At 37.8% G+C, this 72,089-nt stretch overlaps 1 protein-coding gene across 1 annotated transcript; it reads left to right on the top strand.

Moving 5' to 3' along the window:
• The first annotated feature begins 36,531 nt into the window (after positions 1-36,531).
• LOC124798234 (lamin Dm0-like) lies at positions 36,532-67,508 on the top strand. Its single transcript, XM_047261549.1, has 10 exons — positions 36,532-37,083; positions 48,407-48,539; positions 48,618-48,755; positions 49,930-50,112; positions 50,479-50,619; positions 50,699-50,904; positions 51,041-51,272; positions 64,548-64,769; positions 64,851-64,973; positions 66,287-67,508. The coding sequence occupies exons 1-10, from the start codon at positions 36,671-36,673 to the stop codon at positions 66,323-66,325; spliced, it is 1,830 nt and encodes a 609-aa protein (XP_047117505.1). The 5' UTR covers positions 36,532-36,670; the 3' UTR covers positions 66,326-67,508.
• The last annotated feature ends 4,581 nt before the right edge of the window (positions 67,509-72,089 follow it).

The following is a 72,089-nucleotide window of genomic DNA, read 5'->3' as shown; positions in this document are numbered from 1 at the left end:
TTGTATCTGTTCTTGGGTGCCATGACTGACCTCATTTGAACTCTTCTGTTAATTTGGAGTTGGAAAGGCAGCTTATGTCAGGTGCAGGGTCACGTGTTGGTGTGGTTCCTGTTGATTATCTCAATAGGTGGGATTATACTAGGCACGGCCTTCACCTCAGCAGGAAAGGGAAGGGTAAACTGGCTGAGAAAATAGCAGGAAAGTTAAAGAGGGAAGGCACCGCCGTGAGTGACAAAATACCAGTGGTTATAGGGTTCAGAAAAGACCCTTTTTAAGGGTAGGAAGGACAGAAGGAAACCGAGTTTTAAGAGAGGTTAGGATTGAGACAAACCTTCAGTTTGAGAAAGAAACCAAAAAACATAATTGTATCTTATTACATCAGCATAAACAGCAGTTGGTTAAGAATTTTCAACAATCAGCAGAAATTTCAACTCTAGCCAATTTTAACTCAGTGAATGTGAAATGTCAGCTATCTTTTTTGCATCAAAATATTCGAGGGCTGAGAAATAAAATTGAATAATGAATTAATTATCTGCATGTCCTCAAACCCAGCTGAAATGAGCTGCCTCTCTGAACATCATGTGACCACTGGTATAGAACTTTTCAGTTCTACAGGATTTAGATTAGCATCTCACTTTTGTTGAGTTGAAATGGAGAAAGTAGGAGTTGCCACATTCATTAGGAACTGTCATAAATTTAAGTACATAGACATTCATAAATGTTGTCTAGAACAGCATATGGAAGCAAGTGCAACAGAAGTAGAATTTCATAAAAAAAACCTTCATAATATTAAGTGTATATCGAGCACCTGCAGGTAACTTTGATCTGTTCATAAACCACCTTGTACTGACCCATTTAATAATCAAAATCAAAGAAATAGTGGTTGCTGGTGACTTCAATGTAGAGTTCCTTAAAGACTCTCCCAATAAGAATTTACTTGAGTTAGTAACACTATCATTCAACTTAATTCCCACTGTAAAGTTCCCCGGTAGGGTAGCCAATTGCTCACAAACAGCCACTGATAATATCTTTACAGAAAAGTCCAATGAACAAAATTATATTGCAAAACCAATAGTCAAAGGCCTCTCAGACCATGACATGCAGTTCCTTCTGTTAAATGTTAATACTAACAGGATATAAAATCTGTTAAATCTGAACTCAAGAGGGTAATCAATAAGCCAAAAATTTATTATTTTAGGACACTCCTCAGAGACATTTGCTGGAGTGATGTTTACAGTGCTCATGGCATGAATGAAAAATATAACATTTTTGCTAATAAAGTGCTCACCTTATTTGAACACTGTTTTTCCCCAAAACTAACTAAGGTTAGAGCAAAGTCTACAAACAAGCCATGGATTACCCAAGGAATACAGGTGTCTTGTAAAACAAAAAGAAAAATGTATCTGTCAATCTGAAACAGTTCTGATCTTGATGCTATAGCACATTACAAGAAATTCTGCAAAATATTAAAGACTGTAATACAAACATCAAAGCAAATATATTACAAGGAAGAGATAGTCATATCAGATAACAAAATAAAGATAATATGGGATATAGTGAAGGAGGAGACCAGTAAAACCAGACATGAAGAGGTGCAAATAGCATTAAGAGTAAATGATACATTGGTAACAGATGTGTATAGTGTTGCAGAGCTTTTTAACAAACATTTTATAACTGTTACTGAAAAGATGGGTTGTCATGTTCTGTAGGTGCTGCCATGGGATACCTCAGGCCAGACATTTCAAGTAACTCCCATAATATGACTCTGGTTCTCACTACCCCAGCAGAAGTAATGTCCATCATAAAATCTTTAAAATCAAAAACATCTAGTGAGTATGGTGAAATATCAACAAAGTTAATTAAAGAACGTGATTCTGAGTTAAGCAACATATTAAGCCATCTGTGTAACCAGTTGTTTATCAGTGGAATGTTTCCTGAATGGTTGAAATGTGCCGAAGTTAAGCCAAAAGAAATAGCATCAAATTTCTGTCCAATTCCACTTTTGCCAGCATTCTCAAAAATTTTAGAAAAGGTAATGTACAATGAGCTTTATAACCATCTTATCACAAATAACAAACTGTCAAAGTTGTATTTCGGATTTCTAAAGGCTATATGCACTCACAGTGAAAGTGAACTTAATTCATTAGATAAAAAATTGCAGGCAACTTGTATATTTTATGATTTGTCAAAGTTATTTGACTGTGTAAATCACAATATCCTTTTAAGTAAATTAGAATATTATGGTATAACAGGAAATGCTGCAAAATGGTTCAAATCTTACATCTCTGGGAGGAAACAAAGGGCGTTATTAGGAAAGAGATGTGGTAAGCTATCAGGCATTGTCCAACTATGAACTAATTACATGTGGGGTCCCACAAGGTTCCACATTAGGGCCCTTGCTTATTCTTGTGAATATCTATGACCTTTCATCAATAACATTACCGGGTACCAAGTTTGTTTTGTTTGCCAATGATACAAACATTGCAATAAATAGTAAATCAAGTCCAGTTTTAGAAAGATCGGCTAATAAAATATTTGTGGATATTAATCACAGGTTCCTAGCCAATTCTTTGTCACTAAACTTCGAAAAAACACACTAAGTGCAGTTCAGAACTTGTAAGGGAAGTCCCACCAGTATATGCCTAAAATATGATGACAAGCAGATAAAAGAAGTGGACAGTGTTAAATTCTTGGGATTATAGCTTGATAATAAATTCAACTATACAGCAGAACACTGAAGCCTCTTAACAAATTTTTATCTGCAATGTGAATTCGGTCAGACATTGGGAAATATAATGAAAAAGCTGGCATACCATGCTTCCTACAACTCTATAATGTCATATGGGATTATTTTTTGGGGCAATTCAACAAGCCAAGGTAAAGTTTTCTGTGCACAAAAATGTGCAATAAGAGTTATATGTGGTGTTAACTCAAGAACATCCTTCAGAGCCCTTTAAGGGAACTAGAGATACTAACCACTGCTTCCCAATATATTTATCCCTTAATGATATTTGTCATTAAAAATATATTACTTTTTCAAACCAACTGCTTAGTTCATGGAATCAATACTTGAAATAAGAATAATCTTCACAAGAATTTAAAGTCACTTACGCTTCTACAAAAAGGTGTGCATTATTCAGGAACACACATTTTCAATAACTTGCCAGCAGCCATAAAAAGCTTAACAACCACTGAAATTTAGTTCAAGAGAAGCCTCCTTCTACTCCATTGACAGATTTCTCAATGGAACCAACAGATTAGTGTGTGTGTGTGTGTGTGTGTGTGTGTGTGTGTGTGTCTGTGTCTATATATATAAAGTACAATCTAACTTCTGCACCATTTCAGTGGAGTAATGTATTCATTGTAAATAAGGATTGTATTAGTTCTATTATATGTTTATTACATTATAAATAAAAAATGTACCTTTCATAAAGTTTTCATAAAAAAAAGAAAGGAAGAAAGATGATCATTCCACTTGGGACCTGTGTAAGGTATAGTAGCTTATTTTTTTAGTTGTAAATATTTGTCATGTCTTATTGTTTTTCTGACATGTTCTACATCCTGGAGGACCTCCTCACTAGGGATCAATTGGAATGAGAGTAAATCTAATCTAGTCTAACTGGACTACCACCTTGCCACCAGGTACTGATGCCCTTGGCTGCCATTGTTTGTGGACATGCACAAGGTGTCTGCCAGTTTGTGACTTCAATGCCAAAATGCTTGTGGTCTGAAGACAAAACAATTCCTTTATTGTAATGTTAACGGGTACAGTTAGTTACAAAACACATTTATAAAGTTAGGTTGGTAAAAAAAAAGCCTATGAATGAAAACTCCTAATGAATAAGCCCAATAACTCCCACAAGTCATGAAGGTATTACGAGTATGTGCAACAGGGGCCCACCATCTGTGTGTAATGGAATCAGTTTTTTTAAGACGACATGAGAAACATCTTTAATTTTTCTTGAGGTATTTAAGCAGTGATAATCTAACACTGATCAAGGAAATATGCAAACACAAGTAAATGAACTTGGTGGTACAGTGAGTGTATCTAATAGAACTCAGTGATCAAAGCAAAATACAAAATACAAATAAACAAATTTGAGGTACCATTGGTGAAGCTAATCTAACACTGTGCTGAAAGCAAAATACAATATGCAAATAAATGAACTTGAGGTACTGTAAATGACACTAATCTAACACAATGACTAAAGCAAATACAAGATACAAATAAACAAACTTGAGGTACTGTAGGTGAAGCTGATCTAACACAGTTGGGGATTTCTGTATCTAATGGCTGCAAGTGTGGGGCCACAGTGGTTTCATATAGTTCACAGAAAGGAATCAGACATTGCCACAATCACTATAATATAATGGACTGTGTAAAGCAAAACATCAGGCAGTGAGTCAGGTTCTGAATAATGTTGCCCTCAAGTATGATGTCAATCTTGCCTATTAGCTGTTGTAATGGGTGTAGTAGGAGCCTGCAATGCTGTGTGCCTTATATATGCACAAAACAGACTCACAGTTGATGTCCTCATGGATTGCATACCCATCTGATAGTACTATAGCAAGCTGTAAATTTTAATAATAAATAACTTGAACATAAACTCAACACCAAAGGAATATTAAAACACTGAACTCGTTGTGCGGACAGCTCAGCATCAGCACAGGAAGGGCTGTGTGTTGTGGATGCCTCCTGTAGCATGCTTTAGGGAAAAACAACATACACTGTGGCAAAGATGCACATGGCAGAGAAAATCTTGTCCTCAGGTGCTTGTGGACTTTGTCATATGCTACAGTGTGAGATCATTTGCTAGAGCAGATGGGTTGCAGGCATAGTCACATACTAGAGCATTGCCACAATGTCATAAAGCAAGTGAGTAAGTGACTGATGTAAACAGGTTCCTAAGAAGCAAGATTTCTTATGGCAAGGACTAGATGTGAATAAGAAAGGGAGGAAGGAATTGTACAGCATGTGGCAAAAACTGAAATCCAGACCACAAAAATACAAAGAATTGGAGTACAAACCATAATGACAGAGGAAAGATAATCACCTTCAAAATAAATAAAAAATAAATAAAAAAAAAACCAGGAAGATTGCATAGATGCAACAGTAGAACTCACTGCAACAACATTTAATGTTTCCAGAATGAGATTTTCACTCTGCAGCAGAGTGTGCGCTGATATGAAACTTCCTGGCAGATTAAAACTGTGTGCCACAGCAAGACTTGAACTCGAGACCTTTGCCTTTCGCGGGCAAGTGCTCTACCATCTGAGCTACCCAAGCATGACTCATGACCCATCCTCACAGCTTCAATTCTGCCAGTACTTTGTCTCCTACCTTCACCCACGAAAGGCAAAGGTCCTGAGTTCGAGCCTTGCTCTGGCACACAGTTTTAATCTGCCAGGAAGTTTCATAGCTTCGCACACTCCACTGCAGAGTGAAAATCTCATTCTGGAAACATCCCCCAGGCTGTGGCTAAGTAATGTCTCTGCAATATCCTTTCTTCCAGGAGTGCTAGTTCTGTGAGGTTCACAGAAGAGCTTCTGTGAAGTTTGGAAGGTAGGAGACGAGATACTGGCAGAAGTGAAGCTGTGAGGGTGGGTCACGAGTCGTGCTTTGGCAGCTCAGATGGCTGAGCACTTGCCTGTGAAAGGCAAAGGTCCCAAGTTTGAGTCTCGCTCTGGCACACAGTTTTAATCTTCCAGGAAGTTTCAATATTGAATGTGTTAACTGGATCATTAACTCTGAAAATGAGGAAAATCATATTGATCCATGAACAGAACCAGCTTATGCAGAGTTGGCAACAGGAATGGATCCATCACACCATCAAAGAGAGGGAGATCAACTGATCAAGAGTGAACCATCAGCATTAAATGTGAAAAATGAATCATCTCTCTCTCTCTCTCTCTCTCTCTCTCTCTCTCTCTCTCTCTCTCTCTCTCTCTCTCTCTCTCTCTCTCTCACACACACACACACACACACACACACACACACATACCACAGAGCACCACAAGAAGAATGTGAAATTTGTCCTACTGCCATGCATCATCAACAAATAATAATGTCTTACGTCGCAATAGCAGCAATTCATCAAAGTAAGATCTGGCCAGCTTCATCTTTAGGTAAACGTTATGAATCTTCTCTCTCTCTCTCTCTCTCACACACACACACACACACACACACACACACACACACACACATGTAGCACCACACGAAGAATGTGAAATTTGTCAAACACCAAAAAAGATGCAACAACCCAGCAGAATCAATGAGAAAAGGATAACAAACAGAAAATAAACCAGGAAGGACTTCTCAGAGAGCACAAGTAGTTCCCCCAACATTAAGAAACTTTTTTATGGCAAAGACAATGAAAGAGCAGAAAGCAAGATAAAAAATTATGAAGGCATTTAGAGTTCACATTTCAGTCACTAACAATACAACAGAGTTTCAACAGCTCCACAGTCATCAAAAGGAAAATAATATTGAAGTCTTGCACCAAAACAAACAATAGATAGACAACAAAAATTAAAATTAGAAGTGAAAGACAACCAGATGAATTTTGCATTAATGAGCATGGACTAAATGAACCAGAACTTTGTAATCTAATAATCGGAGACTGTGATCAGGTTAATTATTTCTGCATATTGATATATAAAGTGGAGGTGTTGATGTATATACAGCAAGAATTGGCGTTCTATAAAATACTGATATTGCAAATGCATGAAACTCTCAGCATGCATAGCAAAATACATTAAAATTACTGGCATAATGAATCAGGAAGTAAGAATTTTTTGCATATACACATCTCCAGTGGGAAATACTGAAATATTTCTGAAAAAAACTAACAAAATTATTACTGAAGATAAAAAGAAATGTGATTATAATATGCTGAGATTACAGCATAAACATGGGTAAAGAATCAAACTCAAAGTAAGAATTAAAAGAAATGTTACAAACATTATTACATGTAATACCAAAATAATAATTGAGAGTGACTGATCAAGCAAAAGTTCCACAAACAGCAGTCTTTGATCACCTTGAGATAATTTTTCTAATTGTAAGCACAGGATCTTGTAAGGATAGGAGTAAGGTGGCTGAAATGATGCCTAAACATTTTCATCATGTAATATCATACTTGCACATCACCAAGTCTTTGTGCACAAAAACCTTGAGAAATCCATGACAGTACAGAGGAGGCATTCTGATGTTGGAGATATGTTGAACCATTGCTGGCAGTTCATTAGTGTCAGGTAATGCCACAGGGTCGACTAACTCTGGTGGGAGGTTCAATATTTCACAATATAGGATCTTTACCGATAGAGCCTGATGGTCCTCTTTGAAAGCACTGTGAAGATCAAGAAGCACCTATGGAAGGACCTCTGATCATTGTCAGCCATGGCATATCAGCGACACCTTAAGTATGCAGTGCCACTGCCCCATAAAGCAATTGCTCTATGCATGGCAAGCAGTGGTGTGAAAATGTTGTACTCCACAGAGGCTACACAATTCCTTGAAAAGTGCTACCATTAATTACCTGCCCTGGTTAAAGTTGTAGAGGGCAGTCCTTCCTGGGATTCTGTATAGCCTCTGTTTGTGGTCTGTGAAAATAGTGACAGGTCTATCCACTACTTCTGCTTTGAAATTACATACTTCTAACAGTTCTCAGTCAAATGCAGACCATTTATGCTGTGACTCCATAAGTTTCTGAAAAAAGAATCATAATGGTTGCTGGACCCCATCAAGTTATCAAAGGCCCTGAGTTTTTCTGTAGACCACATCAGCATTTGTCTACCAGGTATTTTTCTGCCTACCAGTGCATCCATGAATGGAGCTAAAATTGCCACAGCCTGTGCTAGATGTCATCTATAAAAGTTGATTGTTCCTAAAAATCACTTAAATTCTTTGTAGGTCCGTGGAGAAGGTAGAGCTTGAATCAGTTATGTTTTTTCTGCAGTGCATCAGACCCCAGAGGCATTAACCATGTGTCCTAGAAATGTATTTGTATTTGTATTTCTTTATTGGTCCTGTAAATCATGTTTAGGTACATATTTTGCAGAAACGATGTAGGACAAGTCAGGTTGGTACAGTATATACATTATCATACACACTGTTATTTTGAAAGGATAAATAATTAAAAATTATTCAATACATGTTGAATATTGATGACAAATTTAATATAATAAAATAAAATGATAGACTTATTAAGAATATTTGAGCAATTACACTACACTTTTCTGGCACTCTAAAAACTCGGAAACAGAATAGAAGCAGTGGTCAAGCAAGTACTCTTTAAGTTTCACTTTTAACTTTTGTAAATCTTGCATATGTTTCAAATAGGATGGTATGTGATTGTACAGCATTATGCCAGTATGATACACTCCTCTCTTAGAAATGTTTGTACTTACTGTGTTGACATGCAAGTAATGTTTATGCCTAATGTATGTTGTAATGTCTAGTAATCAGGTGGTGTGCAACATTAGAATAGTAGTTGTTAAATTTATTAGCCACTACTGTGGGGTTGATTATTTTATTGTTGTTTTCATGAAGTTCTTTATTTTTGTGGGCTAATGATGTAGTACCTGTTTCTCTTTTTATGATACTCCAGGTTGCTTTAGTCTTATTCTTGGAATTTTTTATTTGTTTGTCATTTTCTATTTTCTTTGTTTTTGTTATAACTTGTCTAAGTATTTGTTTATATTGTTTAAAGTAATTGATAAATACAGTATTTGTGGTTTGCTTTGAGTATTCATATAAGTTCCTTTTATTCTGGCATGATATTTTTATTCCTGTTGTGATCCATTTATTTGGTTTGTGCACAGAATTCATAAGTGACGTTTGTTTAGGAAAGGCTACTTCAAAAAAATGTTTGTACGTGTCCATAAATTCATCAAACTTGTCATCTGTGCTTTTTGAACTGTAAACATCAGTTCAGATTTCTCTTCTCAAGAGAGGTCAAAAGTAATCTATGTTTTCATTATTGAACTTCCTCACAATAGTTCTAGTTTTCTGGGCTTTCGTGTTTCCTGGAATAGTGATTGTTACTATTTGGGCATTGTGATCACTAAAACCAGTGTTTGCAGTCTGTGTGTTGCAGATATATTTATCTGTGTTTACAAACACCTGATCTATGGTTGTTGCAGAAGTAGTGGTTATACGAGTTGGATTGGTTATAGTTGGTTTTAAGTTAAAGGACTTCAGTAAGTCTTTGATTTCATCTTTAAATTTACTGAGTTTGGAGAAATCAACATTGAAATCTCCACATATGATAATATTTTTTTAAGGGTGTTGAAGTCCTCTAACAGCTCTTCCATATGATTCTACAAAACTTTTTTTATCACCATCTGGTGACCTATATACACAGATGATTACAGAATTGCTAGTTGGCAGTTCTACTATTGAGAGTTCTATGTCTCTTTCTTTAGATAAGCTGTCAAATTTGGTTATGTTAGTGAAGTTTATATCTTCTCGAACATATGTGCAGCTACTACCATGCCTGAGTACTTCTCTAAAAAATGTGGCAGCTAATTTAAACTGAGGTAGGTATGCTAGTTCTATCATGTCTTTACTTAGCCAGTGCTCAGTAAAGCATAAAACAGAAATATCACTCATATCATTTAACAAGATTTGTATTTCATTCAGTTTATTGGAAAGAGACTGAACATTCTGATGGAACAATTTAAAGTATGAAGCAGGGACTATATTGTGTCTTGCTTGACCACTTACCTCTTTTTTACATCTAGTATTGTTAGCTGTAAAAAATCCTCCTTGATTTGAGGTGCGGGTGGTGTCTTCTTGCTAGCTGGTTCCCTGGATTATGGGCCCTGCCTTTCATGTGCTGTGGTGCTTCTAATGATAATCCACTTGTCAAGTAGCATTTGTTTCATTTTAGGCACTTGTATTGCACTGGTTTTCACATTGTATTTATTTTGGTGAAGCACTGATTTCTTCAAGTAGACTGGTCGATTCAGAGATACATGCATCTGGTTTGTACGATTGTTAATTTTAATTACTGAAGACAGTCTGTTGCATACTTGCTCCTTCCCTTGTCTGTTCAAGTGGAATCCATGACGTGTGAATTTATCACGAGACACTCTTTCCATTTCAAAGTTTATAGATATTCTACTTTTGTTGTAAGATTTTGAGCACTTCACTGTTTGCACTAAATGGCGATTAACCATGTCAATTTTTTCATTTATATATTCTTTGTCGAATCTTTGGGGAATTGGATACAAAATGATATTTGTCTTATTGCTGAGTTGGAGAACACTTGGTAACACGTTATCAATGCTTTCCACAATGTTGTTGTATGAGTATTCAGTATCGTTCAACCCAGCCATTAGGATAAGAGTATCATTCGCGTTCAAGTCTTCTGCTAATTTGTGACTACTTCCTGAAAGGCTGTCAAGCACAGAGCAAAAGTGTACCTCATGTTCTGTGAGAGTAGGTAAAGAAAACAAAATGTCATCAAGGTACAAATAACGAAAAGGAAAAGGTCTTAAAATTTTATCAGCAAAATGTTGCCACATCTGCAACAATTTTTTAGGCCATAAGGCATGAAATAGAACTCATACAACCCAAATAGAGCAATAACAGTTGTCTTTGGCATGTCTTCCTGAGCCATGGATATCTGGAGATATACCTTTTTGCATTCGACTGTACTGTAAACAGATCCCAATGCTAAAGCATGAGAAAAGTCCAGAAGTTTGGAATGGTGTGCCTGTGTGGTACCATTCATGCATTTAGTGAATGACAGTCCCCACACATTCTATGAGACCCATTCTTCTTTGAGACCAAATGTATTGGCAAAGCTCAACACTGACTGATGGTCTCATAATCTCAGCATTGAGTAACTCATCTGTAATATGCATTGCTAAACATAGTTTTTCTGGTGCCATATGCCAAGACTTATAATGGACTCATGTTCTCAGCATCATAATGATAAAATGCACTGTCTCATCATTCACATTGTGTCTGGCCAATTGTATGCACTGCTGAGTAGTGTCACTCATCACTCACATAGAGATAGAATGTACATTTATAACAACATGTGCTGGACTAACCCTGGCCACCTATTCTGCATCTGAAATCCATGTAGGCAGTGACATCTCATGGTGTAGGCGCCGTGTACACTGCTGCTGCAGCCACCAAGTGGTTGCTGTTGAGATGTTGCTGTTGTCACTGACACTGTTGTAAGAGGGCAATGCTGTCACAGGCATTGCTCAAGTCCTCTCATTATGAGAGTAGTTTCTTTTTCAGTTCTACATTTGCTGTACACAAATTCAGATGTTCCTAACTAGTATCCTTGAATTTCTTTGCCCTGCTGCTGAGACCTTGTGGCAAAGCTTGCTCAGGTCCCACAACCTCGTTGCTAGAGTCCTGCTACTGACAAAGAGGTAATGGAACCAGAGGTGTCCCAGAGCATCTGTAAACTCTCTCTCCACTTCACACCTGTTGGAGTAAACCTGCTGCCAAATCAGTTGCAAGATTGAAAAAACTTAGGACATTGGCTCCCGCCTGGGTGGCTGACTAATGGGATATGGATATCATGTAGAACAAAGTGGGAATCATATCAAAACATTAGAAGTAGTCACAATCAAGCTGCAGTAGCCCATTACAAACAGTATTGTAAGGTGCTTAAAAATGTTATTAGGAAGGCAAGAATATGTGGTATGCAAATAGAGTAGCTAATTCACAGGATAGAATTAAAACCATACAGTCATTTGTGAAGGAAGTGTCTGGTCAGCAGCACAAGGTCGATGATATAAAGTCAGTTTGTAGAAAAAATATTTCTGTTACTGGTAAGTCAGATATATGTACAGTATTTAACAATCATTTTCTGAGCATTGCTGGTGAATTAAATAAAAATTTACTTTCCACAGGGAATCATATAACTCTCATGGCAAATGCCATGACTTATGTCTGAAATACTCCTCTGTGATACTGACAAGGGGGAGATTTAGTCAATAATTAAATCACTGAAGACTAGGGACTCTCATAGATATGATGGAGTACCTAGCAGAATATTAAGGTACTGTGCTGCACATGTTAGCTCTTTACTTAGCCAAATTAGTAATTTTTCTTTTAAGAATGGTCAGTTTCGTGAAGAATTAAAGTACACAGTTGTAAAGCCACTTTATGAAAGGAGAATGGGATAATGTAGACAATTTTAGACCTATTTCTATGCCATCAGTGTTTGCAAAAGTTATTGAAAAGGCTGTGTATGTAAGGATAATTGATCATTTTATATCACATAATTTGCTATCAAATGTACAGTCTTTTAACAGCTGAAAATGCTATATTCTCTTTTCTCAGTGAGGTACTGGATGGATTAAACAAAAGGGTTCAAATGCTAGGCATATTTTTTTATTCAGCTGAGACATACACTGTTGATCACAAAATATTGCTCCAGAAGTTGAACCATTACAGAATACTGGGAGTAACTCAAATTGGTTCACCTCTTACTTTAACAGCAGACAGCAAGAGGTCATTAGTCACAGTGTTGAGAATGACTGTGATGTGGGGTGTGAGTGGGGTATGGTCAAGTGGGGGGTGCCCCAGGGATCTGTGTTGGGGCCACTCCTGTTCCTTATTTATATAAATGATATGCTCTCTTGTATTTTGGGTAATTCTATATTTTTTCTGTTTCCTGGTGACATTTGGCTGATAGTAAAGTGTGCAGCACTGGCCTGGTTTCAAATAATGCAGTTCATGACATAAGTTCATGGCTTGTAGAAAATAAACTAATGCTAAATCACTGTAAAAGTTAGTTTTTACAGTTTCTAACACATAATTCAACAAAACCTGACATTTTAATTTAACATAACTGGCATATGATTAGTGAAACTGAATAGTTCAGATTTCTAGGTGTTCAGATAGATAGTAAACTGTCATAGAAATCCAAAGTTCAGGATTTTCTTCAAAGACTTCATGCTTCCATTTTTACTATTTGAACAGTACCTGAAGTAAGTGATTGTTTGACACAAAAATTAGTCTACTTTGCTTTTTTTCATTTGCTTATGTTTTATGGTATTATACTCTGGGGTAACTCTTCCCATTCTAAAAGTATATTTTTTTCTCAGAAACGGGCAGCTCTGGGAATAAGTGGTGTACGTTCGTGAACCTCTATTCACTAGTCTTGGTATTTTGACATTGGGATCTCAATATACATATTCTTTACTGTCGTTTCTTGTTAACAATATCAGCTTATTCCCAAGAATAAGCAGCTATCACTCAGTTAATATTCAGCAGAAATCCAACTTCCATTTGCATCACACATCCTTAAATCTTGTGCAGAAAGGTGTGCAGTACACTGCTGAATCCATTTTCAATAAGCTACCACAAGGATTCAAAAATCTTAGCAGTAATCCACAGGGTTTCAAATTGAAACTTAAGAGTTTCCTCATGGGCCACTCCTTCCATTCCGTTGAGGAGTTCCTTGACAAATTAAGGTGACTGTTGTGTTATTTGTTGATTGCATTTACTTAAACTTATGTCTTGACTTTTTTTGGTTCATAACATTTTATTACTTCAATGTTGTAATTTCATGCACTGACGCATTCCATGACATTGGAGAATTGCTCCTCAATTTGGTCCTGTGGTACTAGATGTGTAAATAAAAATAAATAAAATCAGTTCACTCACTTCTGCAATAAAAAAACTACCATGTGCACTTTTCACTAAGCCTAATGTCTAATCTTAGTTCCACAATTGCAAATGTGCTGTACTGTGTGGGGTCTGAAGTACCTCATAAGATGCTTACTGTGGAGCTTGAGACAATACAACATGTGGCATGGTCAAGAACGTTCCTAAAAGCAGTGTTACACTTTTTTGGCTGATAACCTGGCCAATTAGGCAAATTCTTGTTTGAGTGCAGCCTGTTGCACCTATCCTCAGCCATCCCAAAATTCTGAGTAATTATACGGAAATTATCAGTTCTGTGCCTTCTTTCCAAAGAGTGTGTGATATCAACACATTTGTGAGTGCACCGAAGCCATGGAATGTGAAGTGCTGATGTCAGGTGAGAGTGGGGGCAGATATAGGCTGAAGATAAGTGAACTGCCATTGTGTATTGTCGGGAGTTCTCAGGACTACTTGGTTGGTGGTGTCTGTGCAGAGCTGTTGCAGCCTCTTCATGTCCATGAGCAGCAAGTGCTGAGTATTATGAGAGGCAACTGCAGCTCCATGGCATTGCAGTTGAATTCCATGTAACCTGTCAACCTAACATAACCTGTTCTCCATAGTATGACATTCTTTTACAGTTAACACAGACTAAATGAGAAGTGAAAGTTTAAGAATCCAAGTATCCCACAGCACGTTGTATGACATAATATCCAGCGGGATGGATTCTCATATCAGTCTCCAAAGTTGTGAAGTACCAATTCTTCCTACAAATACATCTTGTCGAAGTTGTTTTGGTGTCTTTATCAGACATTGTAGGAGTGCTGTCTTCGCTACTTCAAATTTCCCAGAGGTGCCTGTAGAATGTCACTGAGAATGTGAGCTTCGCTGGAGAGGCTGAACAGCAAGGTTACAAATTTCCTTGTATCATCCACAATACCATAATAATTCAAAGTGAGTTCAACCATCGAAAACCACATCTCTGGGATATCTGGTTGAAAAGTAGGCAGCTTAATCATAGGACTCAGATGGAACATCACTTCACCAAAACCCTGTCCAAGTGGTGCATGTAAAATCTGTCCAGAAACTGTGGTAGACAACTCATTGCACCAGCATGGTGTGGAAGGAAGCCTACAGTACATGACACAAGGCTCAATCAGTTGAGCACAGCTTCGTGATATGAGCTGGTTTGTCTGGAATGACTCCGGTGCAGGAGAGCTGAGTACTACACTTACACAGCTGTCATATGGATCAAAGTACAAGGTACGAGCAAAAAAAAATGGTGAATGAATTTTTTAGCAGTAACTGCTGATGATACAACCATTTGATGTAATTTGTCTGACAACCTGATCCACTGAGACAGACAAGTGGTGGAACCCCGAAATATTATTCTGTATTTTGCAAGAGACTGAAAATAGCCAAAATATGCCATTCTGTCACCCTCTGCAGTATAAACATTTGCAATAATTCTAAGAGCAAAACAGGCTGAGTTAAGTTTCTGCACAAGTTTCATTACATGGTCATTAAAATTAAGATTTTCATCTACATGAATCCCCAGCAATTTTGTTGATGCCACTCTGTCTATGGCCTTGTCACCCTACAACAGATCAAGATTTACATTTTGACATATTTTCCCAAACTGCATATAATTTGTTTTATTTGCATTTAATGTGAACTGGTTTGCAATGAAACAAGTGTGGACATTCTTTATTACTTGATCAGTAGTTTTTGCAGTGTTTGCTTTGGAGCACCTATTATCACACTGGTGTCATCTGTGAATAGTGGCCTTTGCTGCTCCATCTGAGGTGTGAATGTCATTTATGTAGACGAGATATAATAAGGGGGCTAGAATACTACCTTGTGGCCTCCTATTTCCACTTGTTTTGCATCTGATACTAAATTTATTTTGTGGTTGGAGTAATCTGACCTCAGTCCTACAATCTGTGTTCTGTTTTGTAGGTATGATTCAAACCACTTTTCCCTGTCCCGTGAACACCTAATGCTTCCAGTTTTTCTAAAAGAATGTCATGACTGACAGTGTCAAATGCTTGGAGAGATCTAAATTTCTTCCTACTACACAATTGTCTTTTTCTAGATTTTTGATTATTTGTTCAGTATAACACATCACTGCTGTTTCTGTATTTTTACCAGCTTGGAAGCCATACTGATTTCTATTTAGTAACTCATGGTCATTTAGATATTTGTTGATTCCATGCTTCATTAATTTTTCTATTATGCTGGAAAGTTCCAGAAGGAGGGATATTGGCCGATAGTTTTCTACCTTATGATAGTTGCTGTTTTTGAATAATGGCTTCACTTTTGACATTTTTACCCTTTCTGGAAATAGTTCTTCACTAAATGAAAAGTTGGCTGTGTATGCCAAGGGCTTTGCAATTTGAGCAGCTGTCATTGTTTAGATACAAACAGGCACCTCATCTACTCCTATTGACGGTTTAGGTTTCAAGCTTTTTATTACTTTAAACACTTCATATTCACTGTTGGATCTATCCTCATGCTATAAGCAGCTTTTGGAAATTCTGGTTTTTCATGGGTTTTAAATTTTTCGCTTAAGGAAGTTGTTGCTTTTATGAAATAATTGTTGATGTAATTTGGCAAATCTTGTTTATTAATATTAATATTTTCTGTGTTTTTGAGAATGATATCCTCTCTTTCTTATTTCAGTCTTCATGATACCCCATATGGCTTTTGATCTGTTATTAGACTGTCTTATTAAGTTGTCATTACTCATAAATTTTGCATTGGCAATTGCTTTTCTATATACCCTCTTGTAATTCTTAACATATTCTATGAACTGTGGATCTGTAGCTGTCTTTAATTTTGAATTTAGTCTCCTTATAGTTCCACAGGATACCATCTATGATCCTAGAACTTGGATTTGTATTGTGATGTGATGTGATTATTGACAGCTTCTTTGGAAAGCACATTTCGAAATATCAAATGAAAACTGAAGAAAAAGTGTTATATGCATCATTTGTATTTGTTAGGGGCAGCACTTCTGCCCAGGACTCACTAGTTAGGATATTTGTAAATTTTACACAGTTTTCAGTGGCAAATTTTCTTTTATACATGAAGTACACTTTTTTTCTTGCAGTGGCATTGAAGGAATATTGAGGACAAGAGCATTATGGTCTGATAATCCCAAATCAGTAGTTGTTACTTCTACTTCTGTGGATCGTAAATTTGAAAATATATTATCTATAAGACTGTTTATAGTATATGTTACTCTTGTGGGTTCATGTATGTGTGGAAACAGATTGAAACTACCTAATAGATTTAGGAATTGATTTTTTTAGCCTACTGTCATTCATAAGATTTATGTTGAAATCCCCACAGACAACTACAGTGGCTCTTTCAGTAAAATGTTAAACAGTGTTTCTAATTGATTGATGAATATGTCTGTATCCCCAGTAGGTGGTCTGTGTATTGCCATGACAATGACTTTTCCCTGTTTTTCATACAAATGTATAGCTGCTGCTTCAAAACAACTGGAAGTAATGAAAGAGGATCAATTTTTAAGTGTGACAGACATTCTTAATTCTTAGATGATTACTAGAAGTCATATGTTGCAGATCTTTAGAAAGCAAAGTAGTGCAACTTCTGTGTTTGTTCACTCAACATTTATTCTTGAGTCATGTTACATAAGTCTCTTCATGAAGAAACATTGTCAGGAATGTGGAAGGAGTCAAGTTATCTTTTAACAGGCACAAGCAATTACTGCTGGCTTCTTCTGTAAAGTACAATAACAACAAATTATGATCAGCATTAATCTACTTAAAGTGATAATTATATAATTACTTCTGAATTGTATTACATATGCATGGTAAGAAGGAAATGGCTATTTAGGGGAAAAAAGGCTCCTCCTGTCACATCACTCAACTATTTTATTTATGTAGTACTTTCAACAAAATTACATAAATAACCTTTCACCAACCAGTATCATTCATTTATTCATTAATTATGTCCTGTAGAACCCCTCAAGAAGATGAACTTTCAGGGACTTGAAATGAATCAACGTATATATTAACATAAGACAAAGATATCATAGAAACTTAATCTGTAGTAGTAGTAGTAGTAGTAGTAGTAGTAGTAATTTATTCATCCAGAGACAATGTACATTGCAGGGATTTCGTCAAAAAATACATAGTATATATATATATATATATATATATATATATATATATATATATATATATATATATATATATATATATATATATATATATATATATATAATAGAGGGAAACATTCCACGTGGGAAAAATATATCTAAAAACAAAGATGATGTGACTTACCAAACGAAAGCGCTGGCAGGTCGATAGACACACACAAACACAAACATACACACAAAATTCAAGCTTTCGCAACAAACTGTTGCCTCATCAGGAAAGAGGGAAGGAGAGGGAAAGACGAAAGGATGTGGGTTTTAAGGGAGAGGGTAAGGAGTCATTCCAATCCCGGGAGTGGAAAGACTTACCTTAGGGGGAAAAAAGGACGGGTATACACTCGCACACACACACATATCCATCCACACATATACAGACACAAGCAGACATATTTAAAGACAAAGAGTTTTCTGAAAGTAACTGGAGATCTTGTGTGAAAAAGGCGAAAAGGTGTTGGTTACAGCTGGGCTATGTTGGACTTGGGTTGGTAGACAACGATGTGCACAAAGGTTAGGTGGTTGTGTTGCCGCCAAAACACGTTAAAGGACAGAGAAATTCGGGAAAATAGTATATATATACACACATATAGGGTGAACAATACTGTACAAAATACAGATGTGCATAGTAGACTACATAACATCAGACCACATTGAAATAGCATGTACAACTTTGATGATTTACATTGATGTATGAGAAAGACTTTTTACATGGAATACACAGTTGATATTTAGATATAACACATACAATTCTTGCACTTTTGTACATATTCCTTATTTAGATCATAGCAACAGTCAGATAAAAATTACTATTGGCACAGAGTACATAAATATAATTGTTTGGTATGGAGCTATTCCAGGTATTCTCTTACACTATAATAGCAGTTGGTCATTAAAAATTTGAATACTGCTTCTTTAAACGAAGACAATTTTTTTATTTCTTTTATCTTTACCGGTAGTTTGTTATTCAATCTGCTTCCTTGTATGTTTGATTGTTTCTGTGCCAAAGCCTTGTTAACTCTTTTTATATGAATGTCATTGCACTTTCTTGTGTTGTAAGTATGTAGATCCGAGTTGGATTGGAAATTGTTAATATTTCTTTTTACATTAATTATGCTTTTCTGTATATAGAGGCATGGTAGGGGTAGAATATTCAGCGGTTTAAATAATTGCTTTGAAGGAGTTAGCCTTGAACTGTTGGTAATTATTCTAACAGCTCGTTTTTGTAGAGTGAAGATGGTTTTGAGATTTTTCTTACTATGACCCCAGAAGGTGAGGCCATAGGTAATAGCAGAATGTATATAAGCAAAGTAAACAGCTCTGCTACATTCCCTACTACATACAAAGCTAATAACATGTAAAGCAAAGCAAGCAGAGCTTAGCTTATGCGAGAGATACAGGATATGGGATTTCCAGTCTAAATTTTCATCTATATGTACACCTAAGAATTTTGTGGTAGCAACTCTCACAATTTCTTTATTTTGTATTCTGAGATCTAGATCAGAGTGTGACTTTGCTTTCCTGTAATGGATATAATTAGTTTTAGAGATATTTATGGTTAATTTGTTCGCTTCAAACCAATTTTGCAAATATTCTATAACTCTGGTGGCAGATGTTGGCAATACCCGGTTTATGTCAGTTACTACATTGTTTGTGTCATCCGCAAACAGGGTCATATGAGTACCATTTACTGGAATCTTGGTATCATTTATGTAAAGAAGAAATAGAAGAGGTCCTAGAACACTCCCCTGCGGTACCCCAATTGGCACAGTCTGAATATCCGATCTGTAAACAATACTTTGGTTTTTACTGTTTGTTGTTGCAATTTCTACTACCTGTTTCCTATTATGGAGATATGACTGAAACCACTTTTTGGCTACTCCTTGTATACTGACGTATTCTAATTTGTCTAGCAGGATATCATGTTGGACAGTATCAAATGCCTTTGAGAGGTCCAAATTTATTCCTCTTGTATTGTTGTTCTTATCTAGCCCTGTTACAATATTTTTAATGAATTGGGTGATGGCTGACTCTGTACTCATTCCTTTGGGAAAACCGTGTTGGTTTACAGACAATAGATTGAATTTCTCGAGGTAATTTGTAATTCTGTTTTTCATGACTGTCTCTATTACTTTTGAAAATACCGATAATAAAGCTATTGGTCTATAGTTTCCCACTTCATGTACATTACCCTTTTTATACAATGGTTTTACTTTTGCAATTTTTAATCGTTGTGGAAAGACACCTTCTGAAAATGATATGTTTATGATGTGTGAGAGTGGGTCTGATATGACACTAGCACATCTCATCATGACTGAGCAAGGTATCTCGTCAATCCCTGAGGACATTTTATTCTTCATTGTTTTTATTATTTGATTAACTTCCAATTTGTTCGTGGGAGGTAGCAATAATGAATTAACGCTTTGTTCTTCTGGGATTGATGTTCTACAAATCTTAGAACAATTTTTACTCAGATTGATTGGACTAATCTAATTATGAAGTAGTCATTAAAGTAATTTGCTAAAGTAAGATTTCTGACTAGCACACCTTGATCATCTTTTATAACAAAGTCATCTGGATTTCTAACATTTTTGCTTGGGCCTATTTCTTTTTTTACTATATTCCATATAGCTTTTGATTTGTTTGCTGACCCAGCAATTACACTCATTGTGCGTTGTCTTGGCTTTTTTGATCACCTTCCTGTAAATTTTCTTGTATGTCTTTACATAATCTGTGAAGTGTTCATCTTTGTTATCTTTTTTGAGTTGACTGATATGTTTTAGTGTTTGACTAGATACTCTAATAGCAGGTGTTATCCACTGGCTTGTGTTCCTAGGCATGACATTGATCTTTGTGAGCTTTTTTGGAAAACACATCTCAAATATGGACGTGAATGTACTAGAAAAAGCATTGAAAGATTCCTCGGTTGTTGTTTGTGCAATTGTGAATTGTGAATTGTATTAGCAATAAACTGTCACCATACTGCTTGATGCTATTTCCACTTATGCTACCTAAATTTAATTGAGTGGATTAGTAAGAAAGCTGCTATTTTTTAAGGGATGCTGCTGCCTCCTGAGTTTTATTTCTTAACTGCTATTTATCTGCTATCTTTTCATTTTTTTTCCCCTATGTGTTCTAGGAATCATTATGCATGATAGATCATAATGACATGAGACAAGTCATTTTACAATCACATAACAAGTTAATTTGTACATAGTCTTACATTCTGAAAATTTCTAAGTTTATTTATTTATTTATTATGAAATGAAAGAAATGATAAAGATATGAGTTAGCAATTCCTACCCACCATCATTTACACATTACAATAATAGAAATTATTCTACTGAATGGAAGAAGCTGTCAAGGAGAAACTTTCTGTTTGTTTTCAGATTTTATTTTGCTGCCTGCCTTTTATATCACTTGGTATGTGATAAAAAAAATTTTATTGCAGCATTTTTGTGCTAAAGACAACCTAATCTAATCTAATCTAGCAATGAATGACATGTCTCCTTCCTGTATTGTAATTGTGTACAGGATTGTTCCTTTGTTCCTTTTGAGCTGTAGTGAATTATTTCCAACAAACTTCATGAGGTACTGCTGTGCTGGTACTGCGAACAGCCGTAATTTTTCCTGAGGGCATGCAGCTTTACTGTATGGTTAAATGATGATGGCGTTCTCTTGGGTAAAATATTCCGGAGGTAAAATAGTCCCCCATTTGGATCTTCGGGCGGGGACTACTCAAGAAGACATCGTTATCAGGAGAAAGAAAACTGGCATTCTACGGATCGGAGCGTGGAATGTCAGATCCCTTAATCGGGCAGGTAGGTTAGAAAATTTAAAAAGGGAAATGGATAGGTTGAAGTTAGATATAGTGGGAATTAGTGAAGCTCAGCGGCAGGAGGAACAAGACTTCTGGTCAGGTGAATACAGGGTTATAAATACAAAATCAAATAGGGGTAATGCAGGAGTAGGTTTAATAATGAATAAAAAAATAGGAGTGCGAGTAAGCTACTACCAACAGCATAGTGAACGCATTATTGTGGCCAAGATAGACACGAAGCCCATGCCTATAATAATATAATATAATAATACTAATAATAGCTTTATTCAACATTGAATGGTACACTGCACATGTACAAAGAAACAGTAATGGTTAAAGTTATTTGTACAATACACAAGACACATTCTTCTGAATACGTCATTAATTTACAACAAAATTACAATAAGGTGTTTACTTATTTCTATTCACATAATTTCACAAAGCATTTGTTGTTCTTCATATAAGTATGGTACTCTTCTAATGTGTAGAAAGGGTGTTTTACTAAAAATTTCTTAAGCTGATGTTTCAGTTTAGTTGTAGGAAGAGCCATGACTGCTCTAGGCAGTGCATTAGCTAATTTTATACCTGCATACTGAGGCCCTTTTCGTAAAGTGCTGTTCTGTGGCTGCCAATGTAAAATCTTTCTTTATTTCTAGTATTGTACTGGTGGAAATCTGAATAAGTGTTTGGGTGCAGTCTTTTCACAAACAATATGGCTTTTAGAATGTATGTGTTTATAACAGTTAACACCTCTGTTTTTGGAAACAAGTTGCGACAAGATTCTCTATATTTTGCTCCACAGATTATTCTCACACCCCTTTTTTGAAGAATGAGTAGCTTATCTAGATTAGCTTTGGTTGTTGCCCCCCAAATTTCAATACCGTAGTTCAAGTGAGAGGAGAAAAGAGCATGGTATGCAGTCTTTAGGACTACGGTGTCTCTACAGAACTTGCTAATAGTACAGATTGCAAATATATTTTTTGACAACTTAGTTGCTAGAGAGTCAATATGTGTGTCCCATTTCAGGTTGCTTTGGATTGTTACGCCAAGGAATTTTACACTAGACTTTTTCTTTACCAATTCGTTGCCCATGTATAATTTAATTTCATTATTCAAACTATTTTTGTTAAACTCCATCAAACATGTTTTACTGGTGCTACATTTAAGTGGCTTTCATTACTACAGTAGTACATGTTTATATGCCAACTAGCTCTGCAGATGATGAAGACATTGATGAAATGTATAATGAGATAAAAGAAATTATTCAAGTAGTGAAGGGATACGAAAATTTAATAGTCATGGGTGACTGGAATTCGACAGTAGGAAAAGGGAGAGAAGGAAACATAGTGGGTGAATATGGATTGGGGGACAGAAATGAAAGCGGGAGCCGTCTGGTAGAATTTTGCACAGAGCATAACTTAATCATAGCTAACACCTGGTTCAAGAATCATAAAACAAGATTGTATACCTGGAAGAATCCTGGAGATACTAGAAGGTATCAGATAGATTATGTAATGGTAAGACAGAGATTTAGGAACCAGGTTTTAAATTGTAAGACATTTCCAGGGGCAGATGTGGACTCTGACCACAATTTATTGGTTATGAACTGTAGATTAAAACTGAAGAAACTGCAAAAAGGTGGGAATTTAAGGAAATGGGACCTGGATAAATTGACTAAACCAGAGGTTGTGCAGAGTTTCAGGGAGTGCATAAGGAAACAATTGACAGGAATGGGGGAAAGAAATACAGTAGAAGAAGAATGGGTAGCTCTGAGGGATGAAGTAGTGAAGGCAGCAGAGGATCAAGTAGGTAAAAAGACAAGGGCTACTAGAAATCCTTGGGTAACAGAAGAAATATTGAATTTAATTGATGAAAGGAGAAAATATAAAAACACAGTAAATGAAGCAGGCAAAAGGGAATACAAACATCTCAAAAATGAGATCGACAGGAAGTGCAAAATGGCTAAGCAGGGATGGCTAGAGGACAAATGTAAGGATGTAGAGGCTTATCACACTAGGGGTAAGATAGATACTGCCTACAGAAAAATTAAAGAGACCTTTGGAGAAAAGAGAACCACTTGTATGAATATCAAGAGCCCAGATGGAAACCCAGTTTTAAGCAAAGAAGGGAAAGCAGAAAGGTGGAAGGAGTATATAGAGGGTCTATACAAGGGCGATGTACTTGAGGACAATATTATGGAAATGGAAGAGGATGTAGATGAAGATGAAATGGGAGATACGATACTGCATGAAGAGTTTGACAGAGCACTGAAAGACCTGAGTCGAAACAAGGCCCCGGGAGTAGACAACATTCCACTGGAACTACTAACAGCCTTGGGAGAGCCTGACAAAACTCGACCATCTGGTGAGCAAGATGTATGAGACAGGCGAAATACCCTCAGACTTCAAGAAGAATATGATAATTCTAATCCCAAAGAAAGCAGGTGTTGACAGATGTGAAAATTACCGAACTATCAATTTAATAAGTCACAGCTGCAAAATACTAATGCGAATTCTTTACAGACGAATGGAAAAACTAGTAGAAGCCAACCTCGGCAAAGATCAGTTTGGATTCCGCAGAAATGTTGGGACACGTGAGGCAATACTGACCCTACGACTTATCTTAGAAAATAGATTAAGGAAAGGCAAACCTACATTTCTAGCATTTGTATACTTAGAGAAAGCTTTTGACAATGTTGACTGGAATACTCTCTTTCAAAGTCTAAAGGTGGCAGGGGTAAAATACAGGGAGCGAAAGGCTATTTACAATTTGTACAGAAAGCAGATGGCAGTCATAAGAGTCGAGGGGCATGAACGGGAAGCAGCGGTTGGGAAGGGAGTGAGACAGGGTTGTGGCCTGTCCCCGATGTTATTCAATCTGTATATTGAGCAAGCAGTAAAGGAAACAAAAGAAAAATTCGGAGTAGGTATTTAAGTCCATGGAGAAGAAATAAAAACGTTGAGGTTCGTTGATGACATTGTAATTCTGTCAGAGACAGCAAAGGAATTGGAAGAGCAGTTGAACGGAATGGACAATATCTTGAAAGGAGGATATAAGATGAACATCAACAAAATCAAAACAAGGATAATGGAATGTAGTCGAATTAAGTCGGGTGATGCTGAGGGAATTAGATTAGGAAATGAGACACTTAAAGTAGTAAAGGAGTTTTGCTATTTGGGGAGCAAACTAACTGATGATGGTCGAAGTAGAGAGGATATAAACTGGCAATGGCGAAGGAAAGCGTTTCTGAAGAAGAGAAATTTGTTAACATCGAGTATAGATTTAAATGTCAGGAAGTCGTTTCTGAAAGTATTTGTATGGAGTGTAGCCATGTATGGAACTGAAACATGGACAATAAATAGTTTGGACAGGAAGAGAATAGAATGTTTCGAAATGTGGTGTTACAGAAGAATGCTGAAGATTAGATGGGTAGATCACATAACTAATGAGAAGGTATTGAATAGAATTGGGGAGAAGAGAAGTTTGTGGCACAACTTGACTAGAAGAAGGGACCGGTTGGTAGGACATGTTCTGAGGCATCAAGGGATCACAAATTTAGCATTGGAGGGTAGCGTGGAGGGTAAAAATCGTAGAGAGAGACCAAGAGATGAATACACTAAGCAGATTCAGAAGGATGTAGGTTGCAGTAAGTACTGGGAGATGAAGAAGCTTGCACAGGATAGAGTAGCATGGAGAGCTGCATGAAACCAGTCTCAGGACTGAAGACAACAACAACAACAACATGTCAACCTAGTGATTTGTCTCAATCCGAGAATTTCAATTATTCTAAGTGCAAATATGGCTGAACTAATTTGTATTAGGAATTCTAAAATGCATTTTTTCCAATTTAGATACTCATCAATATGGACCCGTAAGAAATTTGAATTTTCCGCCCTGTTTATTAGTAACTTAAATTTGAAACTTCCTGGCTGATTAAAACTGTGTGCTGGACCTAGACTTGAACTCGGGACCTTTGCCTTTTGCGGGCAAGTGCTCTACCATCTGAGATTCCCAAACACGACTCATGCCCCATTCTCACAGCTTTACTTCTGTCAGTACCTCTTCTTCTACCTTCCAAACTTCATATCAGTGCACACTCCAGTGCAGAGTGAAAAGTTCACTCTGGAAACATCCCCCAGGCTGTGGCAAAACCATGTCTCCACAACATCCTTTCTTCCAGGAGTGCTGGTTTTGCAAGTATCACAGGATAGCTTCTGTCAAGTTTGGAAGGTAGGAGACAAGGTACTGGCAGAAATAAAGGTGTGAGGATGGGGCATAAATTGTGTTTGGGTAACTCAGATGTTAAAGCACTTGACCACAAAAGACATAGGTCCTGATTTCGAGTCTCAGTCCAGCACACGGTTTTAATCTTCCAGGAAGTTTCATATCAGCACATACTCCACTGCAGAGTGCAATTTTCACTCTGGAAACTTAATATTTACTTGGCTGAAATGGTATTTATACTGTATTATTATTTTTCATGTAGCTTTAAACGAACACTGCTACTCCCCATGTAGCTAACAGAAATTTCCCAATCTGATTCCAGGTATTTTGATAATTTGTAGAGTGACTAATGATGTATGTTTTAATTTTCTTTTGAATTGGTATGGATTCCCAATTTCGTACTTTATGGTAGACATGTGCTCGTTGGCTGTCTTACCACCAGAGTATATAACCCCTTCTGAATCCTTGACAACAAAGTAAAGTCTACACAAAAAGTATTTTTATGTCTTGTGATGTGAATGTGTATATCACAGTTTAGTTGAAACTGATTTTTATTGTCCGCAATAAAATAAATGTATTGGGAAGCAAGTGTAAGAATTCCAAAATCTTTTTCACATAATATTATTACTGTTTGCTTCTGCTGAACAAATGTGTTATTTAGTTTAGGTGCAGATGGCAAGTAGTGAAAGCATATCAAATGAGCCAACACTCTTGTCTTTAGGCCAATGCAATGGGAGCTGCTTCAAATGGCATTACATGCTAAACTGAGCTTCTTGATCAGTTTACCCATATATTGACTCTATTTCAACTTGTTATTTTGGAATTTTACACTATGCTTCATCCAGTTTATGACCATTCATGTCTACTTCTGTTGCTAACATGTAATTATTGCTAGTTTAAAACTGTATAACATGAATCTTTGTGAGATTAAGGTGTTAGCTATGAAGCTCTTGTAGGCCTGTTCAGCTATTATTGGAGCCATTTCTGCTAGGACCCTCAATTAATGAATTTGTTTTGTCAGCAAATATTACAGTTTTAAAGTGTCATTTAAGTTACTGGAAAATCATTTTTGGCATGTTATGCTCTCTCTTTGTGAGGTTATTTTCATATTCAGGCTATACACTTTTGTGTAAACACTAACTGAGCTTATAATTCTATGAGGAAGGCTGCACACATGGGCAGAACATTCAGTAATGGTGCAGTACAAACATTCCAGAATTATCTCCAACAAAAATCATGGGAGCTAGTGTATAGTACAGAAAACATTTCTGATAAGTTTCAGATATTCATTAATATATTTAAATATTATTTTGATCTTGCTTTTCCATTGAAAGCCAAAATGATGAAAACCACTAAATGCAACAAGCAGATTACTAGTGGTATATTATTACTTTATAACTGTATCTTTGTCGTTTACCAGCCATGGCTGGACAGACTGTGTCACAAATACAATGTTTATCAACTAACATTTATACGACACCATATACAAAATTTATATTACAGCTAAAAGAAAATATTTATGCAGTGCACAAAAACACATAGAACATAGAGAAAATGAAATATAACTGAACAGGAAAGTAAAACTTCATAGCAGCAAATGAAAATACCATAAAGCAAAATGTTTACAAGACCATGTAGATCACACACACAAAAGTTTCATTTTGGCAAAATATGTACTTTAAGTAAAACACAAAATTAAATGTGCAGTTAACTGAGAACATAAAAAGAAGATTAAATTTAGGCAAAATTATATATAAAACATAACAATATTTATTATTTTGTTCATTCACTAGAACCACTGATGAAAAACTCTTCCGAGGAATATAGTGGATGTTGTTTCAAGTCCTGAACAATTTTTTTCCGAAATAATTCAGGTGGCAGGGATTTCACTTCTGGAGGCAGTTGATTGTACATTTTTAGGGCAACTGTTGGAAAGCTGTCTTGTGTACTTGATAGGCGACACTTTGGCACTTCGATGTTCCTCTTACAGCGAGTGTCATGATCATGTATTTCTATTCTTATGCTAAAATTCCTTTGATTTTCTTTTATATAAATGAGGCAGAAAAACACATACTGGCTAAAAACAGCCATTATGCCTAGCCTGGTGAAAATAGGCTTACAGTGGTCCAGTCTTTTGCTAGAGGATATGATCCTGATGGCTTTTTTTTTATTATGGAAGTCTTGTGCTAAAAAATGGTACCTACGCAATAATGATGCAAGAAGTTGTAACACAGCTCTGGAGTTTGATTCAAAAAATATAAATCTATCTTAAATAAAATAATAAAGGAGGCAAATAAAACGAGACAATGACAAATACATAGAAAATTTTATTTATTTATTTATTTACTTAGCATCCTTGTATCTCATCATTATAAAAATGATATAGGATTTGTCATACATTGCCTTAGATAGAAAATAGGACATTAAAAGATTTACAATTATATGTCCATAAATAAAATATTATTACATATAACATGAAACCATATGCGTAACAACATTCATAATATGCTAAATTAGAATAATAGATGAATACAATCTTGTTTTCAATGAGCATTTTGAGTCATTACGAAGAAGGAAATAAGCTACTGTATGTTGAATGCTGGTGATTTAAGTATTCCTTGACACTATAAAAACTCTTGCTAATTCACATTTTTTTAAGTTCTTTTTTGAATATGTGGAATTTTGAAATATACTTTTAATTTCCTTTGGTAGTGCATTAAATAAGATTTTTGCTGATAAAGGACAATTTTTTGATACATAGCTTTTGTATGACTTTCTCTATGAAAGTAATTTCTACTTTTTGTTTTGTAGTTATGAAATTGACTGTTACCAAAGAATGTTCCTCGTATGCCTTCATAAAACATATACGTTCATAAAAATAAATACATGGTAGAGTCATGATTTGTAGTTCCTTGAAAACTTTTTTACATGGTTCTCTGTGTGTCATACCTCAGATTATCCTTATTGCCCTCTTTTGAAGCACAATCGAGTGTTTGGGCAAACTGGTATTCCACCGAAATATAATACCATATCTTCGTGTGCTACGAATGAGTGCAAAGTATAAACATAACACATCATCAACATCAAGGAAAGGAAAGGAAAGGAAAGGAAAGGAAAGGAAAGGAAAGGAAAGGGGAAAGGGCAAAGGGGAAAGGGGAAAGGGAAAAGGAAAAAGGAAAATGGAAAGGAGAAAGGATAAAGGAAAGGAGAAAGGAAAGAAAAATGTTTAATAACTATTTTATAAATATAACAGAGAAACTACTACAACAGACCTCTGGTAGAGAACAGATAACAAAAACAAAGAAAAAAGCCTCAAGGAAATCATGTTCCTGTACCCATTGAATGTAGAAGTAGTACAGGTTACAATAAAACGTCTAAAAAAACGCTGTGCAAGAATACATGATATACCTGATTTTATTACAAAAAATGAGGGGACCTGATTACTGAGCCCTTAATTCGCCTTTGTAACCTGTCTTTCATGACAGGAACTTTTCCTTCGAGTTTGAAAATAGCAAAACAAAGCCATTGTACAAAAAGGAAACAAAGATGATATTTTCAACTACAAACCATTGGCACTTTTGTCTGTTTTCTCAAAAATATCAGAAAGGCTCTTCAATAAGAGACTAAAAGACATCTTAGAGGATAATGGGATTCTGTCAGAATCTCAACATGGATTTAGAACAAACCTTTCAACCAAATCAGCCGTCCACTCCTTTCTATTTCAAATGCTGTTAGCACTAGATAACACAAAAGTTACCATGGGCATATTTTTAATTTGTTGAAGGGATTTGACACCATAAGTCATGATAAATTGCTATACAAGCTAGAAAATCTTGGCATTGGAGGAATAGCTAGGAACTGGCTCAGCTCTTATCTTAAGAACAGGGAACAATATGTGGAAATAGATCAGGAAAGGGATAATGTCATTAGGAAATATAATTCCAAGCTACTGACTGTTAAATATGGTGTGCCACAAGGATCAGTAATGGGTCCTGTTCTGTTCTTACTCTATGTAAATGACCTAAACAGAAGCAATGAGAGCAGTAAAATATTGCAATTTGCTGATGATACAAGCATTCTAATTACAGGAAACTCAGAAGAAATGCCTGTAACAACATAAGAGAAGCCACTGACAGGTTAACATGTTACTTTGATAACAATGGCTTAATAATACACAAATTTAACACTGGAAAAACTGTAGCTGTGGATATACAAACAGCATAAACAAAAAATCTGATATCACTCGATCTAGAGCCATATGGAAACACAATTACCAAAGCAGCGTGTACCAAATTTCTTGGACTTCATCTACAACACAACTTGAAATGGAAAGTACATGTTGAGCAAATGAACAAAGAGTTAAGTACTTGTTTTGTATTGCGGACATTAAAAAATTGTACCAGCTACAAGACTCTTCAGCGTGTATATTATGAAGTCGTACAATCTCACCTCTGGTATGGGATTATGTTCTAAGGAAATTCTGGAAGGACAGATAATCACAAATCATGTTGACCATTTCTTAAATAAAGAATGATCACACCTTTTCCTTGTGTGTGTGTGTGTGTGTGTGTGTGTGTGTGTGTGTGTGTGTGTGTGTGTGGACACTTGAAAATATAATGTATTTAAAACAAAACTTAAACACAAAAGGACCACTCATCACTCAAAATCACACAATACAAGGCTTTGATACAAGATAAAAACTGGATGTACAAGTTCAAAGTACTAACACAAAGTTATTTCAAAACAGTCATATACATTCTTCTATGAAACTGTACCTTGCATTACCAGATACTATTAGACACATACAGAACATTGGTCACTTCAAATCTAAATTGAGGTCGTACTTGGTTGCTCACTGTTTTTACACAGTAAATGAATATCTACAAAAATAATTATTTCTATGTTAACTCAGTGTAGTCTCATATAGAAATTTGCATATTATTTGATATAGTAATGTGCTATTTTATGAACAAAAATATAATTATATATAAAATTGTTAAAATTAACAAAAAAATCAGCACATTGTGCAGCTGTAGATGAAATGGATCAATAAATAAAAACTAATTCTATACAGTGAATTACATGTTTTCATGTGTACTAAGATACTAAGATATTGAATAAAAGCAGTTTTGCAGTAGATAGGACATCACAGATTTTGTAAGCATATGTAGTTCAGAAAGATATTTTATACATCTAAGTAATCTATTGTACGAGGGCAGTTCAATAAGTAATGCAACACATTTTTTTTCTCGGCCAATTTTGGTTGAAAAAACCGGAAATTTCTTGTGGAATATTTTCAAACATTCCCGCTTCGTCTCGTATAGTTTCATTGACTTCCGACAGGTAGCAGCGCTGTACAGATCTGTTAAAATGGCGTCTGTAACGGATGTGCGTTGCAAACAACGGGCAGTGATCGAGTTTCTTTTGGCGGAAAACCAGGGCATCTCAGATATTCGTAGGCGCTTGCAGAATGTCTACGGTGATCTGGCAGTGGACAAAAGCACGGTGAGTCATTGGGCAAAGCGTGTGTCATCATCGCCGCAAGGTCAAGCAAGACTGTCTGATCTCCCGCGTGTGGGCCGACCGTGCACAGTGTGACTCCTGCAATGGCGGAGCGTGCGAACACACTCGTTCGAGATGATCGACGGATCACCATCAAACAACTCAGTGCTCAACTTGACATCTCTGTTGGTAGTGCTGTCACAATTGTTCACCAGTTGGGATATTCAAAGGTTTGTTCCCGCTGGGTCCCTCGTTGTCTAACCGAACACCATAAAGAGCAAAGGAGAACCATCTGTGCGGAATTGCTTGCTCATCATGTGGCTGAGGGTGACAATTTCTTGTCAAAGATTGTTACAGGCGATGAAACATGGGTTTATCACTTCGAACCTGAAACAACACGGCAATCAATGGAGTGGCGCCACACGCACTCCCCTACCAAGAAAAAGTTTAAAGCCATACCCTCAGCCGGTAAAGTCATGGTTACAGTCTTCTGGGACGCTGAAGGGGTTATTCTGTTCGATGTCCTTCCCCATGGTCAAACGATCATCTCTGAAGTGTATTGTGCTACTCTTCAGAAATTGAAGAAACGACTTCAGCGTGTTCATAGGCACAAAAATCTGAACGAACTTCTCCTTCTTCATGACAACACAAGACCTCACACAAGTCTTCGCACCCGAGAGGAGCTCACAAAACTTCAGTGGACTGTTCTTCCTCATGCACCCTACAGCCCCGATCTCGCACCGTCGGATTTCCATATGTTTGGCCCAATGAAGGACGCAATCCGTGGGAGGCACTACGCGGATGATGAAGAAGTTATTGATGCAGTACGACATTGGCTCCGACATCGATCAGTGGAATGGTACCGTGCAGGCATACAGGCCCTCATTTCAAGGTGGCGTAAGGCCGTAGCATTGAATGGAGATTACGTTGAAAAATAGTGTTGTGTAGCTAAAAGATTGGCGAATAACCTGGTGTATTTCAATGCTGAATAAAACAACCCCTGTTTGAGAAAAAAAATGTGTTGCATTACTTATTGAACTGCCCTCGTATGATTTCGTTTTTGCAAATATGCACCTTTGTGATGCAATATGTCATTGTAATGACTAAGGTGTACGTCACAGTTGGACTTGTAGTGTAATCACAGACAATATTGTTTTGAGTGTATTTTTTTAACATGGAAAACTACTTAAAATATATAAATGCAATGAAGGATTAAGATTTTTAGATCTTTGAAGAAAGTTTTGCATGTTTTCTGCTTGGTTGTTTCATTCTTGTTATTATTGTCTTTTGTTTCCTGAAAACTATGGTTGTCTGTTGTATTTGTCCCCAGAACACGATTTTGTACCGCAGTATTGAATGTACATGAGCAAAGCATCTAGCCCTAACTGTTTCAGGACTATGCTGTTGCAATGACTTTTACTACACAGACCATGTTTGTTAGTTTTTCGTTTAGGGATGTGGAGTGAGAACTCCATTTAAGATGTTCTTGAATATGCATCCCAACCAATTTACTTTCAGTAAGAGCACTGACATTTTGCTAATGAACACACATTACTTGCTGTGCTGCATTTTTATTCTGATATGTACGAAAATTCATGAACTCTGATTTCTGGGGGTTTTCTGTACTATCATCCTGCTTCCGTTAAACCACTTAGACGCTTCTTTAGTAATATATCTTGCAAATGCAATAATTTCTACTTTGTCATGTCCGTTGATCAATTGACTGGTGTCATTTACAAACAGTATTGACTCTGAATCCCCAACATGTACCCCAAAAACAGAAATGGACATAAAACTAAGCCTTGTGGAACACCTTGACTGATTACGCGTGGCTCTGAAAGGTATGCCTGCATTTAATTTCTTTCGATGTAATTTGTTTCTCTTGCCTAAGAGCGACTTTCCAAATATGATTTAATCCATATCGTTCAAGCTTACCCAGGAACAAAGAATGATCAGTCTATTAAATTCTTTTCTTAGGTCTAAGAATAACCCGATTTTTTGTGTGATTGCCTACTGCATATAGGGCATAGTTAATCGGGTTGAAAGTAGCTGTTTCGGTTGAATTTTGTGGCTACACTGCTACCATGTTGGCATCCAAAGACAATTTTACTTTTGTCAAAGATTGCAGTCAATCTTGAATGGTACATTTTTCGATAATTATTGAAAATCCAGACTAAGTAAGGTTTCCACATGCGCAAATTTATAACAGTCAATCTTGAATGGAACATTTTTCAATAATTATTGAAAATCATGACAATTTATGGTTTCCACAGGTATTACATGATCATTCCCCCACCACCACTTGCATAGGTCCACTTACATCTGGAAACACCCTGCTTGCGCACTATCATGCCAACTTACGCATAAGTTACGAAAGATGAAAGGCATTGTACTTTTTTGAATGACTTCACCTCTTGCACTATTTGCCCATAGGATTCAGCAATTTCCGATTGCTGGATCTGCATACATTCTACTCTGGATTGTGGATCGTTCGACACCACAGAACTAGAATCGTTGGTTGATGTAGGTGCTAAGTTAATGTCGTACCAGAGTAATGGGCTCAGTCGTCATCTACTTAAATAAATGCGTACTGAAGTGGTCAAATGTTTTTAAACAGTGCAATAGGCATACCACTCTAACATTCAGCAACTCAATAAGATCACTTACTGCAGGCCTGGCAAAGTGTGTCTGATGTGATATTCCCCCCCCCCCCCCCCCCCCCCTGTTCATCTGTGAGCTCTTCGCCCCTCAAACTTTACTCAGGTGTTTTCGTCACGTTTGGTTTGCTTATAAGCAGGCAAGTGGGGCAGTGTCTCTTCGACTTCAATGAGGCTTCTCTTTCTTTTCGAAATGTTCTCCTTGTCTTGACAATTTCTGCAATTCGATTGCAGTCTGCCCTACAGAGAAACGATTTGACTCCCAGCGACTCATTCCACACAGCATTACGTTGAGTAGATTTAATGTACCAGTACTTCACTGAAGTAAATGTACTTTCGGGAACTTATGTTGACTAGAAGAAAGATGCTAAGAGCGAATTCTGGAATTTTTTGATATCGACATTGTGGCACAATTAAAAAATTTCGGTGTATGTTTCTGTAACCTGCAAACTTCTTCTTGAAAATATTTTTAACACTTCCAAGAATAATTTTCGTTGGATTATCAAACAAAATTATATCCGACTCTATACACTTATAGACTTTGGAAAGGCTGTGAAACTCATTAGACTTCGCCAATAATGGAAAAGTGAATCATTCAGCTCATCTCCAATTTCCTTATTATCCGATTTTACTTCTATAGCAAAAAATTTGAAACGTTATATTCTATGTGCAAAAAAAAAAAAAAAAAAGAAAAAAAACGAGTTAGCATTTTCCTCCACACAACCTCCGCGTTTCATAATGTAAAAGTAGTCTCTATATTCTGCATCAACGTCTTCAAAATGTTGTTTAAATTTTCGATGAGATAGCCATTTCCCCAGTGTATTATATTCGCCATTTTCGTTAGATCTTTCATTCCAGACAACAGCCTGATTTTTCCCACATGGTGCTTCCTGATGAATAACGCAAAAAAATTAAACTATTCAGTATTTTCTTAACTGCCCGACGGAACCGTTCTCACTACCAACCACAGTATGTTTGTGTACCATCGGCACAAATTGTAGGGCATTTTTTAACACCTTTAGTATGAAAAAAAATAGCAGTTTACTAAGATCTGTTCGATCAGTTCTCTCGTCCACACACAAAAAATAATACCAGCAGTTGAAATTAAATTGTTGTTTTTTTATGTTATGTCGCACATGAACTCACAATGTTATATGGCAAAGCAGCCGTATTAAAATGTATAGGAGCATCATCGAAAACAGTCGGTTTTCCAGTTTTATTGCAGATTAGTTCACGACTAGGCCATCGTTGAAGAATTTCTGAGTTTTTGTTAATTTTGAGCATGTGATGCAGCTCAGCTCTTTCCTTTAAGATTTAATGGTCCAGAAAACTTTCGTACCTCTTTCTGTAAGTTATCGTCATGAGAGTAACGCCTGTGTATTGCTTCAAAGAGCGAAGAGAAATGGTAAGCAAGACTACTACCTTTGTTTTGACTCAAGCATTTTGTACATATTAAACACTTAGGTTTTGCATCGGAATTGTGTACAGAAAAGTACTAAATCTCCAACTCCTTCTGAAAAACAGCCTTTTCAGTTTCTTTCTTTTCGACTTTTTTAGGAGCCATAATAAAAAAATAGCCATAGAAATAACCACAGTCAAAACTAGAATGATAGCCACAGTAATAAACACAATGACAACTTGAACGCCCGAGTAAAGTTGGAGAAAGAAGAGCTCACTAGTGTTAGGGGGCGGGTATATCACGTGAGCCACGCTTTGCCAGGGGAAGTCACCAGAGAACTAACCACAGTACAGCCGGCTATGAAACATTTTAAGTTCAAATGGACATTACTATTTTCGTAAATCTATTGCTCTGGAAAGAACGTTGTGGATGAAGGCAATGTACTCCATCAAAGCATAGCAGATTTCACATCAAATGGTCTGGATTGCGTCGAAGTTGTTCTATACATTTGCTATGTTACAATATATTTTGAACTGGAAATGACTCAATTCCTTTTAATTATACTTCGTAGCGTGGAACGTTCTAACAAATCTTTTGTCAGTGAAGAAAACTCGTTTTGTGACTGCGCCATTCCTTGATAAGGGAGATAAATCATTAGAGACAATGGTGAAAGCGCGTGAATTACGCACCTAAAGAGGGAAACCTTCAGAACTACCAGAGCAAAATTCTGTTACAGGCCTATCCTGAAACCATAAGAAATTGCTTATGAAGAGGAAATTATTTAAAATTTAGAAAGGTATAAACAGAGGTAGTTTGCTAAGGAAGCATTCAGTCGCAAAAAATGAGCATCTTTTGAACCAGTTCTTTAATTGATGTGACCTTCATGGCTGCTGTAAGATACAGGTATTTCCTATTCTTATTTATTATTTGCTTTTAGTCGGCGTTGTTTTCAGCCATCACAGATTAAAAATACTGAAAAATTGGATTACGACATACTGTTGAAAACAGATAATTCATATCTGTAACAAGAAGTTCTTTGATGATGACGGTAAACATCTGTGGCATATGTCTATCATCTTCGCCAACGCAAACGAAATTCAAACAGAGGAGAGCGTCTGTGACGTCAGAGGTCACGTGTTCCGTACGGAGTGATAAGTTCGGTACCAGTGAGCTTGTACTCCTTTGCTTGGTGTGGCCATATTAGCGTGGCGTAGTTGGGCGTTGCTGTCGGTGTACTTTGTGTTTTTAGTTGTTGATCCGCTTAAACATGGCTACAAAGTCTGTAAAGCGGACCACTATAACTTCTACTGCATCTTCTTCGATCTCATCGCCTCAACCTGGCACTTCTACCCCTACACCGGGGTCGGGCAGACCGGGTAGTCCCTTAAGCCCGACCCGGTACAGCCGTTTGCAGGAAAAGGCAGATCTCCAAAATCTCAATGATCGGCTGGCAACTTACATTGATCGCGTGCGGCAGCTAGAGCAAGAAAATAGCCTACTAACTCGAGAGATACAGAGCAGTCAGGAAACTGTCACAAGAGAAGTTAAGAACTTAAAATCAATCTATGAGCAAGAGTTGGCCGAAGCCAGGAAGATGCTGGATGAAACTGCAAGAGACAGGGCAAGACTCGAGATAGAAGTAAAACGGCTGAAGGATGACAACGATGGCTTGAAAACGCAGTAAGTACAGTTATTTTTGTTCAAGTATTGTAAATGTTTGTACTTAACAATGCAACGGTTGTTGACAGGATTGCAGGTAGTAAAGCCTGCGTTTCAAAACTGTCATTAATTTTGGTGGGAATATGATCATCCTTCGAATCTGTGTTGACGTATAGCAGTAGGCGATCGTATGTGCTCAGAGTTTTTTCTATATTTTAATTATTTGCATTTCGTACACTAATTGGAACGTAATTTATCTTCTCGTGCAGTAACAAGCAGCGCTGTGTGTGTGTGTGTGTGTGTGTGTGTGTGTGTGTGTGTGTGTTGTAATTACATGTTTAAATAAAATAGGGTGCAAGAATTAAGTTAGCAGAGCATTACACAAGAGGTACCGTACTTTTTGTCTTGGTGCTTGATAAAATTTGCAAACTGAGAGTAAGTTGTGACGGTGCTAGTCTTCACGTAATAGTTGAACTTTATTCTAAGCAGATATATCGAAGTGGTTTTATTTGCGTTGTCACTATATTTATTGCATTGTGTGTTAAGTTTGTGCCACATGAAAATTGTTCTGCGCTCTAAATTGTGGTTACGAAATTATAGCTTGTCAGTAGCATCTTTCATCTTGGTAGAAAGAAATGTTCTGTGCTTTTGCGGAAATCTGCTGTAAGAGTAATTTTTCTGTGCATAATTTGGTCTGTTGCTTCTGAGTTAGGTTTGCAGTGATTTGCGGACATTATGCAACAATTGATGCATTTCCTTTCTAACGTACTTTTGTTAACTCTTGTAGGACCTATGCACCATTGTTTGGCTATAGATCTACATTAATCTGGGTACAGATATGCGTGTTTCTCATCAGTGTCATTCAGAAATGGGGTAAATGATTTTAGTTCCTACATTGCTGTTATGTGTATTGCAAGATTGTCCTTGAGTTTCATTGCAGAAGGTGCACAGCTTGACAGATAAAACAACGAAAGTGAAGTTGATAACGATGTCAAAGCATAGTTCACTGTTAGATAAGATTGCTAACGTAAACAAACGGTATGTTTATGTGCATAGTTCTTCCATCTGTTTAGGTTCTACTAAATTTAAATCTAGAGAAAACAATAAGTGAAAGAGCATGTATTTCACCACTAAGTAACGTGACTTGTGTGTTGTTGTTGTGGTCTTCAGTCCTGAGACTGGTTTGATGCAGCTCTCCATGCTATTCTATCCTGTGCAAGCTTTTTCATCTCCCAGTACCTACTGCAACCTACATCCTTCTGAATCTGCTTAGTGTATTCATCTCTTGGTCTCCCTCTACGATTTTTACCCTCCACGCTGTCCTGCAATACTAAATTGGTGATCCCTTGATGCCTCAGAACATGTCCTACCAACCGATCCCTTCTTCTGGTCAAGTTGTGCCACAAACTTCTCTTCTCCCCAATCCTATTCAATACTTCCTCATTAGTTATGTGATCTACCCATCTAATCTTCAGCATTCTTCTGTAGCACTTGTATATAACTGTTTAAATTTAATTCCTTTCCTGAGCGTTTTTGCTTTCGTCCGTCGAACTTTTGCATATCATTCGGATCAGTTTTACATTAATTTTGTCATTTTGATTTGCAAGGATTGGTAACGACTAGTGTTGGAAGACTGACAAGCCTTCAGTAATGCTTAAGGATATGTAAACAAAAACATAGCCAACAATTTGGAGCGCGTTCCAACAGCATATTACACATGTTTGTATAATTAGAACCAGCTAGAGTTTCGCTGCAGGTTTGCACTGGCATCTTGGTGCGAGAGAATTGGCACGTGCTAAGTGTGTGAATTCTTACTTTAACAGAATTTCCGAAACTTGGAAATGCGAAGTTCGGTGACTGTGCAGGGAGTTTGAAGTGAAACTCTACGGGGTGCTTACAGCATTGTTTTTATTCATGGCTGTATCAACTGTTGTATGTATATTTACTGTGTATCTGAATGGCGGCCCAGTGGAACTGTTCGGACACGAGAGAAAATTTGCGTATGATGTGATAGCTAAATATAACTGGGAACATAAAAGCAACGTAGCCTCTGTGATGTGATTACGTTAAATGGCGGTGACGTATTGGACTGACCTTGGCCGACTTATGCCCTGTTATTTTTGGTGGTTCCATCAGTGATCCTGTTTACTGATGACAGGTTTTCGTCGACGATAGTTCATTCGAAAAACTCCATATGGGTTGCGCTGAGTTAAAAATTTCCAATGAAATGTAGCTATAAAATCTTGGCATGTTTTGCTACATGTATACCTTTTTTGTTCGTGGCAGTTCTTTCTTACGTTCATTTTAATTTTTTAAACGTTTGCAGAATCATTTTGTGAATCGTTGGGAGGCGGTGGACTCGGGTCTGCAAGTAGGGAAACGGGCTGGGGAGCGTTGTACATGTCTCTTGGAATGAATTTGCGGAAAATGAACAAGCAGATCATGTCGAATGGGTACTGCATTTGTTTTGTCGCAGGGATATTCTATCCGCCAGAAAAATTTATTCGGTTGTTAAAGTTTAGTTGACAGTTCACTAACCCTGTATTTGTGTTTTACACACACACACACACACACACACACACACACACACACACACACACACACACACACGCGCGCGCGGGACCGCGCACTGTTAATTCTTTTTCGTTTTCTATTTTTTCTGATTATAGATGGAAGAGCTGATTGGTGTACACTGTGAGGAAGTAGCGACTTTGTTGTTTTGTTTGAGGTATCGCCTCATTTCGGCACAACCTCAAAACCCGTGACCTTATAGTCCCTGACCTACTTAATTGCACAACTCCACGATCGAGAGAAAGTGCACATCTGAAGCGACAGCTCGGTTATCCTTTATCTAAACGAGTTTGCCCTCCCGTTGAAGATGACCCAAAATCCTTTTATGCTTACCTTGAAGTTTACTTAACTGAGCAACGAATTCAAGGTGTGTTCCTTCCCATTCCATTCGCGTACGAAGCGCGGGAAGAATGACTGTATAAATGACTTTTCGCGAGCCAGTGTTTATAATCTTGTCTTTGCAGTCTTTACGGAAGTAATGCAGAGAGGGCTAGAACTTGTATGCATAGATTCCCAGTTTCAATAGTTTTTCTTGTATCTGTGTAAGTAGACTTCCGGTCAATAGTTGTCGCCTTTTTTTAAAGCATCCTCTGGCGTCGTTTAGCATTTAATGTCATTCTCTCCCGTGAGTCAAAATTTGAGATCACTCGTGCTGCATTATGTATCACATGTTAGTGCTAATTGGCATGGATCCTATACGCGTGAGCCATATCCTTTATAGTTTCCAAAGTATCTTATCAACTAACCTTGTCACCTGGGTTGCATGAACATTGAAAGCGGTTTTGTGGTTCGCATATCTATTGAATGCTTTAGCTCGAGGAACCTCTTATCACCAACGCCCACCCTTACTGTGTAGTAGGTACTAAAGGTAGGCTAAAAGGTGCTTACATCGATTCGAAGTACGTGGGTGCGACGCTCGTTCAAACCCAGTAACGTAGTTTGTTTATATCGAAACCAAAGTTTACCCATGAACACTGGCGGAATGGCAAGGATTGTGCGGGTCTTTGAGGGCGCGGTCTTCCTGTCCTGTCAAAGTGATGACGTTCCCCTTAACGACGCTACCCGCCCTTACACTAAAACCGGATAGCGTTTGCGCTGGCAGAGGTGAATGGCGTCAGGATGATGTCATCGCGTCGACGGAAGCGTTGCGCGGCGCGTGTCACTGGTTCTCCGAAAAATCTCACACGCTACGTATGTAGAACGTTGTTCATCGGCCAGGCATTCGAATAAATGAACAAAAAAGGTTTTTCTTACAGCGGTCTTGTAAAAGTAAAGCATACTCTATAATTCAGCAGGAACTGATCGTACGGCGGTAGTGTTTCTGTAACCATATATACCAAATAGTTCAAGAAATTGTAGTAGTAGCGAATGCAAATTGTTGTATTAGTTAGTATTCTTTTCGAGAACATTTCTCACGGCATAGTTGCCAGGTTGGTGATCGCTATTTCTTCAAAACCTGAGCGCTCTCTCTCTCTCTCTCTCTCTCTCTCTCTCTCTCTCTCTCTCTCTCTCTCTCTGTGTCTGTGTGTCTGTGTGTGTGTCTGTGTGTGTGTGTGTGACACCATGAGTTTTGCGGGACTAAAAAATAATAGGGACGACGAAATGGTTTGCATTAGCATTGCAGAGCTGATACCACGTATTCAGTACAGAAATTCGAAGCAGTTGCTCATACTCAAGGTGCCTAGTGGTGGGTATTGCGGTCAAGGATTTAACAGCGGCAAGTGTAAATTGTGTAGAAGGTTGTAAACACTTCTACCTTCTCAAATGTCCACCTATTTCCATGTGCCTTCTTATATTGGGGACACTGAAAAAAGCGTAGTCTCGGTTCTTAATAGCGCAAATGCTGAGTAATGCACAGGTAGTAGTAAGTGCAGGTGGAATCTGTTGCTAATTTCCCATTGTGATGTCTAGCTTCTAAATTTTACTTTAACCAAGAAGCCTCAATTGTCATAGAAACTGGGACAGGCTACGTGAATTAAACTGAGAGGCTTAAATTGTGTGAGGGAGATATCGCTTATCAGGAAGTGGGTTTCCTGCCTGATAGCGCATTCAGCATTAAACGCCTTGTTTTGACAAGGAAGCACACGTGGTTCTTACACGCACGTGCTACACTTATTCAAATTTGCTAGCGTTCGTCGAACTAGGCACACTTTCTTGAAGTCTCGCCTTTGAATTTAAATTTCTCACTCATGTGACATCAGATTAATAAATTGCGGGTTTTTGTCTGGTATCTCATAACTTATATTAAGAAATATATCGCTGTTTCGTTCAGGTTCATTTGGCGAAAATATACCAAACGCACCGTCACTTAATTTTTGAAGTTGTGGTTTGTTTTTAAAAACTGAGCAGGTATCATTGGAAGATTGTGCTGGTATCTCGGAACAGTTGATTGCCGTGCACATTTGTTAATTGAGCACCAGACCTTCGTTCAGCTGGTTAGACGAGAAAGTTTCCGTGGCAGAAACAAGAAATCACGTCATGATCAGGAGGCGGATAAAAGTAATTTCCCTGAGTCTTCACATTCCCGAATATTTTTTACAATTGCTGACTTAAACGTCGAATGTGAGCTGCGTATCGAGTCCAGTTGATTTGGGCTATTGATCCAGGCTTTAGCGCAATGTTCTGCCATTGGGTAAAACAATCCAATAGCAGAAGTTCATAAGGCTCAAACTGACGAACCCAATATTGTACCACAAAGTTTCTGCAAGATGTTTCCTGCTTTCCTATTGGTGGCAGTTTTGAGTAGGTGCTCTTAGCTGTGTCAGGTGACCTGGACAAAGTGGAATTCTGTTACGCCTCAACTGTTTCTCTTCAAAATGTACCTGTTTTTTCGTTGGCGAGCCTGTTGTTACGGTGGAAACTGGCTACTTCTGTCTTGGCAACGCTCTTATCTCCATCTTTGGAAGTGTACAAAAAAAATTGGTCTTCGGTCAAGACACGCACTAACGTCCAGGCCTACTGTCAGAATATCCATATATCCCCGCTGATTTACCCGCGTCCGGCCGTCCTGATTTAGGTTTTCCGTGATTTCCCTAAATCACTACAGGCAAATGCTGGGCTGGTTCCTTTGAAAGGGCACGGCCGACTCCCTTCCTCGTCCTTCCCTAATCCGATGAGACCGATGACCTCGCAGTTTGGTCTCTTCCCCCAAACAACCCAACCCTCCCTGCTGATTTAGGCGCGTGTGCTACTTACAGAGAAAGCATAAGATAAACTTGTGGAACATTATTACCGAGACTTTTGGCACTGACGTCACTGTTGCTGGTGGACGGTTGCTGCATTGCAACTATAAATGAAATACATTCGTGTTGCGCACCATGTGATCCCAGCCTTTATTTTTTTTAAAAATAGTCGTGTTATTTGAATCGTCGAAACCTGTTTTAAAAATTGGAAAAGACATTTTATGAGATAGTGAAATTAGCATATATAGTCAGTTTTACTGAACAATGCTTAAATTGTATAAAAATGTACACGCTGTTTTGCACAAATTTGACAGCATATCTTTTCAAACACTCAGGTATACAAAGAGATAGAGCAATTTGGACACCACCAGGACGTTTCTTTTCAGCACGTTGTTCCGTTTTGGTCCTTTGACAGAAGTATAGACGCAACAGAGCAGCAACATAAAGGGCTGTTTATTGAAGTACAGATAGGTATCATAATGCAGTTACTCTTCCTTGTGCTGTGTACATCGGTAGTGAAGGGAACGTAGTGACAGCTACGAAGTTCACACTACCTGGGCAAGATAAGAGCGCCGTCCCCCTCACTGCCGTTGCGCGAGCCCTACTCAGGTTAAGCGTCATTACAGGATGGTTCTTAATAAGTAACAGTACTGGCGCCGGACACGGCTAGTGACCTGCCATGTGTCACATCATACGCAAATTTGTCAGCCTCTTCGAAATAAGACAGGTAAAAACCTGTGCCAATCTTAGAATAGAACCACATCCGATGCCCCTTAATTACTTTTTGTTCATGTTATTCCCCCCTCCGCCAGTTTTTGTACCTTCTGGTGTGTGTTTCCACCTATTCCTTTTCTCACTGATCCTATGTAGAATCTGATTTGTCAGCCCACTTCTTCCAGCATTTTATAAGACATTGCTACAGTCAGAGAAGCACTTGTAAGTACTCTCTTCCTTCCATGCGATACTACAAAAATGCCACATTTTTTGAGAGTTCGCATTTGGGGAAGCCCAAGAAGTTGCTGCGAACCTGTTACAGCTGTTTTCTGGCTGAACCACTTTAATCTAGGACTCCCAACATATTATGTAAACGGGAAGACTCAACCCAAAATTATTTTCGAGAAAACAAGTTTGAAAATTTTACATGGAGATATATCTCTTGTATGGTCACTAGTGTTCAAGGAGACCACAACCGAGCGAGTGCGTGCTTAGTTCCATAAGAGCGAGGCCTCTGGCTCGAATCCCGGTATCGGCGCTTTTTCCATTTCACGTAATTGATTTTTCTGGCTGCGCAAACCTTTCGTAACCTTCAGCCTGGAAAATCGGATTTTCTCTAAAATTTTGGTGTAGTTTCTCATAACCGTACGTTCCAACTCACCATGGGCCCCGTTTTCCCGGTATCTGCGCAGGTACGTTTCCACCCATCGCATGAACTCACTTTCCCGGTATTCATGCAGATAGTTTTGACCCACCAGTAACAACTGCATATGCACAAATGACTTCAGGTTGGTGAAAGAGAGAGCAGCTTTTAGAAACCTGCAGAAAACATCATTCTTATTCCCCGTGGTATTCACCCACGCTCCAAGATGTCCGATTTTTACGAGTAAGTGTAGTGCTATGCCTGGTACGAAGCATCGGGAGAATGTGAACCCGAAACGCTTTACAATGTAGTTTCAAATGTGCTATTAAAACTGCACCCGTGTGTAGTGAAAAACTTTCTCCAGAACACACATTGCGTCGATTCCTTATGTAGTAATGATAGAATAATACATGGAAATTGTAGAACAAATATTTCAGAACATTTTGAAATGTTAGCGGAGAAACGACTCGTAGTACAAAACGAAATATTTCCCACCGATAAATCCAAGGTGATTGTTTCTAGGCACCAAGTAGAAGCGTCTTTGTCAGACGTTTACTACTCCCGAAGAAATTGGACGGCAAATATGTTCCCCTGGATTACATGATTAGGGTCGTCATTCTAGATAGAGCATCCAGGATGGAGTTCGGTCACTCTCCACAATAAAAGAATCATAAAGAATTGATAATCCGTACAGTCATAACAAATGGAAATGGCAGTGAAAAAGAAAACTACCGGCAGCTAGATTCTACCCAAAGACCTCTCACGTTTGAGATTAAGTGCTTACTCGCATGACCTGTTTACGCATATTGAAATCAGTATTGCCATGAGTCAAATCGGTGAGAAGTTCGTACGTTCTCCTTATTAGCATGCGTATTTTGACGGAAATTTCTTGCAACTATAAAATCCATTTAAATACGAAAGTGAAGCCAACGGAGAAAGTGCGACTTGCGTATCTGAAACTTTATGGGGTAGTAAGAGCTGTCGCCCTAAGCTTAGAATATATGAATTCCCACAGTTTTGATCCCATTAGCGCGACATTTCTGTGATGGTTTTTGTCCTCGCTTCGTTCTGAGCCACGATCAGATATACGGGAATGTTATAAAATTGCTGGGGCCACACACACTTAGTTAAGTAGCCGTTATGTTTTACATGACTGGATCGTATCATATTGAAGAAGATATCAGCATTATATCTTAATGTAGAAATGCCATTTGTGGCAGCGGTTAAAGCTTTATAAGTGAAAGTGTAAACCATACTGCTAAATTCTTGTAAAGAGATCATACGTTCGAAACTAGCCATTATTTTTATTTGGAAAAATGAAAATAATTTAAAATACTAAATTAAACGAGCAACGAGCGACCCGAACTCCACTTCCAGGTAGAGTAAATCGGATTTTGCGTGTTCACGGGATATGGGCCCAGGCTATTGATCCCTTTAACCTGCCTGCCTCTGCCGCTGTTCGTGCTGGGCGTTGCCCCACTTTCCCGTTACCAGCATTTTTCGGTGTTCCTAACTGTTAGTTGCTACTACTAAAGCTCAGCTCTCCCACGGTGAATCCACATCGGCTTGCTTCTTCACGTAGGAGGGGGTGGAAGTGTTTGCGAATAGCGAGAGATATATATATCTCTTTCCGGGGGATATACGGTGTGCTTACAGCTGCACGCGCAGAGAACGGCGTCGCCGCGTCCCCACGTTGCCACACCGACCCATATCCCTATCCCTGCTACGTTACCATTCGTGCCATAGGGAACTTAATATAGCAATACAAGGAATGAAGAGTCACAACAAAATGATAGCGCGGTGTCATAACTGAAGATGGTGTTGACACACAGATCAACAATGATAAGCGTGAGATGTGATGTGGGCTGGTAGAACTATGAACTCGTGCATACATACTGTTCGACTGATTGTGCTTCTACGCGATAGCGGAAGGAATTTGCATGTCGGGCGCGAACGAGTTGCCAGGCAACCGTTGAAACTAAGGTGACGTCACGGATTACCTAAGAGAAAGCGCCGCCGGTGGCGGCGTTCTTTACTTAGCGATGATGTCACGGCCCGCATTGGTTTGGTGACGTGAGCGTCGCTTTACTTTGTGGCCCGCTTCACCTTCACCCTCCACCTCCCCTTACATTCCTCTTGGAAATACTATGACAAATATTTTTAGCCATAGGGTAATACTCTTTAACACTCTCAAATTACAGAAACACCGTAACTGACCTTTAAACTAACTTTAGAAATTCGGCGAATCAGTTAAGCATCAGGAAATAGGAATGAGATTTAACAGCATCAGAAAAGAAGCAGATAAGACAATGTTTACAGTGAAGTAATCATTTGGCATGTGGACCACAGTGACATTGCAGCAGGGTTAGGATTAGGGTTTATCTAGTGTGTCTGTGGTTGCAAACTTGGGACAGCTGTATCTAGATTAGGAAAATATTGCAGCACCACCCCAGAAAGGCCCTGGAACGGTGGTCGCTAATTGAAAGTTCTTTTGACATGAAATTATTTCATGTAAGTAAACTGTGGGTGGGGGTGGCAGAGATACCGTGCAGGTAGACATTTGAATGAATTTGTTGTGATAAAATTAAGGGATTAGCATGTCATGGTTTTTGAGGCAGTATTAAGCTATAAGCAATTTTGAATGTGGGTTTGTCAGTGACACTGATTGAAAACAGTAGTTGATGCCCCTGCTGGAGACATCTGGTTCACCTCATAAGTTGAACAATGTTGTTGAAGGTTTATACTGGAAGGTGAGATTCCTCAACTGCTATTAAGGAATTGATCAGGGAAATAATTAAGACACTATTGTCATGAAGCTGTTTGCAAAACTATCCAGTCCATTGAAGAATTTTCAGCCTAAATGATGCAGCAGGCACTTGGTAGAGTATTTGAAGCACTTTAGAAACAAGTGCTCTGTTTGTTAAATAGCAGTTAACTTCATTTTCCAACTGTTAGATTGTTTGTGGAGAGTAATATAGGAAGGGAATTTGGTGAATTGTTAGTGTCAAAATGTCATTTGACAGAGTTAATAAAAATTGTAATTTTTATCTAACACTGTGGTCTGTTGATGTGAGACAGCAGTGAGTATTTAAATATTTGAGCTGTGGGGCCCTGCCTGCACAAAATAGAAAGTTAATAATGCTTGAAAATACAGTACTTTGATGTGTGAGGGTTTAAATAAATTAAAGTTGTTAGCTGTGAAATTGATGTTGAAATTTAATAATCCAAACCAGTTAGTTACCAGACTGATTGGTTTTTACATGGAGCTTAAGTAGTGTTACAAAGATGTTATGGTTACTGCTTTGATTGTTTCAATGAAGTATAATTAGACTTTTTTTCTTTGGTGTGATGCTCAAGACTTTGAAGTATTCACAACAGGGAAATAGCGAAGAATGGGATACGACCTGTCAGTTTTGAGCAACGTCGTCACAAGTTACCACTGACGATGCATTGCAGATGTAAAAGCATAGACGAATGTTGAGAAACAAAGGAATACTAATACAGAGAAAACAGATTGTGGACATACATCACATACATCCATTTTTCAAATGTGTTACGTATATTGCTTTTTGCAGTCCTAGTGCCGTATTAAGTTTACCTGTATAGGTAAGCTGAAGAACAAGACACTAGTGCTAGTGAAATCAAGAAAGGGACATACTTAACATTGCCATGCAGAACCTCAGATGACAGGTATATGTTGCATCCCACACTTGAGTTGATGACGACAAACATAATCAGCCATAATCCCACCCAGCTGTGAGAAACGAATCAGACAACATATCTACACCTAAGCCTCATTAGTCATCCATGTACATTGGAATAGATAAATCCGTACATACAAAGGAACAGCAAAAGGTAAAAATTATCCAGAATCAAAAAATTCGTCCAAAATCTCAAACCCCTAAGAATGAAAATAAGTACCTAATACATTGGAACACAAATGTTTTAAATTACAAGTGACAAAATGTGTGCATCATACCTAGCCCTGTCTTTTAACAACACATTTATTTCAATTTACAGTTATCATGCGTAGTTACAGAAGATACTTGATTTATTATCTTTTGCTTAAAATAGAGTATTAACTGACTAAATTATGGCGCTACTGATCAAAGCTGACGGGTATGCGCCACAACAGTGCTGTTATTCAGTTGGCTAACAGAGTTGACCTGTAGAAATAAATATCTTGCAGACTTCCTAATGGAAATTATGGTGATATTGATCTGTTTGTACCTAGGTTAGATCGCAAGTCGAAAGCATTGGCGGCTGCTGAGAAGAATCTACAACTCAATGATATGAGACTTAATGACTTGTCCAACAAATACAAGCAGGCAGAAAATGAACGGCTGAAAGCTGTTGAAGAACTAAGGGTTTGTATCACAGTATTTGTAATTTCAAATTTTGTGTGGTGGTGGTGATCACTAATTTAAAGATTTTCCTTTGTGCAGGAACTACAGAAAGAATGTGAAGCTCTCCGTAAGCAAATTGAAGAACACCGCAAACATCTGGCAGATGAAACATTACTAAGAGTTGATGCCGAGAATGCATTGCAAACATTGAAGGAACAACTTCAGTTCAAGGAGCAGGTTAGTTTGCTCCTACCATTTGCCACGTGCAATAAAATAATTTTGCATATATGAAGTTTAAATTAAGCAGATGGAGAAAATTGTAATCTGTATCATGGTTTCTATTTCTTATATAGTAAAACTTTGGGAATACACTTCTTATGGGTTTGTGTGTTCAGTGGGAAAATATTCTAAATTTAGACATAACTTCCAACGTCATTATGTCATCCTTCTGCAATATCGACTATAAAAAAAAGGGCATTACAGGAATTCACAATAACTAACATTTAGCTACCTCTAGCATTAAATACAAACTATTTGGGATATGGAACTTGCATGTTTCAGCAGAAACTTGGCAAGTCTGGTGCTTTGTTCCAAAGTGGTGTTGAAGTAGATTTCAGTACTATGGACAGTAGTTGTCAGTGAGATGACACCATGAAAGTGTAATTGCAATGTGTAATGTATTTAAGGAATGGATAAAAAAATTATGCTTCAGTTGTATTTCATGACAAGCACAGTTATGTTTATCAGTACCAACCATTTCATTTTTTTGTGTACTGACTGAAGCACAGCCTTGACATTTTTTGTTGTTTGATGACCTTACTTTTAACCATGTGGAAAACTGAAGTTGTTAATCTGGCTAGCAATTATTTTAAGTCTTGATGTTACTGCTGGGCCAACTGACATTTTTACTGCGTAAGACTTACCGCAAGACTATGCCAGATGTTCCAAATGTAGGCGTTGAATGTCATTTTGTACTGTGCTATCAGATTTTTAACACAGTCTTTGTTGTAATGTCTGCAAAGTAAGATTACATACTGTTTTTATGTTAGAGTAAAAATTATTTTCTTATAGTCACATTTGTATTCCATATTTTAAGTCTTGGTTAATTGATGTGGCTTCAGCACTAAATTTTGGTAAATTCCAAAATAAGCTTTAAACCTTCTGGATCAATACTTACGTTAAGCTTGGACATTTTATTGAGATTAAGCTTCAATTGCTCATACATTTATTAGATGGGTTTCAAAGATGTGGAGGTGCAGCCTTCTACACAAAGGTGTCCTCACAAGGGTTCGCTTTGTCTTCACTAGAAAGGAATTACTACCATTTTACCAAATGAAATCAATTTTTTGCATGTAGTTTGTACACAAATAGAAAATAAGTATAGAGAGTTTATAAAAAACATACTGTTTAGGTATTCGATCAAGAATTATCAGAAGTGAGAACACGGCGTCAGATTGAAATAAGTGAAATTGATGGAAGACTCACACAGCAATATGAAGCTAAGCTTCAACAGTCTTTACAAGAACTAAGAGACCAGTATGAGCAACAGATGAAGCAGAATCGTGACGAGATTGAAAGCTTGTATGAGAGCAAGGTATGTGGTACTTTGTAGTTAACTTTTTATTCTGTAATGTGCATTGTTTATCACACATTGTTTTACTAATCGTGGTAATTCTTGTGTAACATCAATTTGATGTTTTTAAATGGCAGCCTTAAATGTACAAAAGAAAATGGTTTACAACTGCTTCTTTGCAAGCAGTTCATTACTATTATTTTAATAATATAAAAATTTTATACAACAGTGGGATGGGTCAATAATAATTACTCATTTGCAGTCACAGTCTGGTGCTGTTGTGAGTTGTACCAACAAAGCAAAAGCAGTCTCATTTACTACACCTTTTTCTGTAAAATTACTGTATGTGGTTTGTAATTTTCTGATAGTGTAATAAATGACTTCTAGGTGAAGAGCCTACAGAATCAACTGCAACGCAACAGTGATGCTTCGTTGATGGCCGTAGATGAGCTCAGGCAGTCACGCACAAGAATTGAGGGCCTCAATGGCAGGATTGCTGAACTGGAGTCAGCTAATGCATCTCTTCTGGTGAGTCGTATCAACTGAAATGTATTGTGTACCTCAAGATAGTTCCTGGATGTATACTAAAGACTTTTCACTCCTACAGAGACGTTTGCATGAGCTTGAGAAACTGTTGGATGACGAGAGACTTAAGTTTCAACTTGACCGTGATGTATTGGAAAAGGAACTACAAGCCTTGCGTGATGAAATGGCAAATCAGTTGCAAGAATATCAAGACCTCATGGACATCAGAGTTGCTTTAGATCTGGAGATAGCTGCATACAGGAAATTATTGGAATCGGAAGAACAGAGGTGCCAGTTGTTTCCATATAAATTACCAAAACATGTATTTATCAGAAGTGCTTTATTTCAGATGTAATTTGCTTGCAAATTTCAAATGAAAATGTGGTGACCTTACGTTAATCCAATATTTCTGATACTGTTCTAGGTTGAACATAAGCCCAGGGCAGTCTCCCGCTTCTCCAGGGCGTGTGTCGAGAAGCACCCCACTGCGCAGAACTCCTGTGAGGGCACAAAAGCGCAAGCGCACTATGCTGGAAGAATCTGAGGAAGCCAGTCTTTCAGACTATAAAGTTAAGAGCAGTGCAAAAGGTGAAGTGCACATCACTGAAGTCTGCCCAGATGGCAGATTTGTCAGACTTCAGAATAAAAGCGGAAAGGTAGGTATTGACAGGAGGGAAGCAGTTTGCCTGCCTAAGCTGATGGAGGGTAAAAAAGTTATTCACTAATCTTAATTGTATTATTTGTGACAGTTGTACTCTCTTAGCAGCTTGTGGGCAGTAAATTGTATGTTAAGACTGTTAAATATGCAGCTGAATAATGCTAGCAGGAAATACTGGAAACACTGTGCAATATAGATGTTCTTTGTAGTTTACGGTTACAACACCTAAAATATTGTTGGATTTGATATTTGATTCAGTAGCGATTTGATATTATGCTAGTTCTTTTTGTTTGACCATTGCATTTGATGCCGCAGTAAGACAAATCTCGATTGTCCAATTCTTACTGGAAATAAGTGTAATAGTGGGTTATTTCATGTCAAAGGGACCAATATTAAAGTGTCTCCACTTCACCATCTCAAAATCTAATGAAATTTGGTGTGAAGGTTCTATATTGTCTTTTTATGGTTATATACCAAATTTCAGTTTAAGTATCTTCAGTAGTTGAATGTTTGGGGCCTTTTAATAATAGGCTCACTAACCTTCACATCACATATGAAGGTGCAAATGTGCAAAGTTCGCTAGATGTTTTAAAAGCTCTAGCAAACACTTGGTCATGTGCATTAATAAACATAAAGGTACAAGCCTCTGAAGTATCTGAAAGATTTGTTTTAAAATTCGCAACCCCAAGGTTTTACTGGCCACAGCTAGTTTCTGTATGAACCAATGGCACACAAACTCCATAGGTTATTCTCACCTGTGATGTACATAGGGATTAAATGTACTTCACTTTGGATGCCTAAATGAAAAGATACACATCTGCAAAATTGGCCAAAATTTCTATGTGCAAATTGTAGGTTATTTTTGGGGGCAATATCTGAACTTTCCTTGTTAACTTTAAGCTTTCAAGGGTATATTGTTTAATTTCTGGATCTTGCCTTTTGATGAGTAAGAATACCTTTCAAAAGTGGGGAAAATGGATTATCGACAAACATAGAAAATTTGAAGTTGTAAATAAACATATGTATAACTTGCAGTGTCTCTTAATGAGATTTTCCTGTGGCTCAGGGTAGGTAACTATGCCAACAATAAGAATTTTTATATTAGTTTTCTGTATAACATTACCTTGAAGAGAACGGTCCATTGACACCCAATCAACACGTATGTAGAAAACATCGTTGTTATGAAACACAATTAGCTCTTCACTCTCATGAAGTGTTGAATGCTGTTGAAAGGGTATTTCAAATTGATCCCGTATTTCTAGATTTCCAAAAGGCTTTTGACACTGTAAAACTCCAGGGGCTTGTAATGAAGTTGTGTGCATGTGGAATATCGTCTTATCATTCACTGGATTCGTCATGTCCTGTCACAGTTCATCGTAGTTGACAGAAAGAGTGAAACAGAAGTGATTTTTGGCTTTCCACAAGGTAGTGTTATAGTTTTTTTGCTGTTCCTTATTTACATAGATGTTTTAGGAGACAATCTGAGCAGCTGTCTCAGGTTGTTTGCAGATGATGGTGTCGTTTGACTAATAAGGTCATCAGAAGATAAAAACAAATTTCATAAGATTTAGAAAAGATATCCATATGGTGCAAAAATTGGAATATGTTGTGTAACGTGGCAAGGGCTCTAAATAATGAAAGGTGTGAAGTCATCTAAGTGTGCTAGAAGGAATCCATTAAATATTGATTACACGATAAGTCACGTCAAAGGGCCATAAATTTAACTAAATACCTAGGAATTAAGATTACAAACAACTGAAATTGGAAGGAACACACACAAATGTTGTGCGGAATGCTAACCTGACTGTTTTATTGCAGGACACTTAGAAAATATAACAGATCTAGTAGAGAGACTGCTGCACTATGCTTGTCCGTCCTCTTTTTAGAATACTGCTGTGTGGTGTGGGGTCCTTACCAGATAGGACTGACAGAGTACATAGAGAAAGTTCAAAGAAGGGCAGCATGTTCTGCATTATCACAAAATAGGGGAGAGTGTATCACTGAAATATACAGGTTTTGGGATGGAATCATTAAAACAAAGGCAGTTTTTCACTGTGGAGCAATCTTCTCACGAAATTTCAATTATCAATCTTCTCCTCTGAATGTGGAAATACTTTGTTGATGCCAGTCTACATACAGAGTAAAGATCATAATAACAAAATAAGGGGAATCAGAGCTCACATGGAAGGATATAGGTGTTCGTTTTTTCTGTGCGCTGTGATTGGAATAACAGAGAATTATTGTGAAGGTTGTTCAGTGAACCCTCTGTCAAGTGCTTAAATGTGATTTGCAGAGAATACATGTAGATGTAGATGGATATGAATGTTAGAAAACGTCATAAAATTCTCTTAACATTATGACAGTATTGTGAAAGTATAATTCCTACTCACCATATAGCAGAGATGCTAAGCCACAGAGCCACAACAGACTTATCAGAAAGTGAGCTTTTGACCAACAAGGCAAACATCGAAAAGAGGTGTGTGTGTGTCTCGATGGAGGCCTTGTTGACTGAAAGCTCACTTTCTGACAGTATTTTTGTTGTGCCTATCTGCAACTCGGCATCTCTGCTATATGGTAAGTAGAAACTATCCTTTCCGTAATATTCTTAAAATTATAAAATCTAGAAGACTGAATGGAATGCTATGTTGCCTTAGAATGTTTTAACACTAGAATGCGTGGTGGTGCATATATCCATTGTCACTTTTTTCCATTGGCCTTATAAAGCAGCAATATTTTATAGCTTTATCCTCACAATGATACATTACTGAATCATGCCACTTTCAGTTGTTGCTTTCGTTGTTGGCAATTTTCAAATGATCAGTTACCTATGCGGTTTCATTTTCCTTGTGACATTGTACAATTGTAGTGCTGAATGTTTGAATCATCAGTTGTCAGTAATCATTGTTGTAGCTGGAAATGTTGTAATAACTTGTGTATTTTATATACAAACAAGACAATCTGTTAAAAGTAAATTTAAAAAAATTGCGAGATTTTAAGTGAATGATTCGTATGAATCAATGTAACATCATTTAAGTTATGCTTCAGAACTAGCATGGAAAATTCAAAATTGCTTGTTATCAGTTAATAAATTATTGTATAAAATGAATAAAGACCCCCTTGCTCCCAGCTTCAACTTTGATGGATCTGGTGGAACTGATTGTCATGCCATCACCATTCTGTTATGGCCGAAGTCACATACGACCGGTTAAGGAAATGTCACCAATGGACAAGGAGCTTCCATGATTTAGATCTGTGCTTGATTTTACTGAAGATGCTCGAATTTGTTCATACTATAATGCCTTGTTGATGAGAAAATTGCAGTTCCTGCAGAAGACTTACTGCAATGCAATTTGGTAAAGAAAAATGCTAAACCAAGAAGGCTCTAACACCAGTAACCACTGCAGTGTCTGATGTATGTTGAAGTTACTGAATAATGAATTTTTTAAAATTCGTCAGAAGATTTAAGTGGCCCAAAAACTCATCCACCAGGTTAACCAAGGATCACCATCCAGTGAAGACATGGATGTTGGTGAAGCTTGCTTTACTGCTAATACTTCATTATCATCACTTCGAGAGTTACTATTAAAACTTCAGATCAGTAGAAGGGCTTCAACGGGATATATAGTGCAAAGTTCTTAAAGCCCAAAGCAGTGTTCCTAATGTAATTTCCACAGTTGCTATTGTGAGCCAGATACAAAGAAAAACAAAATGTCCTCACGTTTTGAGAATAAGTTTCTCATTTGTGCCCATGCAAAAAGGATTGTATTGCAGTAAGAATAAATGGGAAAAGATTCTCAAGCAGAAGCGCCTACTCTTTTGTATCCAGAAAGAATTGCTCATTGCATATTTTTAGCTATATGGAAATAAACTGAACTTATCAGAATTTTCTGAGCTCAGGCCAAAATGATGTAACGCAGTGGTGCTTCTGGATCTCATTCAGTATGTGTATACACAATTCAATAAAATGTCAAATGAGTGTTTTTGTCAAATGAATGTTGGTTTCAGTGAGGTACATCCAAGATGACTAAAAGATCAAGAGTGTATGAAGATTGGAATCAAGATTTTATGGTACAGTGTTGTGAGAAATGTCCAGAAAAGTTGCAGTAGATGCTCTTTTTAGACCATTTTGAATACAACCCTGAAGAATCAATGGAATGCAAGCAATGGATCCATACTGACACACATTGGAAACATATCAGAGCTGTCGAAGATTGCATGGAGTCACAGATTTTGAAAATTACTGTTTTAAGAAGCCATCACTTTGTGTCTAAACATCAAAGTTTATATCTTACGCAGCTAAAAGGAAACCATGCAGAACGTGAATTAATACCTGTGTGATCTGAGGTATTAGGGACTCACTTTCAGTATTTTAATAGTTATTACTAAAGAACCATCATGTCCTGTATTCTTAGCAAATCTTAAATTTCTCATTAGAGATTTTTACCAGTATCTTTTGATTGCATATTTATCTAACGTGAATGCAGCTGAATAATGCTAGCAGGAAATACTGGAAACACTGTGCAATATAGATGTTCTTTGTAGTTTACGGTTACAACACCTAAAATATTGTTGGATTTGATATTTGATTCAGTAGCGATTTGATATTATGCTAGTTCTTTTTGTTTGACCATTGCATTTGATGCCGCAGTAAGACAAATCTCGATTGTCCAATTCTTACTGGAAATAAGTGTAATAGTGGGTTATTTCATGTCAAAGGGACCAATATTAAAGTGTCTCCACTTCACCATCTCAAAATCTAATGAAATTTGGTGTGAAGGTTCTATATTGTCTTTTTATGGTTATATACCAAATTTCAGTTTAAGTATCTTCAGTAGTTGAATGTTTGGGGCCTTTTAATAATAGGTTCACTAACCTTCACATCACATATGAAGGTGCAAATGTGCAAAGTTCGCTAGATGTTTTAAAAGCTCTAGCAAACACTTGGTCATGTGCATTAATAAACATAAAGGTACAAGCCTCTGAAGTATCTGAAAGATTTGTTTTAAAATTCGCAACCCCAAGGTTTTACTGGCCACAGCTAGTTTCTGTATGAACCAATGGCACACAAACTCCATAGGTTATTCTCACCTGTGATGTACATAGGGATTAAATGTACTTCACTTTGGATGCCTAAATGAAAAGATACACATCTGCAAAATTGGCCAAAATTTCTATGTGCAAATTGTAGGTTATTTTTGGGGGCAATATCTGAACTTTCCTTGTTAACTTTAAGCTTTCAAGGGTATATTGTTTAATTTCTGGATCTTGCCTTTTGATGAGTAAGAATACCTTTCAAAAGTGGGGAAAATGGATTATCGACAAACATAGAAAATTTGAAGTTGTAAATAAACATATGTATAACTTGCAGTGTCTCTTAATGAGATTTTCCTGTGGCTCAGGGTAGGTAACTATGCCAACAATAAGAATTTTTATATTAGTTTTCTGTATAACATTACCTTGAAGAGAACGGTCCATTGACACCCAATCAACACGTATGTAGAAAACATCGTTGTTATGAAACACAATTAGCTCTTCACTCTCATGAAGTGTTGAATGCTGTTGAAAGGGTATTTCAAATTGATCCCGTATTTCTAGATTTCCAAAAGGCTTTTGACACTGTAAAACTCCAGGGGCTTGTAATGAAGTTGTGTGCATGTGGAATATCGTCTTATCATTCACTGGATTCGTCATGTCCTGTCACAGTTCATCGTAGTTGACAGAAAGAGTGAAACAGAAGTGATTTTTGGCTTTCCACAAGGTAGTGTTATAGTTTTTTTGCTGTTCCTTATTTACATAGATGTTTTAGGAGACAATCTGAGCAGCTGTCTCAGGTTGTTTGCAGATGATGGTGTCGTTTGACTAATAAGGTCATCAGAAGATAAAAACAAATTGCATAAGATTTAGAAAAGATATCCATATGGTGCAAAAATTGGAATATGTTGTGTAACGTGGCAAGGGCTCTAAATAATGAAAGGTGTGAAGTCATCTAAGTGTGCTAGAAGGAATCCATTAAATATTGATTACACGATAAGTCACGTCAAAGGGCCATAAATTTAACTAAATACCTAGGAATTAAGATTACAAACAACTGAAATTGGAAGGAACACACACAAATGTTGTGCGGAATGCTAACCTGACTGTTTTATTGCAGGACACTTAGAAAATATAACAGATCTAGTAGAGAGACTGCTGCACTATGCTTGTCCGTCCTCTTTTTAGAATACTGCTGTGTGGTGTGGGGTCCTTACCAGATAGGACTGACAGAGTACATAGAGAAAGTTCAAAGAAGGGCAGCATGTTCTGCATTATCACAAAATAGGGGAGAGTGTATCACTGAAATATACAGGTTTTGGGATGGAATCATTAAAACAAAGGCAGTTTTTCACTGTGGAGCAATCTTCTCACGAAATTTCAATTATCAATCTTCTCCTCTGAATGTGGAAATACTTTGTTGATGCCAGTCTACATACAGAGTAAAGATCATAATAACAAAATAAGGGGAATCAGAGCTCACATGGAAGGATATAGGTGTTCGTTTTTTCTGTGCGCTGTGATTGGAATAACAGAGAATTATTGTGAAGGTTGTTCAGTGAACCCTCTGTCAAGTGCTTAAATGTGATTTGCAGAGAATACATGTAGATGTAGATGGATATGAATGTTAGAAAACGTCATAAAATTCTCTTAACATTATGACAGTATTGTGAAAGTATAATTCCTACTCACCATATAGCAGAGATGCTAAGCCACAGAGCCACAACAGACTTATCAGAAAGTGAGCTTTTGACCAACAAGGCAAACATCGAAAAGAGGTGTGTGTCTCGATGGAGGCCTTGTTGACTGAAAGCTCACTTTCTGACAGTATTTTTGTTGTGCCTATCTGCAACTCGGCATCTCTGCTATATGGTAAGTAGAAACTATCCTTTCCGTAATATTCTTAAAATTATAAAATCTAGAAGACTGAATGGAATGCTATGTTGCCTTAGAATGTTTTAACACTAGAATGCGTGGTGGTGCATATATCCATTGTCACTTTTTTCCATTGGCCTTATAAAGCAGCAATATTTTATAGCTTTATCCTCACAATGATACATTACTGAATCATGCCACTTTCAGTTGTTGCTTTCGTTGTTGGCAATTTTCAAATGATCAGTTACCTATGCGGTTTCATTTTCCTTGTGACATTGTACAATTGTAGTGCTGAATGTTTGAATCATCAGTTGTCAGTAATCATTGTTGTAGCTGGAAATGTTGTAATAACTTGTGTATTTTATATACAAACAAGACAATCTGTTAAAAGTAAATTTAAAAAAATTGCGAGATTTTAAGTGAATGATTCGTATGAATCAATGTAACATCATTTAAGTTATGCTTCAGAACTAGCATGGAAAATTCAAAATTGCTTGTTATCAGTTAATAAATTATTGTATAAAATGAATAAAGACCCCCTTGCTCCCAGCTTCAACTTTGATGGATCTGGTGGAACTGATTGTCATGCCATCACCATTCTGTTATGGCCGAAGTCGCATACGACCGGTTAAGGAAATGTCACCAATGGACAAGGAGCTTCCATGATTTAGATCTGTGCTTGATTTTACTGAAGATGCTCGAATTTGTTCATACTATAATGCCTTGTTGATGAGAAAATTGCAGTTCCTGCAGAAGACTTACTGCAATGCAATTTGGTAAAGAAAAATGCTAAACCAAGAAGGCTCTAACACCAGTAACCACTGCAGTGTCTGATGTATGTTGAAGTTACTGAATAATGAATTTTTTAAAATTCGTCAGAAGATTTAAGTGGCCCAAAAACTCATCCACCAGGTTAACCAAGGATCACCATCCAGTGAAGACATGGATGTTGGTGAAGCTTGCTTTACTGCTAATACTTCATTATCATCACTTCGAGAGTTACTATTAAAACTTCAGATCAGTAGAAGGGCTTCAACGGGATATATAGTGCAAAGTTCTTAAAGCCCAAAGCAGTGTTCCTAATGTAATTTCCACAGTTGCTATTGTGAGCCAGATACAAAGAAAAACAAAATGTCCTCACGTTTTGAGAATAAGTTTCTCATTTGTGCCCATGCAAAAAGGATTGTATTGCAGTAAGAATAAATGGGAAAAGATTCTCAAGCAGAAGCGCCTACTCTTTTGTATCCAGAAAGAATTGCTCATTGCATATTTTTAGCTATATGGAAATAAACTGAACTTATCAGAATTTTCTGAGCTCAGGCCAAAATGATGTAACGCAGTGGTGCTTCTGGATCTCATTCAGTATGTGTATACACAATTCAATAAAATGTCAAATGAGTGTTTTTGTCAAATGAATGTTGGTTTCAGTGAGGTACATCCAAGATGACTAAAAGATCAAGAGTGTATGAAGATTGGAATCAAGATTTTATGGTACAGTGTTGTGAGAAATGTCCAGAAAAGTTGCAGTAGATGCTCTTTTTAGACCATTTTGAATACAACCCTGAAGAATCAATGGAATGCAAGCAATGGATCCATACTGACACACATTGGAAACATATCAGAGCTGTCGAAGATTGCATGGAGTCACAGATTTTGAAAATTACTGTTTTAAGAAGCCATCACTTTGTGTCTAAACATCAAAGTTTATATCTTACGCAGCTAAAAGGAAACCATGCAGAACGTGAATTAATACCTGTGTGATCTGAGGTATTAGGGACTCACTTTCAGTATTTTAATAGTTATTACTAAAGAACCATCATGTCCTGTATTCTTAGCAAATCTTAAATTTCTCATTAGAGATTTTTACCAGTATCTTTTGATTGCATATTTATCTAACGTGTTCAGAACAATATTTTGTGTTGTATTGAGGCAATCTTCACCAGTCTCACCTTATGGCTTCCGTTTTGATTTTGTTACCAGAATTACTAATTTTTTGAGCTTAAATACAAACTTTCAGGCTTTACTCAGTATTTTAACTGGATGGGGTAGTCTGATGTTTTGATTCAACGGCAGGTCTTGCCTTCTGTTGAATGCAGTCTTTGTATCAGTGGTGACCCATGAAATTTTGGAGTATTTTGCTAGGGCCTTATGTCCTTTCCTTGAAGGCACTTTAAAATATCAATGCCATTACATTACTGACAAGTTGTACGAGGGTCAGTCAAAAAGTAATGCCTCCTATTTTTTTTCTACGTTTGTCAGGAAATTTAAATGCAATTACATAGGTTGAAAACCACAACATTGAGGATCATTTTGTCATTTTTCAATGTAATCTCCGCCCATCTCTACAGTTGTGGTCCATCTTTGAACAAGGGCATGTATCCCAGCACGGTAAAAATCACAGCTCTGCTTCCTAAGCCATTGACGCACGGATGTTTTGACGGCCTCCTCATCTTCAAAATGAATCCCACGATGAGCTTCTTTTAGTGGCCCGAACAGATGGAAGTCTGATGGTGCCAGGTCAGGGCTGTATGGGGGATGAGGCAAAACTTCCCATCCAATTTTGACAATCTCGTCAGAGGTGTGACGACTGGTGTGTGGTCTTGCATTGTCATGCAAAAGAAGAACATCTGCCAGTGATTTTGTTGGGCGAACTCGCTGAAGACGTGCTTTAAGTTTGTTGAGGGTTGTGACGTATTGAACAGAATTTATTGTGCACCCCTGCTCCAAAAAATCAACCAGAATCACACCCTCTGTATCCCAGAAAACTGTTGCCATAACTTTCCCTGCCGATCGCACAGTTTTGAATTTGTTCTTCCTCGGCGAGCTTGTGTGACGCCACTCCATTGACTGCCTCTTTGATTCGGGTTCAAAAAAATGCACCCATGTTTCGTCCCCGGTCACAATTTTTTTCAGAAACTCATCTCCCTCCAAACGGAAGCGCTGCAAGTGTTGGGAGGCTATTGTTTTCCTTGCCTCTTTATTCTGATCGGTTAACATTCTTGGAACCCACCGTGCACAAACTTTTGAGTACCCCAATTGTTTAATAATCGTGATCACACTGCCTTTACTAAGAGAAATAATGCGACACACTTCATCTGCAGTCACCCGATGGTCACCACGAATGATGTCATCAACTTGCTGAATGTTGTGTGGAGTCACTGCACTCACCGGCCTGCCGCTCCGCTTTTCGTCAGTCAACGGTGTTTGCCCTTTAGCTTCCTTACGACGACGAACCCATCGTCTAACAGTGCTGACATCCACTGTCACAACACCATACACCTTCTTCAGTCTTTCATGAATGCGTATGGGCGTTTCACCTTCTGCATTCAAGAATTCAATCACACAACGCTGTCTCAAACGAACATCGATGTCGGCCATCTTACAAACTTCTGCTGTGCTGCCACCTGTTGACACAGAAAGTTACTACTGCAGTGGATTGCAGAAGAAGGTTTGAGGAATGGCGCCAAATTCAAATTTTTCACTTAACTTAATTTCTTTAAGTAGAAAAAAAATGGGAGGCATTACTTTTTGACCGACCCTCGTACTTCAAATTAGCATTATTAAAATTATACAAAGGGCTCCAATTTGTCTTGGATACATGAATTTGTCTGAATAGCTAAATATTAATTGTTCTAAATTCTCTACAGTGCAGCTTTTTAATTCTCATAAATAATAGGACTGTTAATAATGAGCCTTTGTCCACCATAGTTGGACAATTCTGTGCTTGACTGTTAAATTAACAATGTTCATATGTTTTCGCATAACACACTCTTATAAACCTATGAATATAATTTATGATATCAGTATAATAGAGGGAAACATTCCACGTGGGAAAAATTACATATAAAAATAAAGATGAGGTGACTTACCGAACGAAAGTGCTGGCAGGTCGATAGACACACACACACAAAATTCTAGCTTTCGCAACCAATGTTTGCCTCATCAGGAAAGAGGGAAGGAGAGGGAAAGATGAAAGGATGTGGGTTTTAAGGGAGAGGGTAAGGAGTCATTCCAATCCCGGGAGCGGAAAGACTTACCTTAGGGGGAAAAAAGGACAGGTATACACTCGCACACACGCACATATCCATCCACACATACAGACACAAGCAGACATATTTAAAGACAAAGAGTTTGGGCAGAGATGTCAGTCGAGGTGGAAGTGTAGAGGCAAAGAAGTTGTTGAAAGACAGGTGAGGTATGAGTGGGGGCAACTTGAAATTAGCGGAGATTGAGGCCTGGCAGATAACGAGAAGAGGGGTATACTGAAGGGCAAGTTCCCATCTCCGGAGTTCGGATAGGTTGGTGTTGGTGGGGAGTATCCAGATAACCCGGACGGTGTAACACTGTGCCAAGATGTGCTGGCTGTGCACCAAGGCATGTTTAGCCACAGGGTGATCCTCATTACCAACAAACACTGTCTGCCTGTGTCCATTCATGCGAATGGACAGTTTGTTGCTGGTCATTCCCACATAGAATGCATCACAGTGTAGGCAGGTCAGTTGGTAAATCACGTGGGTGCTTTCACACGTGGCTCTGCCTTTGATCGTGTACACCTTCCGGGTTACAGGACTGGAGTAGGTGGTGGTGGGAGGGCGCATGGGACAGGTTTTGCACCGGGGGCGGTTACAAGGATAGGAGCCAGAGGGTAGGGAAGGTGGTTTGGGGATTTCATAGGGATGAACTAACAGGTTACGAAGGTTAGGTGGACGGCGGAAAGACACTCTTGGTGGAGTGGGGAGGATTTCATGAAGAATGGATCTCATTTCAGGGCAGGATTTGAGGAAGTCGTATCCCTGCTGGAGAGCCACATTCAGAGTCTGGTCCAGTCCCGGAAAGTATCCTGTCACAAGTGGGGCACTTTTGTGGTTCTTCTGTGGGGGATTCTGGGTTTGAGGGGATGAGGAAGTGGCTCTCGTTATTTGCTTCTGTACAAAGTCGGGAGGGTAGTTGCGGGATGCGAAAGCTGTTGTCAGGTTGTTGGTGTAATGATTCAGGGATTCCGGACTGGAGCAGATTCATTTGCCACGAAGACCTAGGCTGTAGGGAAGGGACCGTTTGATGTGGAATGGGTGGCAGCTGTCATAGTGGAGGTATTGTTGCTTATTGGTGGGTTTGATGTGGACGGACGTGTGAAGCTGGCCATTGAACAGGTGGTCAACGTCAAGAAAAGTGGCATGGGATTTGGAGTAGGACCAGGTGAATCTGATGGAACCAAAGGAGTTGAGGTTGGAGAGGAAATTCTGGCGTTCTTCTTCACTGTGAGTCCAGATCATGAAGATGTCATCAATAAATCTGTACCAAACTTGGAGTTGGCAGGCCTGGGTAACCAAGAAGGCTTCCTCTAAGCGACCCATGAATAGGTTGGCGTACGAGGGGGCCATCCTGGTACCCATGGCTGGTACCTTCGTAACCTGTTAGTTCATCCCTATGAAATCCCCAAACCACCTTCGCTACCCTCTGGCTCCTATACTTGTAACTGCCCCCGGTGCAAAACCTGTCCCATGCACCCTCCCACCACCACCTACTCCAGTCCTGTAACCCGGAAGGTGTACACGATCAAAGGCAGAGCCACGTGTGAAAGCACCCACGTGATTTACCAACTGACCTGCCTACACTGTGATGCATTCTATGTGGGAATGACCAGCAACAAACTGTCCATTCGCATGAATGGACACAGGCAGACAGTGTTTGTTGGTAATGAGGATCACCCTGTGGCTAAACATGCCTTGGTGCACGGCAAGCACATCTTGGCACAGTGTTACACCGTCCGGGTTATCTGGATACTCCCCACCAGCACCAACCTATCCGAACTCCGGAGATGGGAATTTGCCCTTCAGTATATCCTCTCTTCTCGTTATCCGCCAGGCCTCAATCTCCGCTAATTTCAAGTTGCTCCCACTCATACCTCACCTGTCTTTCAACAACTTCTTTGCCTCTACACTTCCACCTCGACTGACATCTCTGCCCAAACTCTTTGTCTTTAAATATGTCTGCCTGTGTCTGTATGTGTGGATTGATATGTGTGTGTGTGTGAGCTCGAGTGTATACCTGTCCTTTTTTCCCCCTAAGGTAAGTCTTTCCGCTCCCGGGATTGGAATGACTCCTTACCCTCTTCCTTAAAACCCACATCCTTTCATCTTTCCCTCTCCTTCCCTCTTTCCTGATGAGGCAACCGTTGGTTGCGAAAGCTAGAATTTTGTGTGTATGTTTGTGTTTGTTTGTGTGTCTATCGACCTGCCAGCGCTTTCGTTCGGTAAGTCACCTCATCTTTATTTTTGTATGAATATAATTTGATAGTTGTATTTGGACTGACAGTCAATATTTTTCCACTGTAAAGAGAAGACTATATATTTCTGTCTTTTCACAGGAAGTGAATTTGAGTGGCTGGCAACTGATAAGACGTGCAGGTGATAATGAAACAGTTTTCAAATTTCACCGTAGTGTTAAAATTGAGGCTGGTGCTACCATCACTGTGTGGTCATCAGATGTAGGGCAGACACATGAGCCACCGAATAATATTGTGATGAAAGGACAGAAGTGGTTTGTTGGGGAAAGTATGACTACTACACTTTTGAACAACCAAGGAGAGGTACTGAATCTTGGTTACTAGTACAATATTAAATAGTTAGCTAATGTGTATTACGTAAAATAAAACTTCTGCATTTTCCAGGAAATGGCAGTCAGTGAGCGCAAACGCCAAATATTGACCAGTTCATCATCCCATCATAGGGAAATCTCTTCTGGTTATGGTCACCATAGAACTTTTGATGGTGAAGAACTATATCACCAGCAGGTATTAAATATTTGATACTTTGTAGTTAATAAATGTCAATTGTGGAACTGCATACCTACTTTCAAGTAAGATGTCAGCCTTTACAGTTCTGGATTTGGGGGGGGGGGGGGGGGAGGAGAGAAGTCCAAAATCTGAAGCCTTCTTTTTCTGTAACTGTACACCAACTATGTAGTGAGTAGCAGTCTCTTTTCCTTGTTATTGAGCTAAAGTAGAAAACATTTGAAAATGCAGGAAAATAGCCACTTGGGATAAAGTTTACTTTATATGTTTTAGTGTCCCAAACATACAAGCTACTAAAGTTTTGTAAAGACATTGATAAGCTTCCCAGAGTGTCACATCTGGTTTTCATTAGTCAGCAGAATCCACATTCCCTAAAAGGTAATTGTGATTTTAGATAAAGTAAATCTGAGGAATGACCTGATATTTTATTTGTCTGTAAACAAAAATTGGCTGATTAGTTGGAAGATTACTGCTCAACAATATGGTACTTAAGCATGTCACCTATGCATTCTATGTATATGTGACTGCTGGATGACAGCTGATGAACACAGCATGGAAGTTACGGATCTGTAACATGTCCAGTTAGATACTCAGGACAGATTGTAGTGTATTTGTGGAGTAGAAATGATTGGCTGTTAAGTTCATTTTGTGTGTCCTTTAGTATTAACATCACCTTTCTTCGCCAATTAACATAAGTCTTTCTGATGTAAATTTGAGAGGGACTTAATGTTTAGCCACTATAAATTAAATGTAGCCTTGTAATATTAAAACTGTTAGAACACACAGTAATGGACTCAGTTAGTATCCCACTGTACCAACAAATAAGTTAGCACAATCCTCCCCTGGCCATCCAAAATAAGATTTTCTGTGGTTTCCACAAATAAAGGCAAATTTCAGGATAGCTCCTCAAACTAAAGCACAGTATTTCCTTCCCTGTGCTTATCATAGCTTCCCCTCAGCCTCATGATTTTAACATAAGTTTAATCACACTTTCAAAATGTAAGTTTTTAAATATTGTAGCAATGGTGTATTTGGGTACTTCATATTTCCACAATCACTTGTCCTCAGACAGTCATAAAATATTTGTCAGGAAAAGTACTCTTCTACAATCTGCATCTCCTCTAGATGTAAGTGTACTCATCAGTATTTAGACTGACAGTGACTTGAGTTCCCTATTAGTTTGTTCAGTGTGAACTGGAGTTAGAAAATAATTTTCCACTAGATCCTTCCCTTGCAATGTTTTCTCTGTACCCATTGCAAGTAACTTCTAAGTTACATTCAAATATTCCAGCAAGATTTCTTCTTTCTTTCAGGGTGATCCGCAAGGAGAAGATAGATGCCGGATAATGTGAAGATGGGAGCTGTGAATGTCTAAATTTAGATAGATCCCATGAGAGATGGAAAATACCCTGCAAGAAGGGTGCATTAGGTCTCTAATTTTATTTGGGAAAAAGGAAATGTTTATAAAATGTATGAATTAACGGTTGGTGCTCTAGGGATGTTTGGACTGACCTGGATAAGCTTTTTTGTTGTGTGGGCTCTTGTGGTAAAGTATATGGGAGTGTGCTGGTGCCCATGATAGTCTGACTCCTTTATGCCGGGTGTTCACACAAGTACAAAATACTGTGCATCATCATTCATTTTCATGATAGTGCTGTCAATACGTTTTTGATGTTTTTTGTGTGTGTAGCATAGATTTTGTATTGAAATTGAAACATATTTATAAGCATTTGACTCATAAGTATCTTCATTCCCCATGGGATAATTTATTATACAGCACAGAAACTGTGCTGATTACATATACTTCTGTAATTTATTTGCATTGTTCCTTGCCCAGTAATTTAATAATACGGAACTTATTTTTGTACTGACTTAAATACTGTAGGCCTCCCTTAGGCTCTGTGAATTGACAGTGGCTCAAGCTCAGTATGATGATTTGAGCCGCCCTGCAGGCAGTCCATATCATCCCCCATATTTCCTTCCAAGTGTATAACATCACCTAAACTTTCCAGTTTCATTTCATTTTAATATTTTATTGTACTCATTCTCATTTCATATGTAACTTTGTTGTTAATATTTGTAGAACTTTTCTGAAAGTTCCATACTTTTAAGAGTGAAGATCAAAGTGCAAGTGAAGTTTTCAGCCTATTTTAGTCACTTTGATAATAGACTACTTTTAATGGTTTTTGAATGTGCAGAAAACATTGATTTGATGGTCAATAGTTTACAAAAAGACGCTTCAGTTGTGCTGTACTATTTGTATACATCCATAACTTTTGTGTTTGGATAATATTGTTTTGGAAAAGATTTTATCTCTAAATATCAAACATTCCCTTGCACTTATTATAGTAAGAATATTATAGTATAATGACACTTCTATCTGCCTGAAATGCTTCACGGGGATGGAATTGTGATAAGAGATAATTATTTGCAAACTTGAAATGTTAACAAAGCCACAATATTCTTTATACTAACAATATTTAACAGATGCACGTTAAGGTGGATTTATAATGAAAAATAAAACTATCACACCAATGTGCCTTCAGTATTATTCAGTTTTCCTAATTTTTATTTTTGCAGTATAGGAGAGCCACTTTTTAGGGTATTTCTTCAGAACTGATGTCTTAATTGTAAACATGATTTGTCACAATTATTGAAGGTAGGTTTCTCTTGGCTAAAGTCTCAAACTAATTTTGTGAGCAGTGAAAAGCAAATCAGAAATTCAAAGTAAAAGATCAAATTTTGAATAAGCTAACACGTCATGTTTTTGTTTGTAGCACAGTGTTGAATTTGTATGATATGTTTAATTACTGTACCATGTTCTGTGTTTGAAATGTTGCCACTGTTGTTAGATATAAGGAATGAATGCAGTTGGAAAATTTATTCATGTTGATCAAGTAATGTGGTAATAAGACAAGACAGCAGTTGTGTATTGCAACAACTGATCTGTTTTAATGATTTGTCACTTAAGTTGTGCCATACGTATGTTATTGGTTGAGTGAATGCATGCCAGGAAAATATTTTCAGGTGGATGTACCAAAAAATGTGTTGCATTACTAATTTAAGTTTCTATATGGTGGATGTATTCCCAATTTTGTTGTAATTGCTTCAGAAGTGAAGAAATGTAGATTAGTTGCAAGGGCAGTACTGAAGACAAGTAGCAGTTGTCAAACCCCTACAAGGTGCCAGTTCATTGAGGTTGAAGTGTTTAGCAGAGAATGTAATTGGTAAACTTAAGTACCGCTAATACTGAGGAGGAGCTGCTTCTGTATATTACCTTGGAGTTTTCAAACTGTGCAGAGATCAAATCCTTTACTTTATTTTGTAAAGTGTTTCCTGTACTTGTTTGTCTGTAGATACGGGAACCGAGTACTGCTGAAATCAAATTGTACGATATGCGTAATAGCCTAGTATTAAAATATTTCTAAAGTGGAAAAAGTTTTGCAGAAGGCCAAATCATGGGAAAATTAGCAAGTGCTGACAGTCATACTGATACCTTGTATCAGCTTCCCCCCAAATTTGTTGCAAATGAATTAAAGGGAAACTTCATACTAAGTTCACTCTTCTTCATAAGTCATTTCTTGTGACAGCATCAAAACTCTTAACCCAGTATACTCTGTATTACCTGCAAGTTCTGTTGGCCTGTTGATGGAGGATACAAGTATTAATGAGTTGAGTGTGCTGCAAACCCTATTCATGATTTTAGATCTGTCACAGGCAAAGATTAAAAAAGAACATTATTAATATCTGCTGAAGTTACTTTCTCTACTTTGGTGTTAGTTCAAATTTGTTTTCCCTTTGTTAACACATTTATCACACACTTTCTTTGCAGCGTGTCCCCACCTAAAGCCAAATGGTATAGCAGGTGCCACAGAAGCAAACTCACATTATTTGCAGCAGTATTTGAACTTGATTTTGCCACACCCACATCCTTTGGCCAGCTGCTCTCATGAAGTCTGGTCCTTATTGGGTCAGCTTTTGCAGGTGGCCCTACACTATTGTGAATTTGGTACTTAGTCTCCATACCTGTTTTTTTTTTTTAATGTTGTTGTATTTTGCATACCTTATTCACTGCATATTTGATGTCAGTGCCTGGTTTGGTTGAGGCTGCCTCAGAACTATGCTTCCTCTTAGTAGCTGTGTGTTGGGCAAACTATGTGAGACATGACATTCAGGCATGCACCTGGTGTGGTTTGTCTAGTTCTGGTATGTGGGTTGATGCCATGACATTTCATTGCTATCCGAGGTGGGTGTAACTTGCTTTAGCTTTAAATTTTGGTCAGGGCAGTACGTGGCTAATTGACTACACTCTTGTCTCACTGCTGTTGAAGATGCCTGTGACACCCTTTTGGGCTTTGTGGTCTCAACTTCCTTTATTCTTAACTGTCTCAAGACTAATAAGCAATATAATAGTATCTGTTGAATGAGGGTTTTGTGATCTATATCCTTTGTGACACTTCCTTAGGATTGTTTTAACTTGGGTGGCATCTGCTTTTTAAAAAATGACACTGTTCTGACAGTTAATCCTGCATATCAGTACTGCCTGTTGGTCTTCCTAAGGTGTAATATATACTATTTTGTGCTTCCTTACTACATACTAGATATTTTTTGTCAATGAGTCTACCATTTTGTTCTTTTCTTACATTCCTTTGTGAGACCTTGGGGACTGTTAGCAGTTTCACTTGTGTTCACTTGTGTTCACTTGTGCTGCTTGCCTCCATGCCCATTGCATTTAAGAATTTTTTCTAACATCACACGTCTTGCAGTATTTTCATTAAATAAAGTGCCTTCACCTTCTACAACTTTTCAATGTTTCAAACATGTTCCTTTCTGCAACTGTTACTTATTTTGATGCTTATTAGTTCATCAGCATTCAGATGCCTTATTACTGGTATTTAGAAGGACTACTTTCTGCTTCATCTTCCATATATTTGCATTAACATCTATCCTGCTTCACAGATGAATTGATTTTCAACTATTTTACTACTTCCATGTTCATTTACCTCCAGTTAATCATTCTGTAATTAGTTATTATTTTGTGGTACTGCGTGAAAATTACACCTTTACCATTAGAAAATATTTAATCTTGTTTAATTTGGGATAATTAATTTCTTTGTTAATGATTCTCAAACATTACATGGATCACAGTATATCTTGTATGCTTGCTCTGTTAAGTTTAGAGTTAACATTTCTATTCATTCTGTCATTCTGCAGAAATGATAATGGTTAAATTTTCACCACATGTTTCTTCTACTTCTAATTTGGGTATTTTCAGTTGTAATGCAGTCTTTCATAGATGCCCAGCTAATTTTCCCCTGCTGTCACATTTCTTCTTATGAAATTCTCACCCCTATACTACTTGCTCTACCTTTTTGTTACTATCCTTGGGCTTGTTTACTGTACGTCAAACTGGTGCCATTAATTGTTTGCCTTTAATCTTCAGGTCGCATCTCAACTCTTTGAGCACCTGTGTGTATTTGGATAATTTTTCTGACAACTTATTAAATTTTTGTGATTTCTTTCTGATCTTGTACAAATTTGACTATTGTTCGTTTCTCTTCTTCATTTCGCTTTTTGTCTGTCTTCCTGACCTTTTGTAATTTTAGACATTTACTGCTCTTGCCTCATAATTGTATCCACCTCCACCCCCCTCCAAGAAAACCTGTTTCCCTGGTGCTGCAAGTAAAGTTGGTGTGTCCAGAAAGGTTACTGAGCCATGAGAGCTCAAAAATTTTAAAGTCAGTTTTTGACTTCTGGAACAGTATTGATATGTGCACAATTTGTATTCTAATTAAGCTAGTATAACTAAGAAATTGAGTCCATTTGAAAGCTCTTTGAAAAAGGGCTTTGTATGATATAAAACATAATTACCTGAAAATGTGTGTTCATTTTTTATAAACTTGCTTTACTTTCTCATTTCGGGAAACCAGGTCACAATTTTTCAGCCCAGTGTAGGGCCTTGTGTAAGGCATCTTCCTTGTCCAGGGATAAATAATTAGGGTTGCACCTATAAGTGCAGTTTGGCCAGGTGAGCAGATTCTCCATATACTGCACAGTGCTAGTCACACTTATCCATGGTTCCAAGGCCCCACCTTATCATATTTGTCTAAACTGGGGCCACTGATGTCCCTATTTGGTTCAGTGTCCTTCATGTTTTGCTGTTTGTGCTGAATCAGCTGAGCACTTCCTGTGCAGGTGGGTAATCAGCTGGTGGTTCTTCAGTTATCGTGGCTAAGAACATTTTACAGGATTTCAATCCCCTGGGTTTACACTTGCTACCAAAAAGGAAGGCTGTAGTCAATAGTTTGTCCGAGCCTCTGTGAATTCATGTGATGTTCTCAGAGAATTGGAATTTGCAAACCCAGCAGCTCTGTACAGTTTTGGTAGGGAAGTAAGTTTCATGCATCCTGTTGTAAATCAACGTTTCATTAAGACTTGTTGACTTTCTTTGCATGGGTTAATCTCGACCATAATGGACATGCATACTTGGCTGTAGAGAAGAATAAGGCTTGTGTGATGGCTCTTAACTGGGAAGGTTTAGCACCCCATTTTCTATTAGCTAGTTTCTGCAGAATATTATTTCTGGCAGTTACCTTTTGTCGCATCTTTTTGCAATGGTACCTGCATGTCTGAGAACTATTGAGCACCACGCGCAGGTAGGTTGGTTTTTTGGTATGCTCCAGTGTGGTATTATTCCAAGAGATATTAAGTTTATGGTTAGCTCGCCAGGATCGAAGGTGCCTGACTGGAAGTTTTGGATGGGTTGGCTTCAGAAAGTTGCTTTTGTAATACTCTGACATTTCTCTAAGAGCTTCCTCCAGCTTTTGTTCTACATCCTCAAAGGTCCTCCCCTGTGCTGTAATAGCCAGGTCATCTGCACAAAGAAAATGTCTTGTATGCTTAGACATCGATTGGTCGTTTGTGTACAGATCAAATAGGGAGGGTGCCAAAACGCTTCCTTGGGCCAGACAATTTTTCTGATTTCCCCATCTGCTCCTTCTCCCATTGAGAACATCAAATTGTCTGTTTTGTAATAGACTCGATAATCTCAACAAATTGATAGTCTTAGTTCATTATAGATCTTCTGGAGCAGCAGCCTGTGGTTAATTGTATCAT

The sequence above is a fragment of the Schistocerca piceifrons genome, chromosome 5, assembly GCF_021461385.2.
Source record: "Schistocerca piceifrons isolate TAMUIC-IGC-003096 chromosome 5, iqSchPice1.1, whole genome shotgun sequence".
Taxonomy (NCBI): domain Eukaryota; kingdom Metazoa; phylum Arthropoda; class Insecta; order Orthoptera; family Acrididae; genus Schistocerca; species Schistocerca piceifrons.
This window is presented reverse-complemented; position numbering and strand designations above follow the sequence as displayed.

What these genes read in the sequence shown, in the direction of transcription:
- LOC124798234 (XM_047261549.1), top strand. Translation starts at nt 36,671, where the DNA reads ATGGCTACAAAGTCTGTAAAGCGGACCACTATAACTTCTACTGCATCT. An exon ending in AAAGCTTGTATGAGAGCAAG is followed by an intron (nt 50,113 to 50,478) that starts GTATGTGGTACT and finishes AATGACTTCTAG; the next exon opens with GTGAAGAGCCTACAGAATCA. An exon ending in TTTTGAACAACCAAGGAGAG is followed by an intron (nt 64,770 to 64,850) that starts GTACTGAATCTT and finishes TGCATTTTCCAG; the next exon opens with GAAATGGCAGTCAGTGAGCG.